Genomic DNA, 72,089 nt, shown 5'->3' with positions numbered 1-72,089 from the left:
TTTTATTTGATTTATCTAAATTTGATAGTGGTTGGTTCAATTCTCCCACTAATTTGGTTTTACTGTCTATTTCTTCCTTCAATTCTCCTAGTTTCTCCATTAGAAATTTGGGTGCTATACTATTTGAACCAACCACTATCAAATTTAGATGAATCAAATCAAAAAATAAAAGAGAGAGGTAAAAGCAGTGAATGAAATCTTAGAAAAATTCGAGTTAATAGATATATGGAGGAAAAAAAAACTTTTAAAGGTATATCATTAGGATGACTCATTATTAACAAATACAAAGAAATAGATGATCATTTTGAAAGCAAATGAAATTGCTTACTATGACCCAAATATCATCTCTTTATAATATGAGTCCAACTTTGTAAATAAATCTGTGATATCATTAATTTAGAAATTTCCTAAAACAACAACAACAACAAAATTGTAGCCCATCAAGACCAGATGCCCTTATAAGATTCTCATCCATTTCTTTGCATAAGCTTACTAAAGGAGGACCACTTAACATGCTCTTCTTCTATGACAAAAGTAAAAGAAGAATCCTTGTGAGAGTCTGCTGAAGCAAACTTGGAGCACATCTAACTCCTGGTTGTCAGAAGTCCATTTCACCACCTGTCTAAATATCTAGCAAAGTTCTCTAAGGCAGGCTGTACGATCTTTGCTGTGATATTTTTCACTTCATGCATATTCATCCAGATCTATGCTTGAGTATCTAACATGGAATTTACAATCAGATGATCTGGTGCAAATGCTATCATTTCTGTGGAAAGATGGAAAGTCTAAAATTGTCCCCTCCTTTTAGACAACACAAGGTTTTCCTCTGGGCAATAGAGGGGAGGTGGAGAGAGCCAGTCCAAGTCCCAAACCAAGGAATCTCTTACCCTTTCCCCAACAAAGTTAATTCTTCCTCATGGATTTTACTGGAATGCCACATACATTTACATTTTTGGAATCAATCTGATTCTAAACTTCTTTGATATTTTGTAGTTACTTAGAAGGATGTGAACAAATTTTTTTAGGACATGCAACTACCATTCTTGAGCAAAGTCAACCAGTTCCAAAGACTTTCCATATTTAGTCAAAAGAATAGGCTTGGTGGAATGACTTATACTGCAAACTATGATTCAGATTTTTTTCATTGAAACTTTATATTAAGTTATCAGAAGACCTTATCAGTTACATTATGTGTAGTAGGGTGACATAGGATTTATTCAAATAGTCCTGCCTTTGCTAATGAATTAAGTCAGTACTGCTGGAGTAAAATAAGCAACAGATTGGACACTGGGTGAAAGTTAGACATTGAAAACTGACAGGGAATCAATGCAAATATCTAATAAAAAGCAGAGTTCTCAAATATGTAGGTGTAAGTCACATAATGGTCATTAACACTGGAGTTCAACATGAAGCAAATTAAGATACAATTGGGAAATGTTTAATAAAATAAATGAAAAACCCTGGAACACAAGGAAACATTTACATGATGTTTTCTAAGTCAATGAGCAGTTTGCAGGGAGAGATCCTTCTGTAGAGTTTACTGGCCATGATTTCAATTTGTGTTTGACACCACTGATAGAAAGAAGCATCCCATTGTATATGATTAGTCATGTCATTGCCAAATTTGAGAGATTGAAGGACTATCTACAGGTAGGCTTTTCAATCCACCCTAAGACAGCTAACTAGTGAACTGATGGCCCTTCCACATAAAAGTCTTCAAATACCTGAAAACCAAATAGCTGATCTTGAGGTTTTCCTTTATTAATCTAAAAATAATCAGGTCCTCAATTTGCCTTTCTATTACTTGGCATTAACATTTCCTATCATCCCCTTCATCTCTGGATTTACTTGGACATGTCAATGACCTTAGTGCATAAATATATTTATATAAATAAACAAACAAACAAACAAACATATATATATATATACATATATATATATATATATATATATATATATATAACAGAACATAGTATTCCAGATATGTTTTAATTAATAAATAGCTATCTGATGTCAGGGAAATGAATAGATTCCCAAAGATTTCATGTCACCTATAAATAGGAATGTGAAAAATAATACCAAGTATGATTCCACGTCTTAAAATCTGATAATTTTCTGTGATAAGGATAGTAATAGAATGCATCGTTGATTTTATTGGGTGAGAGAATGCTGATTTAAGGAAATTCCTTCTACTAATGCTAGTCAGCCCCTTCCTTACAATTTGCACTCTTAAGAGATCTTCCTCGGTTACTGAGAGTTAAAGTAAATTTTCCAGAATCACACATACATATATAGATAATTAACAAGAAATGAAGTACTGTGTTTTATAAAAGATGATAGCAATTAGTACTGGAAAGTCTGTGTTCATAAAAAAAAATCTTAGTTGAAGACACTAATGTATCTAATCTTTTAAAAAATTATTTTAGAATTTCCAAAAAAAATAATTAGTTCATGTATAATATTGCTAAATTCTTAATATGTACATAAAACAAAGAGATCAATCACGGAAATGAAGGTACCATAGATTTAAAATATTCATAGAAACCCTTTTTGTCATCATCAAAAACAAAAAAATGTGGCTAAAAAAGCTAATATATTAAGGTAAGAAAATATTATTTTCCTATTAGATCAAGTGATGTATAAATAATGATAAGCCTAAATGACCACAGAAATGAAATATTCTGAGATATAACATTTTCTTCTTAGTGGTACAATGAGCAGTGTGAGGTTAAATTGTCATGTAATCTGTCAGATATCTTTATTTTACTGGTAGATTTCTTTAGTAACTTTCTTTTTTATGAGAAGGCAAAAATGTGATGAAAAAAATAAAACACATTTGAAAACATTTCACAAGTTCTCTCATCTCTGTCAGTCAGACCTAATACATGAGCCATTGTGTATTTGTGCCAGCAGAGATAATGAGCCAAACAACCTCCCAAGAACCTTGGATTTCTCATTAGGAAGGTTTTAAATTATCAGTGTTTGGGGCTTCTATTCTTTGGAAGGAATCAGGGATAATGATTTCCAGAGTCATGAAATATACTTACACATATAAACAATGATTAATATCTCTAGAATTCCAAACACAGTTCTTCTAAAAGGACTTAATTTGGCAACATACCCTTCCCAATCCAGAAATAATTACCTCAGTGCTATCATCTCTGGCTCTCTGAATTGTCCTGGACATCAAGGAAACTGTCCAAAAGGCAACTCAGGGAATTTCTCCAAAGGTGAAGTTTGTCCACGGGGGCTACCACATTAAATATGCTGTTTAACCAAAGCTACAAAAAACAGGGATAATTGTGAGTGGTAAGATTACTTCCCAAAAAGAAGAATAAAATTTTGAGGTCTATTGAACAATGTAATTTTTATATTGGTCTGCAGATACAGCCTCAACTAGAGAAATTCTTGAATTCTTTACCATGCCCAAGGAATTCAATAAGAGAATTCCGGAGAAACTAAAATTAGATAAGCTAACAACATGGAACCCGGCAACTACGTCCAAATTAAGATACAGTGAGTTTGAATGATATAATTACTTTCCTTCCCCCCCCCTTTTCCTTCCTTCCTTCCTTCCTTCCTTCCTTCCTTCCTTCCTTCCTTCCTTCCTTCCTTCCTTCCTTCCTTCCTTCCTTCCTTCCTTCCTTCCTTCCATCCTTCCTTCCATCCTTCCTTCCTTCCTTCCTTCCTTCCTTCCTTCCTTCCTTCCTTCCTTCCTTCCTTCCTTCTTTCTTTCCTGCCTTCTTTCCTTTGACCTGATCAAAAGGGATAGGGAAGGTAATTATATTTGGTTAAAAGGGACTTTAGACAATGAGGAAATATCATTAATCAACATGTATGCACCAAATAATATAGCACCCAAATTTCTAATGGAGAAACTAAGAGAATTGAAGGAAGAAATAGACAATAAAACCATACTAGTGGGAGACTTAAACCAACCATTATCAAATTTAGATAAATCAAATCAAAAAATAAATAAGAAAGAGGTAAAAGAAGTGAATGAAATCTTAGAAAAATTAGAATTAATAGACATATGGAGAAAAATAAATAGGGATAAAAAGGAATACACCTTCTTCTCAGCACCATATGGCACATTCACAAAAATTGACCATACATTAGGTCACAGATACATAGCACACAAATGCAGAAAAGCAGAAATAATGAATGCAGCCTTCTCAGATCACAAGGCAATAAAAATAATGATTAGTAATGGTACATGGAAAACCAAATCTAAAACCAATTGGAAATTAAACAATATGATACTCCAAAACAGTTTAGTTAAAGAAGAAATCATAGAAACAATTAATAATTTCATCGAGGAAAATGACAATGGCGAAACATCCTTTCAAACCTTTTGGGGTGCAGCCAAAGCGGTAATCAGAGGTAAATTCATATCCCTGAATGCTTATATTAACAAACAAGGGAGAGCAGAGATCAATCAATTGGAAAGGCAAATGAAAAAACTCAAAAGCGATCAAATTAAAACCCCCCAGCAGAAAACCAAACTAGAAATCCTAAAAATTAAGGGAGAAATTAATAAAATCGAAAGTGATAGAACTATTGATTTAATAAATAAGACAAGAAGTTGGTACTTTGAAAAAACAAACAAAATAGACAAAGTACTGGTCAATCTAATTAAAAAAAGGAAGGAAGAAAAGCAAATTCACAGCATTAAAGATGAAACGGGGGACAGCACCTCCGATGAAGATGAAATTAAGGCAATCATTAGAAATTACTTTGCCCAATTATATGGCAATAAATACACCAATTTAGGAGAAATGGATGAATATATACAAAAATACAAACTGCCTAGACTAACAGAAGAGGAAATAGAATTCTTAAATAATCCCATATCAGAAATTGAAATCCAACAAGCCATCAACGAACTTCCTAAGAAAAAATCCCCAGGGCCTGATGGATTCACCAGTGAATTCTATCAAACATTCAGAGAACAGTTAATCCCAATACTATACAAACTATTTGACATAATAAGCAAAGAGGGAGTTCTACCAAACTCCTTTTACAACACAAACATGGTACTGATTCCAAAACCAGGCAGGTCAAAAACAGAGAAAGAAAACTATAGGCCAATCTCCCTAATGAATATAGATGCAAAAATCTTAAATAGGATACTAGCAAAAAGACTCCAGCAAGTGATCAGAAGAGTCATCCACCATGATCAAGTAGGATTTATACCAGGGATGCAGGGCTGGTTCAACATTAGGAAAACCATTCACATAATGGACCATATCAAGAAGCAAACCAACAAAAATCACATGATTATTTCAATAGACGCAGAAAAAGCCTTTGATTAAATACAACACCCATTCCTATTAAAAACACTAGAAAGCATAGGAATAGAAGGGTCATTCCTAAAAATAATAAACAGTATATATCTAAAACCATCAGCTAATATCATCTGCAATGGGGATAAACTAGATGCATTCCCAATAAGATCAGGAGTGAAACAAGAATGCCCATTATCACCTCTACTATTTGACATTGTACTAGAAACACTAGCAGTAGCAATTAGAGAAGATAAAGGAATTGAAGGCATCAAAATAGGCAAGGAGGAGACCAAGTTATCACTCTTTGTGGATGACATGATGGTCTACTTAAAGAATCCTAGAGATTCAACCAAAAAGCTAATTGAAATAATCAACAACTTTAGCAAAGTTGCAGGATACAAAATAAACCCACATAAATCTTCAGCTTTTCTATATATCTCCAACACAGCTCAGCAGCAAGAACTAGAAAGAGAAATCCCATTCAAAATCACCTTAGACAAAATAAAATACCTAGGAATCTACCTCCCAAGACAAACACAGGAACTATATGAACACAACTACAAAACACTCGCCACACAACTAAAACTTGACTTGAGCAAATGGAAAAACATTAACTGCTCATGGATAGGACGAGCCAATATAATAAAAATGAATATCCTACCCAAACTTATTTATCTATTTAGTGCCATACCCATTGAACTACCAAAATACTTCTACACTGATTTAGAAAAAAAACATAAAAAAGTTCATTTGGAAGAACAAAAGATCAAGGATATCCAGGGAAATAATGAAAAAAAAAAACACATATGATGGGGGCCTTGCAATCCCTGACCTAAAACTATATTACAAAGCAGCAGTCATCAAAACAATTTGGTACTGGCTAAGAAACAGAAAGGAAGATCAGTGGAATAGACTGGGGGAAAGCGACCTCAGCAAGACAGTATAAGATAAACCCAAAGATCCCACCTTTTGGGACAAAAATCCACTATTCGATAAAAACTGCTGGGAAAATTGGAAGACAGTGTGGGAGAGACTAGGAATAGATCAACACCTCACACCCTACACCAAGATTAATTCAAAATGGGTGAGTGACTTAAACATAAAGAAGGAAACCATAAGTAAATTGGGTAAACACAGAATAGTATACATATCAGACCTTTGGGAGGGGAAAGGCTTTAAAACCAAGCAAGATATAGAAAGAATCACAAAATGTAAAATAAATAATTTTGACTACATCAAACTAAAAAGCTTTTGTAGAAACAAAACCAATGTAACTAAAATCAGAAGGGAAACAACAAATTGGGAAAAAATCTTCATAGAAACCTCTGACAAAGGTTTAATTACTCATATTTATAAAGAGCTAAATCAATTGTACAAAAAATCAAGCCATTCTCCAATTGATAAATGGGCAAGGGACATGGATAGGCAGTTCTCAGATAAAGAAATCAAAACTATTAACAAGCACATGAAGAAGTGTTCTAAATCTCTTATAATCAGAGAGATGCAAATCAAAACAACTCTGAGGTATCACCTCACACCTAGCAGATTGGCTAACATAACAGCAAAGGAAAGTAATGAATGCTGGAGGGGATGTGGCAAAGTAGGGACATTAATTCATTGCTGGTGGAGTTGTGAACTGATCCAACCATTCTGGAGGGCAATTTGGAACTATACCCAAAGGGCAACAAAAGAATATCTACCCTTTGACCCAGCCATAGCACTGCTGGGTCTGTACCCCAAAGAGATAATGGACAAAAAGACTTGTACAAAAATATTCATAGCTGCACTCTTTGTGGTGGCCAAAAACTGGGAAACGAGGGGATGCCCATCAATTGGGGAATGGCTGAACAAACTGTGGTATATGTTGGTGATGGAGTACTATTGTGCTAAAAGGAATAATAAAGTGGAGGAGTTCCATGGAGACTGGAACAACCTCCAGGAAGTGATGCAGAGCAAGAGGAGCAGAACCAGGAGAACATTGTACACAGAGACTAATACACTGTGGTATAATCGAACGTAATGGACTTCTCCATTAGTGGAGGTGTAATGTCCCTGAACAACTTGCAGGGATCCAGGAGAAAAAAAACACTATTCATAAGCAAAGGATAAACTATGGGAGTGGAAACACCGAGAAAAAGCAACTGCCTGAATACAGAGGTTGAGGGGACATGACAGAGGAGAGACTCTAAATGAACACTCTAATGCAAATACTATCAACAAAGCAATGGGTTCAAATCAAGAAACCATCTAATGCCCAGTGGACTTACGCGTCGGCTATAGGGGGTGGAGGGGAGGAAAAAAAATGATCTGTCTTTAATGAATAATGCTTGGAAATGATCAAATAAAATATAATTTAAAAAAAATATATATATATATAAAAGGGAAAGGGACCTATTTATACCCAATCATTTATCAGCAGCTCTATTCATGTGATACCAAAGAATTAGAAACTGAATGGTTGACCATAAATTGAGGAATGACTTAATGATTTGTGGTATATGATAATGATGAAATATTATTGTGGTATAAGAAATGATAAGAATGATTTCAGAAAAGGTTTGAAATATTTACATAATTTGTTTCAATGAGTCAATCCAGAACATTGTGATGACAGGGGTAGAAATGTGTGAGGGGTTTTTTATAAAGGTTGCACTGGATTATTTAAGAGTAGGGTCACCAGGAATTTTAATTAATTCCAAAGAGATTTATTTTAACAATTTTTTATAAAATATAGAAATAGTGATAGTAAGAAAAATCAGATAGAGAATAGGATAAGATCTAGCCAACACACTATGTATTTTGCTCCAGCCCTAGGCTCATCTCAGGCAGGGCTAGTTAGTCCTTAGGTGGTGTAAAATTGGAGATTTGCACCCCAGACTTCAATCCCCCAAAGACCATCAATCTCAGAATTCCATATTATCTCACCTGAGTCCTCAACTGAGTGAGAGAACAGAATTTTTATTTAAAGGGTTCTCTGCCTCCAGAGATGATCTTCTTCCACTTCTAAGCACACGCATCTTTCTACCTGGCTTACACAATGTAGAGTAAGTGGCTGTGAATGAGCTATTCAGCCCTAGGCACGTGCTTTTCTTATTTTGTATTTTCTTATTTCCTTGATTTCTAATAATCTTAATAAACCTCATAAAATTATAATACATTTTTAGTAGACAAACTAACTTACAGTAAATGGCAACCACTAGATTGGATGAAAACTTCTCAAAAATTTTTTTTAAATAGCCTAGTTAATGATTTCTAAGGTTTGTTTCTCCAAGGCTTTTTAGCAAAGCCTCTTGACTCATCTCCCTCCTGCCTGCTTGCCAGTTTACCTTGCTCCTGCCTACAGCCATCTGCTCCTCCTAAGATCACTCTCCGGCTTCAGCCCTAGCCCTGCCCACTCCCGGCTGCTGCCTGCTTCTGTGCTCTTGCAATCCAGACTCAGATTGTTCTCACCTGATCCTGGCCTTGCCCCCCACCCCGGTTCCAGCTCTGGCTCTGGGTCCGGCTCCTGCTCCTAGCCTTTCTCTCACTCACCTGGCCCAGCTGATCCCTGGCCCCAGCAACTCTGGTCTCCGACCCAGAAGGCTGCTGGTAGCAGACCCAATTTCTTTAGTATCAAAAACCAGCTGATAAAAATGGGGGTAATTTTTCTTTAGGCTATGATTAGCCTCCATGTGGCAAGGAGCAGGGGACAGGGGAGCACAGAGGGGGAGAATGAAGAGAAGTTAGAGACTTTTCCAAATAGGAACTTACAAGCATGGCTGCTTTAAAAGTATATCTTTTGACTGCATTGATCCTTTCACTTGGCTCACCTGAGATGCAAGAGAGAATTTCAACTCCCTGCAATTCTTTGGCCCAATTTGAGATTCCAAAAAACCATCCTCACTATGGGGAGGCAGCTCAGGGGCTCAGTGTATTGAGAGCCAGGCCTAGAGATGGGAGGTTATGGGTTAAAATTTGGCCTTGGACACTTCCTGACTGTGTGACACTGGGCAAGTTGCTTAACCCCCATTGCCTACCCCTTACCAATCTTCTGCCTTCTGACAATAGGCATCTAAATGGATAATTAATTTAAAAAAACTAAGGAACTTTAAAGAGACTGTAGGTTATATATATTTTTAAGGCATTTCAGACTCCAATGTTTTATAAAAATCTCTGTATTTTATTGCATTTTACTGATTGTTTTGTTTAACATTTAATTTTGTTGGTTTTAAGTTCATATATTAATGCATTCAATACTATTTGGTTACACTGAATCATTTTAATGTACTGGGTTTTAACTGCTGTTATATTCTGTCGCTTTTCACCTGTAACTACACTAAACAAACATTATTGAATAAGCCCATATAAAAACAGTTTTCCTGTTTTGACTTTGTAAATTGTAGCATAGAGGATAGATGAACTCCATGAAAACATTGGTACAATTGTATAACAACCTTTTGAAAATTTAATGAGCTAAATATCTCAAATTGATTTTAAGGGGTCTTTAGACATCATTTTTAGAATATTTTTTAACAATCTCTGGTCATTTTGCCTGTAAGGTAATATTTTAGGAGCTGAAGTGAAATACAAATCATAATCCCCACCTCCCACATTGGATGGGATATCACAGTCTCATACCAAGGAGCTGGGAAGATAATCCCAGGGAATTGTACCCATAGAAGACTCCCAAAAGAGGAGCATCTCTCATTTATAACTCTTCAGCTCACTTTACCCAACATCAACAGAAAAAATAAATTTTTCCTAGACTCCTCTGCCACCTTTTTGTAATGATATCTAGATTTCTTGATGATGTTCTAAACCCAAAATAAGTTTTACTTTGTTTAAAAACATGTTTGCCAAGATTGAGAGATTTGCTTCATTTGTAAAAATTGTGACAAATATCCACCATTTCATAGGCTTTTAAAAATTCCATACAGCAACTCATGTGAAATATGATATATAAAGGGTAAAATTATGGTTGAAACTGAAAAAAAAATCTAAATTTAAGTGGTCGCCAAGAGAAATCCCAAATAATAAAATACCCAAGTCATCTGCCATATTTTATGGTGATTTAATAGATATAGTAGAGAAGGAGGAAGGAAGGGGCTAGTAGCAAAAACCAGGCAGGAAGATATGACATCTAGAAAGTAAGGTTTTGAGTGTGAAGGAGGAAGGAATCAGCTTGACCTCCAAAGAGGCTTAGCTAATATGCCAGAACCTGAAATCAACTCCAGGGCAAAAGTCACCATCTAACACTCCAAGATGTTGGGATGCTTAGCACACTGCCAACCAGAGTCATCTCTCCAGGGAAAGAGAAAGAGGCAGAAAATGATGTGCCTTATATGGATATTTTTACATTACTTTTCTGCATCTCATCTGTACCAATGAGAACTTAGCTTGACTTAGGAGAGCCCAGAGATCTGTCCTTATTTTTGCACATGTCTGTTGAAGGCCATCTCCTCAGATAATTAAATCTTGAGTTTGATGTAGACCTTTCAAAATCTTGTTAAACTGAGTAGGGTGGAGAATGTGGAGTTTCCAAGACCTGATTCTGTTATTCCAAGTATCTCCATTGTTATTGATCAGGAAATAGCTAAATCAGATCTTCTAAAGAATGGTCTGATTAGGGTGGAGTAGTTTTAAAATTCACAACCCCACTGAGTCCTGAGGAAGACTAGTCTCTCTGATGGGTCTTTTAAATATATCAGCAATGAAATTACAATAGTTATATATAAGTGGGAAATAGCAGAGAGAGAGAGAGAGAGAGAGAGAGAGAGAGAGAGAGAGAGAGAGAGAGAGAGAGAGAGAGAGAGAGAGAGAACAAAACCAATGTTTTGCTGGGCACATTGACAAAAGCCAATTAGAGGGCAGTCCCCTTTGGCAGAAGAGTGTACATTCAAAATAAATGTTCAATCAACCTTCAATTCAATCAACTACACCCCAAGGTTCATTCTTGATCTTGTGTAATGTAGGTTTTCTGATATCTTTCTTCAATAGTTTATTGTCTGGATTTAGGAGTTAGCAAGATTTTTCCTTGAAGATCTTTCTTGAACAAAAAAATTTCAAAATCTTGGATTTTTTAAATTAAAATACAATCTCCCCCTGAAGTGGGTGTTAAAAAAATCCAGTTAATCTCAGGATGCATTGTTGAGTTATGGGGTGTATAATTAGTCATTAAAAGAATTAAAAAACAAAACAAAAAATACAAACAAAAAACAAAACAAAAATATATGTAAAAAAGTTAGTTTTGGGGAGAAAAAAAATTCAAAATCAGAATAAAAATACTAAATAAAATGCATACAAAATGTTGAGTAAACAAGAATAAATTCATATTGGGCCCTTGTACAGGTCCAATTTAAAGTGATTTCTATCCCACAAGTCTGTAGGACAGAATGCAATAATATTTCACTTACCCATTTGCAGCCAAGACTACAGGTGGGCATCCTCTGGCTTGTACACCCTTTGAGCACCTATAGATTTCATAACAATGCCAAAGGCCAGAAATTCTGAATTTTGTGTAATCATAGTAGATCAACTGACCAGAAGGCTGGAAGCATTTTCTGTGACCCGAGACACAGCGGCTTTTTTTGCTAGGATGCTTTTAAAAGAAAGTATTTCTCCTTTTGGCCTGCCAGCACGTAGTGATTCAGATAGAGGAAGTCATTTTACTGATTCTGTCTTAAACCAAATATATTCTTGACATTGGAAATTGACAGGGAATCAATATACCATGCCTTGAGCTGTAGGATCTAGGATTGTGCTATACTAAAATATTGGTCTTATCTGTAATCCTAAATATTAGGCTAGCACAACAGAAGCTATTCCTTTTGCCTCATGGACATAGAGGTGAAAATCTTTATCATAGTTTGGAATTCCTAGAGCTGGAGCTGCTAGAATAGCTTACTTTAGTTGGGACAAAGGGTGTAGGTGTTCTTTTGTAAGTTTCAATGGCTCTTCTACATCATTCTTTTTCAGACCTGTTGAGGCATTTAGAGATGTTGGAATATCCTATGACATATTGCTGAGAGAACCATGCCATGCCTAGGAATGCCCTAAGTTGTTTCATGGTTCTTGGGATTCCTAGTTTTTGTATACTGGCTATTCTATTGTTAGAGATTTTTCTGGTACCATTTTCAGAGATAAAAACTAGATATTCAACTTTTGGAAGGACCCACTGTAGCTTTTTCTTTGAGACTTCATGGTCTCTTTTATATAGCTGTATTAGCACTCTTTTTGAGTCTTCTAAATATGTTTTAGGGTCTGGTGAAGCAAGGAGAAGATCATCCACATAGTGTACTAGTTTACTATGTTTGACCTTTATGGATTCCAAGTCTTTTTTTAACAGCTGACAGAATATTGCAAATTCTGAATTATCAGGTCCCACAGAACTTGATTTTTTCCCACTGAAATGTGAAAATATTCTGGTCATTGAGGTACAAGGGAATTTTAAAATAGGTGTTACTCAGATCAATGACCATATACCAGCAAGCAATGCTTGGGCTCTCTGTTATTATGTCATTTCAGCATGGAATTATTGTGTGTGTGTTCTTGATGAAATTATTGATAACCCTGATATCCTGAACAAATCGCCAATTTATTGATATGTCAGCTCTTGCTGACATATGACTCTCTTGCTCTTTTTATGGCTAATATTGGGGTATTGTACTCTGACACTATAGGTCTTAGTATGCCCTGCTCTACCAATCTGTTGATTATTGGGGTTTTGCCTTGGATTACCTCTTTTATGAGTTTGCATTGAGGTGCTTTGGGAGGTATGCCATCTTGAAATTTTATTTTGACTGGTGTTACTGATTTAATCATCCCTACATCATTCTGGTGTTTAGCCCATATGCCCTGTGGAATATCTCTAGGGATATTAGAGATTGATGTTACTGCATGCTGCTGGTCTGTCGTCTAATTTAAGGGATCACGTATACCATATGGATAATTAATAAGACATGAAATGTTATGTTTTATAAAAGATGATAACAGTTAATACTGGAAAGTCTACGTTTTTAAAAATCTTAGTTGGAGATAATAATGTAACCAATCTTTTTCTAAATTATTTTAGAATTTCCAGGAAAAAGAATTAGATTATGTGTAACATTGCTAGATTCTTAATAGGTACATACAACAAAGAGATCAGTTACAGAAATCAAGGCACAATAGATTTAAAATATTCCTAGAAAACTTTTTTGTCATCATCAAAATGGAGAAAAGTAGCTGAATAAGCAGTTATGTTAATATAAGAAAATATTATTTTGCTTTAAGATCAAGTGATGGATATAAACAAGGATAAGCCTGAATGACCACACTAACCAAATATTCTGGGTCATAACATTTTCTTCTTAATAGTACAATGAGGACTGTGGGTTTAAAATATCATATGATCTGTCAGATATCTTTACTTTATTGGTAGATTTCCTTAGTAATCTTTTTTTTTGAGAAGGCAAAAATGTGATGCAAAAAGTAAAATATACTTCAAAACATTTTACAACAAGTTCTCTCACCTGTATGTCAGTCAGACCTAACACCTGAGCCACGTGCATTTGTTCCAGCAGAGCTAATAAGACAAATAACTTTGAACAAGACCCTTGAATTTCTCATTTGTAAGCTTTTAAATTATGAGTGAATGGGGCTTCCATTCTTTGGAAGGAGTCAGCAAGATAATGATGTCCTCAGTCATGAAATATATTTACACACATATACAATAATTAATGTCTCTAGAATTCCAAATGCAGTTCTTCTAAAAGGACCTAATTTTCCACCATGTCCTTCCCAAGCCAGAAATAATTGCCTCAGGGCTATCATCTCTGGCTCTCTGAATTTTCCTGGACATCAGGGACTCTGTCCCAAAGGCAACTCAGGGAATTTCTACAAAGGTGAAGTTTGTCCACTGGGGCTACCATATTAAACGTGCTATTTAACCAAAGCTACAAAAAACAGGGTTAATTGTGAGTGGTAACATTACTTCCCATACAAGTAGAACTGAATTATGAGGTCTATAGGACAATGTTATTTTTATAATCATCTGCTGTTGCAGCCTCAGCTAGTCTTTAGTTCATTGCCATGCCAGAGGAATTCAATAATCATAGCATTTCTGTGAAATTCAAATTAGATATGTTAACAGCATGGAGCCCTGTAGCCGTGTCCAAATTAAGATACAGTGAGTTTGAATGATACAATTTCTTTTCTTTATCCCCCTCTTTTCCTTCTTTTCTTTCTTCCCTCCTTCCTTCCTCTCTCTCTCTCTCTCTCTCTCTCTCTCTCTCTCTCTCTCTCTCTCTCTCTCTCTCTCTCTCTCTCTCTCTCTCCCTCTCTCACTCTTTCTATCTCTCATTCATTTTTTCTCTTTTCACTTTTTCATTCTCTATTTATATCTCTTCTAACTAATATGGGAATGTCTTTTGCATGACTCTACAGACAATAATTATTTTGTTTCTGTCACCTCAGTGGGTGGCATAGGAGGAAACAAGAGGGACAAAGTTTAGGGCTGTAATTTTAGAAAATGATATCTATATCTAAATGTATTTTCATACCTATATCAATAAGTGCTCAATCATCCCTCCTTTGTCAAAATCAGCTTGCTTCCCTTTCATAGTGGTATATTGAAGAATTGGTGGCCAAGAAGTATCAGGTTAGACTGTCTGAAAAGTCTGATTGCTTAAATTTGAAAGAGTCATTTATGCTTGTTTGAGGTTGAGGATTGGGGTTCCAGGACAGTTTTCCCCAATCAAGGGTAGAGCTGGGCATGATATCCACTCATGCTGGTTACCTGAAGACTCTTAATGGAAGACAATTTAGTTGATAAGATTAGAAGAGCTGATCATCAGCTATGGTACAAATTAGATCAAATGAGAGTATTCAGAGGAGCAGAGAGGTATCAGGATGGGACAGCAGCCTTCATCATCCTCCAGCCCCTAGATACAGAGAAATGATATTGAATATATCACAACCGTTTACTTCTAATTTTTTCTTGCAATCATTGGGAGCATTTATAGAGGACAGTGGGAGGAGGAAAAGATTTAGTCAGCTCTCCACTACCAGCACAAGAATATTTGAAAATGTCTTAATAAGTTTCTGACTTTCTCTTCTATACTGTTCTTATCTATTAAAAAAAGATGAAATGGTCAGGAAAGGAATATGGGGAGAGGAAAAGAGTACTGATGAAAGAATAAAAAAATAAAAAAAATTACTTATTTTCATTATTGGTTTTTGACCCAGGTCAAATTATCTGCAATGATTTTTCACTCATAATTAATCAATATAATATAAGAAAAATGGAAACCAATATAAGGTCCTCAGTAAGATCACTTTCCTCATAGGTTTAATAGATTGAATTCTCTGGAATAGAAACTTCCTTTAACAGTTCAGGTCTGCATCACCTCTATCAGGCTTAGAGATTTTCCTTGAGAAGTGATTTAACTTGTTCAAGGTTAAACAACCAAAACAGAACACAGGTCATGCTGACTGTCAAAATCTCAAGGATGTCCTCAATAACTGCTAATTGATGGACTGACTGATTGCTCCTTGTCCTACCTAGGTCAGTCCCTACATGAACAAGTCTGAAAATGTCCAATTTCACCAGTGTGACTGAATTTCTGCTCATGGAGTTTTCTGACATCCGAGAACTCCAGATCTTCTATTCTTTCCTTTTGTTTCTCATCTACTCTGCAGGCCTGATGGGGAATCTCCTCATTGTCATGATCACCACCTTTGACAGGAGACTCCACACCCCCATGTACTTTTTCCTGAGGAATCTGTCCATGGTGGATGCCTGCTACCTCTCAATAACTGCTCCTCAGGCATCTGTTAACTCTCTGGTGAACAACAGGGTAATTTCGGTTACAGGCTGTGCAGCTCAGGTATTCCTAGTGATTTTCATGGGATATGTAGAGTTTGCTTTGCTCACTGTCATGGCTCGTGACCGTTATGTGGCCATCTGCCTCCCTCTCCACTACCCAGTGATCATGAGTCCCCGAGTCTGCATGCAGATGACCTTAACCTGCTTGTTGACTGGCCTTGTGTACGCAGGTTTCCACACTGGCTACACGTTTCGCTTGTCTTTCTGCCATTCCAATGTGGTCAATCAGTTCTTCTGTGACATCCCCTCTCTCCTAAGGATCTCTTGCTCAGACACTTTCAGCAATAAGTTATCCTTAATTGTTTCTGATCTGGTGGTTGGCGCTAGTTCTTATGCCTTCATCATTGCATCTTATGTTCGTATATTTTCCACGGTGCTCAAGTTTCCAGTGAAAGAAGACCAGAAAAAAGCCTTCTCGACCTGCATCCCCCACATCACTGTGGTTTCTTTATTTATTATTTCAGGCTCTTATGTATATTTCCAACCACCTTCAGATTCTGGGTCTTTTAAGGATATAATTCTTTCTGTATTCTATACTGTAATCCCACCCTTTCTGAACCCCATTATATACAGTCTACGGAATAAGCAGATAAAAGGTGCTATAAGGTTATTAATGACAAGAACCATTTCATTGAGAAATAAAGCATAAATGGTAGCTCTTTCTCAGTATTTTTCAACCTAGTTGATCATTATGGAAAAAACTGACATGAAGATGTATCTTTTCGTGCTTCTGTGGGTTTATGGTTTGACATTTGTGTGTTGGTCGTTACAAATGAATAACTATTCAAAATTGTTAAAAATCCTTTAGAATTGACTTAACTGTCATTGATATCCACAGAATTATTATCATCTGGAGTATATTCGAGACTTCCAAGTAATGTAATTTTCTTAGTCTAAAGTAGCGGTTCTCAGCCTGTGGATTATGTTTGATTTGTAGCAATGAGAATACATAATGCATGTCAGGTATTTACATTCCAAATCATAACTGTAGCAAAATTAAAGTTTTGAAGTAGCCACAAAAAAGTTTTTTTTGGTTTGGGGTCACTGCAACATGAGGAACTGTATTCAGGATCATGGCACTAGAAAGGTTGAGAACCACTTGTCTAAAGCCTTTGTCTACACTGCTTATGATATATAAATAAGGCCAAAAATGACTCAGTGTTTTTTTTTAGGTACATATGGCACAAATTTGAGCCCAAATTATCAGAATAAAATCAAAGGGAAAAATCAAAGCTCTCTGATTGTTTCTTGGACTTAGAGAAAATGATGGAAAGATCAACAGAAAGCAGAAATGCAGGCTCTTTTTCATTTAGAAAATTAGGCAGGTATGGGTTGTATTGAGCTTCAAGGTCCAATGTCTTATCACCATTCAGTGACCTAAAAAAGGTATGTGTAATCATGAGCTGAAAGACTGAAAAAATAACATCAAGGTCTCTGTTCGTGGGTAATTGAAAGAGCAGAATAGTCCAAATAAATGACTTCCTGTTTAAAAATACCATTATAATTTACCATATCACACAAATGAGTAATTCCTCCTGGTATTAGATGGATCAGAGAATGTGTTTTCTCTCTTCACTAAAATGTCCTTATCTGTTGGAGTTTGTTCATCAAGAATAATGGCTATAAATGGCATAAAATCAAATATGTTTCTCAGTTGAATCCTTGTATTTAGGTCAACATATCTTACTATAAGTGAGGAATTATCTTCCATGGAATCATATTTTTTTTCTGGATATTGGTGTTGTGTTGTCAAGTTATCTATATGTTGATTCTTTGATAGTAAGGAAATTTTTGGGGGTGAATATTAGATACATTATGTGATCTGAACATCTTTGGGGAAACTCCCAGTAACAGGTAAATTTCCTAACCCAGCTATTTGCTTATTCATATGGTTAACATAAATATATCACTGTATCTCTAGATATTCCTTGTTCTACTTCAGCATTTAAAACTAAGCAACTGAGTCCTATATAATCTATCATTTATTAAATATCTAGTTGGTAATTTTTGTTGTTAAAAACAATATATTTTTTGAAATCTGGAAAAAAAACTTTAATAAAAAAGTTGTTATCTTTATATCAAACAAACAATATAGCTGGTAAAGATGTTACTTTCTTGACTCTCTTGTCCTTAACTGAAAAAATTCTAATAAAAACTTTCTTCATTCTATTGTATCCCTTCAATTAATTTTTAAGATGAATTCTCAGTTAGATGTGTGTGTGTGATTTTCTTTATAGGCATTAGTATTTTCATATGAACATCATATTAATTTAATTTCTTTCCAGGATTTTCTATGTTGTGTAGAAAAAATGAGTTGAAAATGGAAACTTCCTCACATCCCTGAGATATTTGTGATTTCTCTTCAGTTCAAATTCAGGGACCAAAAACTTGAAGTCAAGTTGATTATTATGGAAGGAACTAAATATAACAATATAACAGGGTAGAAAGAGCTAAAATGGAACAATTATCTCATATGAAAAAAGTTAGGAGAGGAACAGATGTCACAGGGAAGGTGAGGAAGTGGTAGACTGCAGGTAGCACTAAAATCTATTTTTATCAGATCTGGGTTAAAGAGGGAACAATAAAAACAATAAGGGTAAACATCTTTTAGTGTATAGAGCAATGGGAGGTTGAGGAACTTAGTGATGTCTGAGATGCAAAAAAAAAATGGTACCTCTTTATGCTAAAACCCCTATCATAAAAACTAGTGTGAATGTATTTCAAAGAAGAGGTAGAGAATAATTTCTTTATTCAGTCATCTCTTTGGTTTCATTAGCAATGACTTTCTTTAGTCAGCAGTGCAGGGGTACAAGATTGGGAAATTCTTCATGGAATCTTTGACCAGGAATTTCTCTAGGGATTTGGCATGCCCAGGGGACCCTGTGCCCCCATCTCATATATAAATATCTTTTTTTTATCTTTATCTATATGAGTATTAAACACAAGAAGATGTAGTTTCTCTGTCAAGACCAGGTTGCTCCTCCTCATGGAGAATCAAAGGCCAAAAAGCATCTGCATTCAAACTTCCCCAAAGTCCTAGGATTTTAACCTCAAAAGATTAATTTAGAAAAATGGTGGCCATGAGAGGTTGAGTTATGGAATTCTAGGTCAGAGTTCTTCTCAAGGCTTCATTCCATATGAGCCAAGGATAGATTTAATTTTGTTATGGTATCATGCCATTTATATTGATTATTGGAGTCTATGAATAGAAGATGATTGAGGTGATAAATTGAGGAGAACCAGTGCTGGCTATAGTGAAAACTAGAATCCCTGCAAATGTTTAGAGGAAGAGAGAGAATATAAGGCCAATTTAGCAAACTTCACCACTCTCATGCATCTGGATTGGGGAACAATACTATTATATATAACTCCAGTGATAACTTATAATTTCTTTGATTCTGTGGCAGAGGGTGTACAGTCAAATAGTAAAAAGCAATATATTAGAACCCTTCTCTATTGCAGGCAAATGTGAATCTTAAAAATTCTCAGACCCTACTTCATAAGATTTGGTTAAGACCATTCCCCATTTTAAACAATGAAGGGACTTAGTCAGGAATGTGAGAACTCTACTCCACCCCTACTTAAGCATACTTTACAGGAAGATAAAGTTGTAAACTCCTTGCTAAACAATGAAAAGTACTTAACCTATACTTATAGTAAGGCAAAAGACCTTAAGCTGTGCCTATTTTTAGATATTATACAAAAGGGTTCTAAGTACCTATAAAGGTCAGGTAACTTGTAAACTTACAAGGGACAAAGAGGTGAGAACTTACTCAGAGATTTTGGTCTACTCAGGTGTGAATTACTCAAAAGTTTAGCCTACTCAGGTGTGAACTAAGAATGGTCAGTCCTTTGGAAAACATCTACTGTGATTGGTAGATGTGAAAACTTAGGGGAGGTGAAATAGGAGAAAATTCCCTTTAAAAGGAGGTCAAAAAGAGGTCTCTGGGGATTTAGCTGGGAAAAGCTGAATTGGAGGAGGCAGCTGGCCAAAGCTGCCTTGAAGGGCTTGATGGCTGGAGATTGAGCTGGCAAATGCTGAACTGGTGTCTCTCTGAACACTAGAATCTTGCTTGGGACAAATCTTGTGGTGAGTGGATAAAAGACTGACTGATTTCTCTCTTAGGATTTTCAGCTTAGTCTGGTTCATGCTGGCCTAGGCTGGTCTAGCCATTTTCTCATTATTTCCTCTTACTCTCTCTCTCTCTCCCTTCCATTAATTTCCTTATTTGTATTAATTAAAATCTCCATAAAAACACAGCTGTCTTGGGTATATTTCATATTTGAGAATTTTCCCCTGGCAACCACATTATTTTTAATATAAAAACATATCTTTGAGGTCACAGTTTATGAAACCAACTCTTTTAATTGTTACGCAAAAGGAACCAGCATATTTGAAATTAAGTTCTTTAAATTTTTCTTCCATGTCATTGTCAATCATTAATAAAGATGGGATGGCCAATGGAAAGTAATGCAAATAGAACCTAAAAACACATTTCAGAGGACTTCAATAAAATAAGTGATCATGATTTCCAGTGCATGCTTCTGACCAAGGTTAGATTGTCTGTATTAATGTATCCTCAAAGGTAATTAATTCATTGTAGATGAAAAGGAAGTCATTGTGCAGATGGTAATATTAATTACTGTTTTAAGAATCAATAGCTTTAATAAATGGAATTATCACTAACAGTAACTTCCTTCTTCAAGTGTTGTTCTGTATCACCTATACAAGATTTAGAGAGTTTCCTTGAGAAGCAACATGACTTGCCCAAGAATTTCATAGACAGTCATAATAGAAGCTATGCTGATTCTCAAAGTCTCTTGTAATAGATACATATGAATAATGTCTGATAGTCTTTGCATGTAGCATAGCCCGACTCATGCAACAATTGATTTCTGCTTTTCCACCACTCCAGGCTATTCCCTAGGTGAACAAATCTGAAAATGTTCAATTTTACTGCTATGCCTGAATTTCTCCTCCTGGGGTTTTCTGGCACCTGAGAGTAGCAGATCTTCCCTTCACTCATATGACCATATAACTAGTTCATAATCTCAAACATCTAAATGCTCTGAAGACCAATAAAATGATTTAAAAAATTTAAAAGAAATCAAAGAAAAATGTTGATAATAAGGAATGTACTCATAGGGAAAATTAAGACAAAGAAATTTTTTAGGACAAATCCTAGTATGGTCTTTGATTTGGAACAGAAGATGCAAATGTTGAAGGAAAATATGTCAATAAAATCAAAAGGAAAGAGAAGTAAGAAATAGTGGCTAACATTCTGGAAGGCAATTTGGAAATTCACATGAAGGGCCAGAAAAGACTGCCTGCTTTTTGATCCAGCCACTGCACTGCTGGGTTTGTATCCCAAAGAGATAATTAGGAAAAAGACTTGCACAAAAATATTCATAGCTGTCTTCTTTATGGTGATAAAATATTGGAAAAAAAGGGGGTGTCCCTTAATTGGGGAATGGCTGAATAAATTGTGGCATATGATTGTGATTGAATACTATTGTGCTGTAAGGATTGATGATCTGGAAGCTTTCCATATGAACTGGGAAAACCTCAATGAACTGATGCAGGGTGCAATGAGGGGAACCAGAAGAACATTGTACACAGAATGTAAATCATTATGGAACAATTCAGTGTAATGGCCTTTGCTCCTAGTAGCAATGCAGCAAGTCAGGACACTCCTAAAGGACTTATGGGAAAGAATGCTAATCTCCTTGAGAGAAAGAACTATGAGAGTTGAAATGAAAAAGAACATATGACTTCACTTATCACATGTATATATAGGTATGTGATTTGTGGTTTAGGCTTTTTCAAAAATTGCTCCATAGAAAAAATGAATAATATTGAAATAGGTATAAAGTGACAACATTTGTTCGACACAGTGGAAATGCTTGTGGGATCTGGGAGGGGGGAATGGAGAGAAAATGAATCATGTATATATGGAAAATATTTATAAATAAATTAATAAATTGAAAAAAAGAAATATTGTCTGATTGAAGATTTTTTAATCACTTGCAATAAACCAAAAATTGATCCAAATCCCAGATATACAAGGACAGCAAAGACAGTAAATGCTTGAGGATATTTTGAACTTAAGAAGAGTAGTCTTCTTGACTCAAGGTTAAGTACTCTATCCATTGCATCACTCAGTCACCTCCATGTGTACAGCCGATATTAAACTTAAATTTCCCAGGAGGAGGAAAAGGGATGAGTTGTGAAGGCAAGCAGCAAAGCTACTCTGAGTCTTCTCTCTAAAATATTGGTATTCAATATTGATTCTAAAATATTCCAGGATGGGGGCAGTGAAAGATGAAAGAAAAGAGAGAAATGTTTCTATGTAGTGGCAGACTTTCTGCATTATTTCTGATCATCCTGGATTGATGCTCAAAGTCCCAAGTCCAAGTGAGGGTGTGAATAAAGAAACTAATGAGGGCAAAGTGCCCCCACTTACAAGTAAAGGAATCTGAATCTGAAAAAAAAATATTTATGAATTATTTTTCTTCCCATGAAAAAATAATGAATACATTAATTCTTAATAAGATGCCTTAATAAAATCCTTCAGAAAAAAAGAGACATATTGGGAAATTACTTTAAATATTGTAAAGATAAGGAAAAATTAAAAAAAATAAAGATTACAAAGGTCACTGAAAGAAAAAAAATTCCAAGGAAAGTTTTGCATCAAGTATCATAAATGTTAATATTATATAAATTCACAAATATCTGAGTAGTTCAGTGCTGGTTCAATATTACCACAACTATTATCACATTGACCAAATTAGTAGTAAAATGAAAAGAAACCCAGAGAATATCACAATAGAGTCAGAAAAAACTTTTGTATAAAATAAAACACTCCTCATTAAAATGCTAGAAAGTATAAGATTAAGTGAATCTTTCTTTCAAATGATTAGTCAATATTTAAAACTATCACCTATAGTGCAGATAAGCTAAGAAACTTCTCAATAAGATTAGGGGAGATTCAAGGATACCCATTAACCCACTATTATTCAATATTGTTCTAGAAATGCTTACTATTGCAATAAGATAAAAAGAAATTTAAGGAATTAGAATAGCCAATGAGGAAACTAAACTATTGATCTTTGCAGAGTATATGATGATATATTTAAAGAATTCTAGAAAAACAACTAAACCATTAGTTGCATTCACTATTAAGTTTAGCCAAATTGCAACATATAAAATAAATCAACCTAAAATATAATAAACAAAGTGAACCATAGGAATAGAATAGAAATTTCACTGGAAATAACTAGACAAATACAATACCTGGATGGGGCATCTGGTTCTACCTGCCAAGATAAATATAAGTATTGTAGGAACACAACTACAAAACACTTTTCACACAAATGAAGTGAGATCTAAACAATTGGGAAAACCTTCAGTATTTAAAGTTAGGCAAAGCCATTGTAATAAAATTATAATTATACCTGAATAACTTTATTCAATTTCATAATCCAGCTACCAAAAATTATTTCATGTAGAAAAATAACTTTAAAAATTCATATGGAAGGATGAAAGATTAAGAAAAACCAAGGAATTAATGAAAAAATGTGAAGTGTCTGATTGAAAATAATGTTACCCAAAAAAAGAACTACATATCCTAAGAGCCCACCAACTTCCTGTTATTACATACTTCCTGTAGACAGAGAATAATGGGTGTGGACTTTGCAGGCTCCACCTCTCTGCCATAGAATCAATATTGATGGTGGTTTGTGAGGTGGACTAAAAAATGGATAACCAGCCATGGGCATGTGGTCTTTATGTTCAATCTTCTTTATTCATTGATTTCTAAAAAGCATTAATGAATGTCTTAAAATATAATATTATTATTGAGATTTAATTTTAACTTTTATAGAGGGAAGATGGCCTAGCTGTAACAGATCTCAAATTGTTTTATAGAACAATAATTATTGAAAAAATATAGTACTGGCTAAGAAATAAAGGGATGGTAAACAATACAAAATAGTAAATGATCATAGCAATCTAGTATTGATAAACCCAAAGATCCAAGCTTTGGAGCAAAAATTTACAATTTGACAAAATAATAATTGCGAAAACTGGAAAACCTTATGGTACTGTATACCAAGATAAGGTCAAAATGAGAAATGATTTTGAAATAAAGTGTCATATCATTAGCAACTTATGGAAGTCTGAAATCCTTTACCTGTCAGATCAATGTAAAAGGGAAAAACTGAAAACAAGAGATAGAGAAGAATATGAGAAGTAACATGGACAACTTTGATTACATTACATTAAACAGTTTTCATGAAAACAAATCCAATGTGACCAAAATTAGAAGTTAAATAGAAAACTGAGGGAAATTTTGATAGCAAATATCTCTGAAAAAAGCCTCATTTCTCAGATAGAGAACTGAGTCAAGTTTTAAAAAGAAAAGTTATTCCTCAATTGATTAGTGATCAAAGATATAAGGAGGAAGTTTTTGATAAAAATCATATAAAATGTTTCAAATCATTATTGGTTGTAGAAATGTAACTTAAAGCAAGACTGTGGTAATACCTCAAACCCATTGGATAGTTCCATGGAAAAATATAAAAAGAAATTTAGAAATATTGAATAGAGTAAGGAAAAATTGGTATAGCAATGCACTATTGGTGGAGTTTTGAACTGATCCAACCATTCTGGAGAGCAAGTTGTAACTGTACCCAAAGGTATTTAAAATGGTGCTGTGAATCTTAAAATTGCTCAGACTATACCTTATAACATTTGGTTAAGGCTATTCCATTATTGTAACAAATTAAGGTACTTGATCAGGAATGTATTGGGAATTTTAAAATTACTCCACCCTTCTCAGACAGTGCCTTAGGGAGAGATAAAGATGCAAACTCCTTACTGAACAATGAAAAGTCCTGAACTCATACTTATAGTGAAGCAAAACCCTTAAGCTAGGTTTATTTTTAGATCTAATACAAAAGGGTACTAAGTACCTATAAAGGTTAAATTAATCACTAAAAAGATCAAGCAACTTACAAAGGACAAGCTTAGCAAAGAGATGTGAAATACTCAGAAGATATAATCTAATCAGAGAAGGTGATAACAAAAGCAGATGTGAACTAAGAATGGACAGTCCTGGAGATAATGTCTACTGTGATTGGTAGATGTGAAAATTTAGGGGAGGTGGCATAAGAGAAATTACTCTTTAAAAGGAGCTGGCTCTCTGAACTTAGTTGGGGAGTTTGGAATTAGTTTGGAGGAGCTGGCTCTCTGAACTTAGTTGGAGCTTGAAGTTAGTTGGAGGAGCTGGGTCTCTGAACTCAGTTCAGGAATTGAGGATTTCAGTTAAGGACTGGAGTTTTGCTTTAGGATGATCTTGTGGTGAGTGATTAAAGACTGACTAATCTCTCTTAAGGCTCAGGCCTCAGCCATTTGGCCAAGGCCCTTCATACTATTTACTCTTATTTCTCTTATTTCCTTCCCAAACTGAAGAGATGCACCTCTTCACCCCACAACAATTCTAAATCAACTCATCTCTCTGAGGGTTCTTTTTATTCCCTCAGTTCTCTCTTTGTTCCTTTCCCTTACTCCTAATTTTTAATTTATCCACTCTTCTAAGAGCCTCTCTTATATTTTATCCCTTTGTTCTCTTTTTTTCTTAATCTACACACCCTTGAAAGGGTCTCTCCCTTATTTATCTCTTTGTCTTTTCACATCTCAATTTGTATACACCTCTAAGAGCCTCTCCATTATCCAACCCCACCTTCCTATTTCTCTTTCAGTTAAGAAAATTTTTACTATGCTAGGTGTATATATTGTTTGTTCTCTGATTCAGATTTCATGAGACTAGGTTTCTAATATTATCAGCCTTCTAATCTCTCCTCACCTTCACTATAAGTTTTTGAATTCATGTTTCTTTTTTTAATGTGATTATTCAGCAGTAAATTTATTTCACTAATTGAAATTGTTTATTGTTATATTTAAAAGTGTGGAAGTTATAAAGTATAGTAGATATAAGAGTGGGTGAGTAAATTGTGACTGCAGAAAATATGTTTCACTACAGTGTCTTGGTTTTAAATCAAATATAAGGTGGTCCCCAGGGAAATATTCCCAATTATGAATATACCCAAGTCAACTGGGTTTTATAGATAATTTAATTAATAATACAATGAGGAATTAAAGAACAGAGAGAAAGAGAGAAAAAGGAAATAAGTATGAAGGGCTTTAAGACAACATGGCCTAGACCTGAGTCTTAAGAGAGAGAGATCAGTCAGTCAGTCTTTTATCACTCACCACAAGGTCTGTCTAAGCAAGGATTCTAGTGACAGAGTCTCCTCAGAGAGAGTTCCAGCCAGAGTCCTCCTCAAAGAGCCTTCCAGCCAGAGACTGTTTCAAAGGGCCTCTCTCAAGAGCCTCCAGAGGGACAGAGTCCCCTCAGAGGAGCTCCAGCGAGACCTCCTTAGAGATTGTCCTCCAAGAGCTTCCCTTCTCCAGAGCCTCTCTCAAGAGATTCTCCAAAAGGATTTTTTCAAAAGGATTGATCCTCAAAAGATTCTGCTTTTTCTTATATAGGGGGTTTTCAACAATTCTCATAGTCTCTCCAATCTGTTTTCTAAGACATTTATTTTTATAATGAAGTATTTTACATTTTCTTCTTTTTATTTTGTTTTACTTTTTTTAAATGTTTTTCTTATTATCTTAAGAAGTCATTAGATTCCCCTTGACTATTTCTATTTTTTAATCTTTAAATCTTCTATCTTGAAATCAATATTTTGTAATGGTTCCAAGTCAGAAGAGTGATAAAGGATAGGCAATGGGTGTTAAGTGACTTGCCCAGGATAATAACTAGGAAGTGTCTGACATCAGATTTGAACCAGTCCTTTTATCTCTAAGCATTGCTCTCAATCTACTGATCCACCCAACTACCCCCCCAAATTCTGATTTTTTAAGTGTTATATTCTTCAGTAAATTTTTAGATCTTTTTCCAGTTCTAATTCTTCTTAGCGGAATTTATTTGAGATATGCCTTTCCCAATCTAGAGACATTTGCCTTAGGACCATGATCTCCGGCTCTCTGAATTTTGTTGGACATTTGGGACTATAAAAATTAAATTAATGTATAATAAGTTCAAATATATAAGACTTATAAATGATCATTAAAAGTAATGATATAAATAGGTAACAAAATAAAAGCACAAGCCCATGTCTAATGTACAACTCAACTTAAAACTCAAACAGCTCACTCCACCAATGTCCTGATGCAGGAAGGAAAGAGAGCTAGCCATGAAAGAGCACTGTATTTATCTCCATCAGCATGTAATGACAGGAAGTCAGTGGCCTCCTGGGAAATATAGTTCAAAGACACAAGATTTCCAATTACACAGGACACTGTTCCCAAGGCAATTGAGGGGATACTTTACAAAGGTATAGTTGGCCCATAAAGGACCATCCAACATACTGTTTAAGCGAAACTACAACTATAATAGGGATAATTGAGGAGTAGAGAATTACTTCACTAAAGAGCAGAATGGAATTATGAGGGTCAAACAACAATAGAGCATTTATAAAGGGATGCTGGTGCATAATGAATAAAGGAATTCTTGAGATCTTTTCCATGCCATAGGAATTCAGAAATACTATCCAAGTAATTCAGATTAGATAAGTTAATAGCACAGAGCTTTCTAGTTACATCTAAGTTAAGATAAAATAAATTTGACTGTTAACTTTTTTTCTCTCTTCATTTCCTTCTTCCTATGATTTTCTTTTTTCTTCCCTTCCTTTCTTCCTTCCTTCCTGTTTCTTCCTCCATTCCTTCCTCCATTCCTTCTTTCTTTCCTTTGTTACTTCATTTGCTCATTCATTTTATTTATTAATTCCTTCCCTCCCTTTTTTCTTCTTTCATCCATTCCTTTCTCCCTCATTCTTTTCTTTCCTCCATTCTCTTTTTATTTCTTGTTAATTAATGTGTCAATATTTTCTGCTTGGCTGGATTGATAGATATGTAATGGATTTGGGGCCCTTTTAATGGCTGTGGAATAGTAACGTATAATAAAATCAAGAATTGAAAAAATTAACATTGACATATACATTTTTTGTGGGAGAGCTTGATATTAATCTGGGCTAGGAAGATGCTCTTTTCAAAGAACTGACCAGGTTCTATCAATTATCTTTAAAAAAAAGGGAAATGTATTAAGTTGAATGCCTGGGAGGCAGGTACAATGGTCAAACTGAAGAGGAGTGCAGAAATTTTATATCCTAAAAGTATAGTGTTTATGTGACTTTGAGGGAAAGATAGGGAAGGGGAATACAAGGGGGATTAACAGGGGGGATTAGGTGACATCATGAGGTGCCTTGGAGTCTGGGAGCCTAAGCACAGGACATCATTCATGATGTCCTGATCATAAAAGTGGGTGACTTGCCTATCTTGAGGAATCTAGTAATGTTTCAGATGAAAACAGAAGGTCTCCCTCTGTGCCAAGACCTCTATTATACAACTAGTACAAATGTATCTAAAAGAAGAGGCAGAGAATCCTTTGTTTACTCAGACATCTCTGGTTGCACTAGGGATGACTTTCTTCAGTCAGCAGTGCAGGGGTACAAGATTAGGAAATTCCTCATGTAATATTTGACCTGGGATACCTCTAGTGATTTGGGGTGTCCAGGTGACCCTACTCCCCCATATCATATATAAATATATTTTATCTCTCTCTATATGAATATTAAAAATAAGAAAAAAGAAGTCTCTCTGTCAATACCAGGTTGCACCTCCTCATGGAGAATCAATGGCCAAGTAGTATCTGCATACAAACTTCTCCAAAGTCCTGGGTTTTTAACCTCAAAAGATTTATTCAGGAAAATGATGGCCATGAGAAGTTCATGAATGGGGTGCTAGGTCAGAGTTCTTCTCAAGGCTTCATTCCATATGAGGCAAGGTTAGATTTAGTTTGGTTATGGTATCATGTCATTTATGTTGATTACTGGTGTCTATGAATAGAAGATGATTGAGGTGATAAATTTAGGAGAACTAGTGCTGGCTATAGTGAAAACCAGAAGCCCTGCAAATGTTTAGAGGAAGAGAGAATATAAGGCCAATTCAGCAGACTTCACCATTCTCTTGCATCTGGATTAGGGAAAAATACTAATGTGTGTGTATATATATATATATATATATTTCCAGTGATCACTTACAATTTCTTTGATTCTGTGGGAGAGTGTATATAGTGAAGTCTTAAAAAGCAATATATTAGAACCCTTCTCCATTGTTAGCAAAAGAAACCAGCATATTTCAAACTAAGCTTTTTACATTTTCTTCCATGACATTATTAATTATTAATAAAGATGGGATGGCCAATGGAAAGTAATACAAATAGAACCTAAGACCACATCTCAGAGAACTTAAAAAATTAAGTGATCATCATTTCCAGTGGATGCTTTTGACCAAGGTTAGATTGTCTGTATTAATGTATCCATGTAGGTAATTAATTTATTATAGTTGAAAAGGAAGTCATTGTGCAGTTGTTAATATTAATTATTGTTTTAACCATATATATCTTTAATATATGGAATTTCCAGTAACATTTACTTTCTTTATTAGTGCTGTTCTGCATCACCTATATAAGATTTAGAGGATTTCCTTGATAAGTAACATGACTTGCCCAAGAATTTCATAGACAGTCATAATAGAAGCTATGCTGCTTCTCAAAGTCTTATGTAATAGATACATATAAATAATGTCTTTCAGTCTTTTCATGTAGCATAGCCTGACTGATACAACAATTGATTTCTACTTGCTCCCCATCCCAGGCTATTCCCTAGATGAATAAATCTGAAAATGTTCCATTTTCTTGCTATTACTGAATTTTTCCTCATGGGGTTTTATGTCACCTGAGAGTAGCAGATCTTGACTTCACTGCTATGGCCATCTAAATAATTCATAATCTCAAACAACAAAATGCTCCAAAGAGCAATAAAATAATTTTAAAATTTTAAAAAGAATCAAGGAAAATGTTAAGATAATAAGGAATGGACTCAGGGAAAATTAAGACAAACAAAGCAATTATTTAGGTCAGATACTAGCATGGTCTTTATTTGCAACCAAAGGTGCAAATACAAAAGAAAAAAAAATATATCAATGAAATCAAAAGGAATGAGAGGTAAGAAATAGTGGTTGAAATTATGGAAGGCAATTTGGAATGTTGTGCAACGGGCTTTGAATGAATACCCTTTGATACAGCAATAACACTTCTGGGTTTGTACTCCAAGGAAATAATGAAGAAAAAGACATCCAAAAATATTCATAGCTGCACTCTTTGAGGTGGCAAAACATTGGAAAGTGAGGGAGTGTCTCTTGATTTGGGAATGGCTGAACAAATTGTGGCATATGATGATGATGAAATACTACTCTGCTGGAAGGATTGATGATCTGGAGGCTTTCCACATGAACTAGGAGAATCTCAGTGAACTGATGCAGAGTGAAATGAGCAGAACCAGAAGAACATTGTACCTAGAAGGTAAAACATTATGGAACAATTCAATATAATGGACTCTGCTACTAGTAGCAAAGCAAAAAGCCAGGACACTCCTAAAGGACTTATGGGATAGAATGCTAAGCACATTAAGAATGCTAAGCACCTATGGGAGTTGAAATGAAAAAGAAGAACATATGACATCACTTATCACATGTATATGTAGGTATGTGATTTGCGGTTTAGGGTTTTTAAAAAATTGCTCTATAGTAACAATGAACAATATTGAAATAGGTATTAAGTGACAATATTTGTACTACTTAGTGGAATTCCTTGTGGGCTTTGGGTGGGGGGAAAGAAGGGGGAGGAGAAGAAAATGAATCATGTAAACATGGAAAATATTTTTTAAAATGAGTAAATAAATTCTGGAGAGTAACTGAGAATTGTACCCAAAGGACTATAAAATGGTGCAAACTCATTAATCCAGTAATGCCATTTCTAGTTCTATATCCTAAAGAGATCAAAAAAGGGGAAGGGACCTATTTATACCCAATCATTTATCAATAGCTCTATTCATGTGATACCAAAAATTAGAAATTGAGCAGTTGACCATAAATTGAGGAATGACTTAATGACTTGTGGTATATGATAATGATGGAATATTATTGTGGTATAAGAAATGATAAGAATGATTTCAGAAAAATTTTGAAAGATTTACATAATTTGTTTCAAAATGTAATGAGTCAATCCAGAAAATTGTGATGTCAGGGGTAGAAATGTGTGGGTTTTTTTTTTATAAAGATTGGACTGTATTATTTAAGTGTAGGGTCACCAGGAATTTTAATTAATTCCAAAGAAATTTATTTAGCAATTTATTCATAAAATATAGAAATAGTGATAGTAAGAAAAATGAGATAGAGAATAGGGTAAGATATCTAGCCAACATACTATGTATTTTGCTCCAGCCCTCAGGCTCAACTCAGGCAGGCCTAGTTACTCCTTAGCTGTTGTAAAAATGGACATTTGCACCCCAGACTTCAATCCCCAGAAGTCCTTGGTACTTCCCAGAATTCCCTATAATCTTACCTGAATTATTACCTGAGTGCGAGAACAGAATTTTTATTTAAAGGGTTCTCTGCCTCCAGAGATGCTCTTATTCTGCTTCTGAACACACACATCTCTATACCTGCTATTCAAGATGTAGAGTAAGTGGCTGTGAATGGGTTATTCAGCCCTAGGCACTTGCTTTTCTTAGTTTGTATTTTCTTATTTCCTTGATTTCTAATAATCTTAATAAACCTTATAAAATTATAATACTTTTTTTAGTCGAGAAACTAATTAACTTACAGTAAATGGCAACCACTAGACTGGATGAGAACTTCTCAATTTTTTTTTAAAGATAGCCTAGATAATGATTTCTAAGGTTTGTTTATCCAAGGCTTTTTAGCAAAGCCTCTTGACTCATCTCCCTCCTGCCTGCTTGCCTGCTTACCTTGCTCCTGCCTGCAGCCATCTGCTCCTCCTAAGATCACTCTCCGGCTTCAGCCCTAGCCCTGCCTGCGCCCAGCTGCTGCCTGCTTCTGCGCTTCTGCAATCCGGACACAGATTGTTCTCACCTGGTTCTGGACCAGCCCACTCTGGCTCTGGCTCTGGCTGTGGCTCTGGCTTTGGCTCCTGCTTCTGCCCTCTTTCTCACACACCTGGCCCAGCTTATCCCCAGCCCCAGCAACTCTGGCCTCTGACCCAGAAGGCTGCTGGTAGCAGAGCCAATTACTTCAGGATCAAAAACAAACTGTTGAAAATGGGGGTGTTCTTTCCTTAGCCTCCACATGGCAGGGGGCAGGGGACAGGGGATCACAGAGGGGGAGAATGAAGAGAAGTTAGATACTTTTACAAACAGGAACTTACAAGCATGGCTTCTTTAAAAGGATATCTTTTGACTGCATTGATTCTTTTACTTAGCTCACCTGAGATTCAGGAGAGAATTTCAACTTCCTACAATTCTTTGGCCTAATTTGAGATTCCAAAAAACCATCCTCACTATGGGGAGGCAACTCAGGGGCTCAGTGGATTGAGAGACAGGCCTGGAGATGGTAGGTCTGGGTTAAAATTTGTCCTCGGACACTTCCTGACTGTGTGACCTTGGGCAAGTCGCTTAACCCCCATTGTCTACCCTTACCAATCTTCTGCCTTCTGACAATAGGCATCTAAATGGATAATTAATTAAAAAAAAAACAAGGAACCTTAAAAAGACTGGAGGTTATATATTTTAAGGCATTTCAGACCCCAATATTTTATAAAAATATCTGTATTTTATTGCATTTTACTGATTTTTTTGTTTAAGATTTAATTTTGTTGGCTTTAAGTTCATATATTAATGCATTCAATACTATTTGGTTACACTGAATCATTTTAATGTACTGGGTTTTAACTGCTGTTATATTCTGTTGCTTTTCACCTGTAACTACACTAAACAAACATTATTGAATAAGCCCATATAAAAACAGTTTTTCTGTTTGGACTTTGTAAATTGTCACATAGAGGATATATGGACTCCATCAGAACATTGCTACAATTGTATGACAATCTTTGGAAAATCTAATGAGGTAAATATCTCAAATTGATTTTAAGGGGTCCTTAGAAATGATTTTTAGAATTTAACAATCTCTGGTCATTTTGCCTGTAAGGTAATATTTTAGGAGCTGAAGTGAAATACAAATCATAATCCCCACCTCCCACATTGGATAGGACATCACAGTCTCATACCAAAGGAGCTGAGAAGTTAATCCCAGGGCATTGTACCCCTAGAAGACTCCCCAAAAAGGAGCATCTCTCATTTATAACTCTTCATCTCACTTTATCCAACATCAAAAGTACAGTTTTAGTTGTTTTTTTTTCCTAGACTACTCTGCCACATTTTTGTAATGATATCTAGATTTCCTGATGATGTTCTAAACCCAAAATAAGTTTTACTTTGTTTAAAAATATGTTTGCCAAGGCTGAAAGATTTGCTACATTTTTTAAAATTGTGACAAATATTCATCAGTTCATGGGCTTTTAAAAATGCCATATAGCAACTCATGTGAAATATGATATGTAAAGGGTGAAATTATGGTTGAGACTGAAAAAATCTAAATTTAAGTGGTCACCAAGGGAAATCCCAAATAATAAAATACCCAAGTCATCTGCAAAATTTTATGGTGATTTAATTGATATAGTAGAGAAGGAGGAAGGAAGGGGCTAGTAGCAAAACCCAGGCAGGAAGATACAACATCTAGAAAGTAAGGTTATGAGTGTGAAGGAGGAAGGAATCAGCCTGACCTCCAAAGAGGCTTAGCTAAGATGCCGGAACCTGAAATCAGCTCCAGGGAAAAACTTACCCCCCAACAGTCCAAGATGTTGCAACCTCTTTGCTGAGTTTGTATTGATGTAATTTGGGAGGTATTCCATCTTTAAATTTTATTTTGACTGGTGTTACTGATTTAATCATCCCTACATCATTCTGGTGTTTAGCCCATATGCCCTGTGGAATATCTTTGGGATATTAGAGATTGATGTTACTACATGCTGCTGGCCTGTTGTTTCATTTAAGGAATCACACATATCATATGGAGGATTAACAAGCCATGAAATATTATGTTTTATAAAAGATGATAGCAGTTAATACTGGAAAGTCTGGGTTTTTAAAAATCTTAGTTGGAGATGCTAATGTAACCAATCTTTTTCCAAATCATTTTAGAATTTCCAGGAAAAAGAATTAGATTATGTGTAACATTGCTAGATTTTTAATAGCTACATACAACAAAGAGATCAATTATAGAAATCAAGGCACAGTAGATTTAAAATATTCATATAAAACTTTTTTGTCATCATCAAAATGGAGAAAAGTAGCTGAATAAGCTGTTATGTTAATGTAAGAAAATATTATTTTTCTTTAAGATCAAATGATGGATATAAACAAAGATAAGCCTAAATGACCACACTAACCAAATATTCTGCATCATAAAATTTTCTTCTTAATAGTACAGTGAGGATGGTGGGTTAAAAATGTCATACAATCTGTCACATATCTTTACTTTATTGGTAGATTTCCTTAGTAATCTTTTTTTTTGAGAAGGCAAAAATGTGATGCAAAAAGTAAAATATACTTCAAAACATTTTACAGCAAATTCTCACATGTATGTCAGTCAGACCTAACACCTGAGCCACGTGTATTTGTTCCAGCAGAGCTAATGAGACAAATAAATGCCCAATAACCTTGAATTTATCATTTTTAAGCTTTTAAATTATGGGTGAATGGGACTTCTATTCTTTGGAAGGAGTCAGCAAGATAATGATGTCCTTAGTCATGAAATGTATTTACACATATAAACAATAATTAATGTCTCTAGAATTCCAAACACATTTCTTCTAAATGGACTTAACTTGGCAACATGTCCTTCCCAATACAGAAATAATTACCTCAGTTCTATCATCTCTGGCTCTCTGAATTGTCCTGGACATCAGGGACTCTGTCCCAAAGGCAACTCAGGGAATTTCTACAAAGGTGAAGTTTCTCCACTGGGGCTACCATATTAAACGTGCTATTTAACCAAAGCTAAAAATATAATAGGGATGGTTGAGAGTGAGAGGATTACTTCCTAAACAAGCAGAACTGAATTATGAGGTCCATTGAACAATGTAATTTTTATGATGGTCTGCGGATGCAGCCTCAGCTAGAGAAATTCTTGAGTTCTTTGCCATGCCTGAGGAATTCAATAAGAGAATTCCTGAGAAACTCAAATTAGATAAGTTAACAGCATGGAGACCTGTAGCCGTGTCCAAATTAAGATACAGTGAGTTTGAATGATACAATTTCTTTTCTTTTTCCTCCCTCTTTTCCTTCTTTCCTTTTTTCCTTCATTTCTCTCTCTTTCATTCTTTCTTGTTTTCACTCTTTCTCTATATATCTTCTAACTAATATGGGAATATCTTTTGCAGGACTATACAGAAGATAATTGATTTTATTTCTGTCACCTCAGTGGATGGCAGAGGTGCAAAAAAGTGGGACAAATTTTAGGGTTGTAATTTTAAAAAATGATATCTATATCTCAAATTTTTTCATACCTACATCATAAGTGTTCAACAATCCTTCCTTAGTCAAAATCTGCTTGCTTCCCTTTCATAGTGGTACACTGGAGAATTAGTGGCTAAGAAGAATCAGGTTAGACTGTCTGAAAAGCCTGATTGTTTAAACTTGAAAGAGGCTTTCATGCCAATTTGAGATTGAGGAATGGAGTTCCAGGACAGTTTCCCATAGTCAAATGTCTAGCTGGGCATGATAGCTACTCATGTTGATTACCTGAGGACTCTTAATGGAAGACAATTGAGTTGCCAAGATTAGAAGAGCTGATGATCAACTATGGTGCAAATTAGATTAAGTGAAAGTATTCAGAGGAGCAGAGAGATATCAGAATGGGACAGCAGCCTTCATCATTCTCCTGCCCCTGGATAAAGGAAAATGCTATTGAATATATCACAACCGTTTACTTCTAATTTTTTCTACCAATCATTGGGAGCATTTATAGAGGACAGTGGGAGGAGGAAAAGATTTAGTCCCCTTCTCCACTATCAGCACCAGAAGATTTGAAACTAAGTCTTAATAAGTTTCTGACTTTCTCTTCTATAATATTCTTACCTATTAAAAGAAGATGAAATGGTCAGGAAAGGAATATGGGGAGAGGCAAAGACTACTCCTGAAGCATTAAAAAAATGACTTATTTTCCTTGTTGGTTTCTGTCCAGGTCAAATTATCTGCAATGATTATTTAGTCATGAGTAATCAATACCATATAAGAAAAAAGGAAACCAATATAAGGTCCTCAGTAAGATTACTTTGCTTGTACGTTTATTAGATTGGATTCTCAGGAATAGAAACTTCCTTAAACAGTCCATGTCTGCATTTCCTCTATAAGTCTTAGAGATTTTCCTTGAGAAGTGATTTATCTTGTTCAAGGATAAACAACCAAAACATAGTACAGGTCATGCTGACTGTCAAAATCTCAAGGATGTCCTTAATAACTGCTCATCGATGGATTGACTGATTGCTCCTTGTCCTACCTGCGTTACCTCCTAGATGAACAAGTCTGAAAATGTCCAATTTTACTACTGCAACTGAATTTCTCCTCATGGGGTTTTCTGACGTTCGAGAGCTCCAGATCTTCTATTCTTTCCTTCTGTTTCTCATCTACTCTGCAGGCCTGATGGGGAATCTCCTCATTGTCATCATCACAACCTTTGACAGGAGACTCCATACGCCCATGTACTTTTTCCTGAGGAATCTGTCCATGGTGGATGCCTGCTACCTCTCAATAACTGTTCCCCAGGCATCGGTTAACACCCTTGTGAACAACAGGATTATTTCAGTTACAGGCTGTGCAGCTCAGGTATTCCTAGTGGTTTTCATGGCATATGTAGAGTTTACTTTGCTCACTGTCATGGCTCGTGACCGTTATGTGGCCATCTGCCAGCCTCTCCACTACCCAGTGATCATGAGTCCCCGAGTCTGCATGCAGATGACCATAACCTGCTTGATCACTGGCTTCATGTACGCAGGTTTCCACACTGGTTACACGTTTCGCTTGTCATTCTGCCAATCCAATTTGGTCCATCAGTTCTTCTGTGACATCCCCTCTCTGCTAAGGATCTCTTGCTCAGACACTTTTAGCAATAAGTTATCCTTAATTGTTTCTGATTTGGTGGTTGGCACTGGCTGTTATACCTTCATTATTACATCTTACGTTCGTATATTTTCCACTGTGCTCAAGTTTCCTGTAAAAGAAGACCAGAAAAAAGCCTTCTCGACCTGCATCCCCCACATCACTGTGGTTTCTTTATTTCTCATTTCAGCCTCTTATGTATATTTCCAACCACCTTCAGATTCTGGGTCTTTTAAGGATATAATTCTTTCTGTATTTTATACTGTAATACCACCCTTTCTGAACCCCATTATATATAGTCTATGGAATAAGCAGATAAAAGGTGCTATAAGGATATTAATGACAAGAACTATTTCATTGAGAAATAAAGCATAAATGGTAGTTCTTTCTCAGTCTTTTTTAACCTAGTTGATTCATTTAGGAAAAAGCTGACATATAGATGTATTTTGGGTGTTTTTGTTGGTTTGTGGTTTGCTATTTGTGTGTTGGTGGTTACAAATGAATGCCTATTCAAAATTGTTAAAAATCCTTTAGAATTGACTATACTGTCATTGATATCAGCAAAATTGTAACATTTGGAGTATATTTGAGACTTCCAATTAATGTAATTTTCTTGGACTAAAGCCTTTGTCTGCACTGTTCATGATATATAAATAAGGCCCAAAATGACTCAGGGTTTTTTTTTTTGAGGTGCATATACCACAAATTTTAGCCTAAAATATCAGAATAAAATCAAAGGGAAAAATGAAAGATATCTGATTGTTCCTTGGACTTAGAGATAATGATGGAATGATCAACAGGAAGCAGAAATGCAGGCTCTATTTCAGTGAGAAAATTAGTCAGGTATGGGTTTTATTGAGCTTCAAGGTCCAATGGATTTTCACCATCCATTTCACGACATTTGTAATCATGAGCTGAAAGACTGAAAGAATAACATCAAGGGCTCTGTTCATGGCTAATTGAAAGAGCAGAATAGTGCAAAGAATTGACTTCCTGTTTAAAAATGCCATCATAATTTGCCATATCAAACAAATGAGTAATTCCTACTGGTATTAGATGGATCAGAGAAATTACATTCTCTCATCACTAAAATCTCCTTATCTGTTGGAGTTTGTTCATCAAGAATGATGGCTATAAATGGCATAAAATCAAATATATTTCTTAGTTGAATCCTTGTATTTAGGTCAACATATCTTACTATAAGTGAAGAATTATCTATTGTGGAATCATAATTTTTCTGGATATGGGTTTTATGAGTTGTCATATTCTCTATATTTTGATTCTTTGAAAGTGAGGATATTTATTGCTGTGAATATTAGAGACATAATGTGATCTGAGCACCTTTGGGGAAACTCCCAGTAAAAGGTAATTTTCCAAACCCAGCTAATTACTTATACACATAGTTGACATAAATATATCAGTGTTTCTCTAGATATTCTTTAGTCTACATCATCATTTAAAACTGAGCAACTGAGTTCTTATACAATCTATCATTCATTAAATACCTAGCTGGTAATTTTTATTGATAAAAAACAACCCTTTTTCTGGAATCTGGAAAAAACACTTGAATAAAAAATTTAATATTATGTTTAAATCAAACAAACAATATAGCTGGTAAAGATGTTACTTTCTTGACTCTCTTATCCTTAACTGAAAAAATTCTAATAAAAACTTTCTTCATCCTATTGTATCCCTAAAGATGAATACTCTGACAGGTTTGTTTGTATGTAATTTTTCTATTGGCATTAATATTTTCATATGAACATCATATTAATTTAATTTCTTTCCAGGATTTTCTATGTAGTGGAGAAAAACGAGTTGAAAATGGAAACTTCCTCACATCCCTGAGATATTTGTGATTTCTCTTCAGTTCAAATTCAGGGACAAAAGACTTGAACTCAAGTTGATTATCATGGAAGGAATCAAATATAACAATATAACAGGATAGAAAGTTTGAAAATGGAACAATTATCTCATATAAAAAAGATAAGAGAGGAACAAATGTCACAGAGAAGGTGAGGAAGTGGTGGATTGCAGGTAGCACTACAACCTATTTATTCAGATCTGGGTTAAAGAGGAAACAATACATACAATGATAGTGGTAAACATCTTTTAGTGTATAGAGAAGTGGGTGGTTGAGGTATTGAGGTTGTGGAACCTAGTGATGTTTGAGATGCCAAAAAAATGGTATCCCTCTGTGCTAAGACCCCTATCATAAAAACTAGTGTAAATGTATCCAAAAGAAGAGGCAGAGAATCATTTCTTTCTTCAGACTTCTCTTTGGTATCACCAGTAATGACCTTCTTCTGTCATCAGTGCAGGGGTCCAGGATTAGGAAATTCCTCATGGAATCTTTGACCTGGTATTCCTCTAGGGATTTGGAGGGGGACCCTTATCCCCCATATCATATATAAATATCTTTTTTATCTTTCTATATATGAGTATTAAACATAAGAAAAAAGTAATTTCTCTGTCAAGACCAGCTTGCTCCTCCTCATGGAGAATCAAAGACCAAGAAGAATCTGCATAGAAACTTCCCCAAAGTCCTGGGTTTTTAACCTCAAAAGATTTACTTAGAAAAATGGTGGCCATGAGAGGGTGAGGAATGGAGGGCTAGGTCAGGGTTCTCTTCAAGACTTCATTCCATTTGAGACAAGGTTAGATTTAGTTTTGTTACGGTATCATGCCATTTATGTTGATTACTGGTGTCTATGAATAAAAGACAATTGAGGTGATAAATTGAGGAGAACTAGTGCTGGCTATCGTGAAAACTAGAATCCCTGCAAATGTTTAGAGGAAGAGAGAGACTATTATACCAATTCAGCAGACTTGACCAATCTCCTGCATCTGGATTGGGGAAAAACACTACCCTATATAACTCCAGTGATCACTTCCCAATTCCTGTGATCCTGTGGGAGAATGCGTACTGTCAAATAGTAAAAAGCAATATATTAGAACCCTTCTCGATTGCTAGCAAAATAAACAAGCATATTTGAAACTAAATTCTTTAAATTTTTCTTCCATGCCATTATTAATTATTAATAAATATGGGATGGCCAATGGAAAGTATTACAAATAGAACCTAAGACCACACATCAAAGGACTTTAAAAAATAGGTGATCATGATTTCCAGTGAATGCTTCTGACCAAGGTTAATACATGTCTGTATTAACGTATCCATGTAGGTAATTAATTTATTATAGGTGAAAAGGAAGTCATTGTGCAGTTGGTAATATTAATTGCCATTTTAAGAATCTATAGATGTAAAACATGGAATTCCTAGTAACAATAACTTAATTTACAAGTGCTGTTCTGCATCACCTATATAAGATTTAGAGAGTTTCTTTGAGAAGCAACATGACTTTCCCAAAAATTTCATAGACATTCATAAGAGAAGCTATGCTCCGTTTCAAAGTCTCATGTAATAGATACATATGAATAATGTCTTTTAATCTTTGCATATAGCATAACCTGACTGATGCAACAATTGATTTAAGTTTGCCCCCCACCCCACATTATTCCCTAGATGAACAAATCTGAAAATGTTCCATTTTACTGCCATATTGGAATTTCTCCTCATGGAGTTTTCTGTTACCTGAGAGTAGCAGATCTTTACTTCACTAATACTGCCATTTAATTAGTTCATAATCTCAAACATTAATGTCCTCTGAAGATCAGTAAAATAATTTTAAAAATTTAAAAAAGATGAAGGATAAATGTTAAGATAATAAGAAATGGACTCAGAAGGAAAAATTAAGAGAAATCAATTATTTAGGACAAATCCTAGTATGGTCTTTGATTTGGAACAGAAGATGCAAATGTTGAAGAAAAATAATGTCAAAACCAAAAGGAAAGAGAAGTAAGAAATAGTGGCTGACATTCTGGAAGGCAATTTGGAATTTTACATGAAGGGCTTCAAAAGATTGCCTGCTTTTTGATCCAGCCACACCACTGCTGGGTTTGTATCCCAAACAGATAATTTGGAAAAAGACTTGCACAAAAATATTCTTAGCTGTGTTCTTTGTAGTGATAAAATTTTGGAGAACAAGGGGGTGTTCCTTGATTGGGGAATGGCTGAACAAATTGTGGCATATGATGGTGACTGAATACTATTGTGCTGTAAGGATTGATTTTCTGGAGGCTTTCCATATTAACTGGGAGATCCTCAATGAACTGATGCAGAGTGAAATGAGCAGAACCAGAAGAACATTGACCATAGAAAGTAAAATATTATGGAAAATTCAATGTATGGACTTTGCTCCTAGTAGCAATGCAACAAGTCAGGAAACTCCTAAAGGACTGATGGGAAAGAATGCTAAGCTCCTTGAGAGAAAGAACTATGAGAGGTGAAATGAAAAAGAACATATGACTTCACTTATCACATGTACATGTAGGTTTATGATTTGGGATTGGGGTTTTTTTAAAAATTGCTCTATAGCAAAAATGAATAATATTGAAATAGGTATGAAGTGGCAACATTTGTTCAAACCCAATGGAAATGCTTGTGGGCTCTGGGAGGGACAAAGGAGAGAAAATGAATCCTGTAAATATGGGGAAAATTTTTAAATTAATTAATAAACTGAAAAAAGGGAATAGTGGCTGAATGTATGAAGATTTTTTTAATCACTTGCAATAAACCAAAAATTGAGACAAACTGCCAATATTCAAGTATAGTGAGGACAGTTTGAGGATATTGTGAAATTAGGAAGAGTAGTCTTTTTGACTAAAGGCTCAATACTGTATCCATTGTATCACTGAGACTTCCATGTGTATAGCTGAAATTAAATTTAAATTTCCCAGGTTGTGATAAAGGAATGAATTGTGAAGGCAAGCAGCAAAGCTACTCTGAGTCTTCTCTCTAAAATATGGCTATTCAATATTGATTCTAAAACATTCCAGAATGGGGGCAGTGAAAGATGAAAGAGAAGAGAAAAATATTTCCATGTAGTGGTGGACTTTCTGCATTATTTCTGATCATCCTGGATTGATACTCAAAATTTCCAAGGCCAAGTGAGGGTGTGAACAAAGAAACTTATGAGGGCAAAGTGCCCCCACTCACAAGTAAAGAAAGCTGAATCTGAAAAAATATAGAGTAATCATTTATGAATTATTTTTCTTCCCAAGGAAAATAATGATGTAAAACCCTTTTATAAGAAGCTGCAGGAAAAAAAAGAGACATATTGGGAAATTACTTTAAGTAGTGTAAGATAAGGAAAAAAATTAAAGACTTCATAGGTCACTGAAAGAAAAAATTCCAAGTAAATTTTTGTATCAAGTATCATAAATATTAATATAATATAAAATCACAAATATCTGAGTGTTTCAGTTCTGGTTCAATAATACCATAACTATCATCATAATTGACCATATTAGTAATAAAATGAAAAGAAACACTATTAATATCACAATAGAGTCAGAAAAAACCTTTAGATAAAATAGAACACTCCTTATGAAAAATGCTAGAAGTATAGGATTAAGTGAATCTTCCTTCCTTCCTTCCTTCCTTCGTTCCTTCCTTCCTTCCTTCGTTCCTTCCTTCCTTCCTTCCTTCCTTCCTTCCTTCCTTCCTTCCTTCCTTCCTTCCTTCCTTCCTTCCTTCCTTCCTTCCTTCCTTTCTTTCTTTCTTTCTTTCTTTCTTTCTTTCTTTCTTTCTTTCTTTCTTTCTTTCTTTCTTTCTTTCAATTTGGTCAATTTGGAACATTATTCTCTGATTACAAATTTAACTTTCCCATTCCACCCTCCCCTCCCCTCCCATATCCAACACACAATTCCACTGGGTATCACATGTGTCCTTGACCAGAAACTATTTCCATATTGTTAGTTTTTGCCCTAAGATGTTCATTCAGAATCTACATCCCAATTGTATCCCCCTCCACCCATGTAATGAAGCAGTTGTTTTTTATTTGGTGTTTTTACTCCTACAGTTTTTTCCCTGAATGGGATAGTGTTTTTTCTCTTCGGTCCCTCTGGGTTGTTCAGGGATATTGCATTGCCACTGATGGAGAAGTCCATTACATTTGATTGTGCCACAGTGTACCAGTCTCTGTGTAAAATGTTCTCTTGGTTCTGCTCCTCTCACTCTACTTCACTTTCTGTAGGTTGTTCCAGTTCCCATGGAATTCCTCTACTTTATTGTTCCTTTGAGCACAATAGTATTCCATCACCAACATATACCACAATGTGTTCAACCATTCCCCAATTGAAGGGCATCCTCTCATTTTCCAATTTTTGGCCACCACAAAGAGTGCAGCTATGAATATTTTTGTACAAGTTTTTTTTTCCTTATTATCTCTTTGGGGTACAAACCCAGCAGTGCTAAGGCTGGATCAAAGGGCAGACAGTCTTTTAGCACCCTTTGGGCAGAGTTCCAAATTGCCCTCCAGAATGGTTGGATCAGTTCACAACTCCACCAGCAATGCATTAATGTCCCTACTTTGACACATCTCCTCCAGCATTCATTACTTTCCTTTGCTGTAATGTTAGACAATCTTCCAGGTATAAGGTGATACCTCAGAGTTGTTTTGATTTTCATCTCTCTGATTATAAGAGATTTAGAGCACTTTTTCATGTGCTTATTAATTGTTCTGATTTTTTGACTGAAAATTGCCTATTCATATCCCTTGCCCATTTATCAATTGGAGAATGGCTTGATTTTTTGTACAATTGATTTAGCTCTTTGTAAATTTGAGTAGTTAGACCTTTGTCAGAGGTTTTTGTTATGAAGATTGTTTCTCAGTTTGTTATTTCCCTTCTGATTTTGGTTTTAATTTTATGTAGTCAAAATTATTTATTTTACATTTCATGACTTTTTCTAAGTCTTTCTTGGTTTAAAAAAATTTCCTGTTCCAAAGGTCTGACATGTATAATATTTGGTATTCACCTAATTTACTTAGAGTTTCCTTCTTTATATTCAAGTCATTCACCCATTTTGAGTTAATCTTGGTGTAGGGTTTCAGGTGCTGATCCAAACCTAATCTCTCCCACACTGTCTTCCAATTTTTGCAGCAGTTTTTATCAAATAGTGAATTTTTGTTCCAAAAGCTGGGGTCTTTGGGTTTGTCATAGACTGTCTTGCTAAGGTCACTTACCCCAAGTCTATTCCACTGATCCTCCTTTCTTTCTCTTACCCAGTACCAAATTGTTTTGATGACCGCTGCTTTATAGTATAGTTTGAGGTCTGGGACTGCAAGACCTCCTTGCTTTGTTTTTTTTTTCCATTATTTCCCTGGATATCCTTGATCTTTTGTTCTTCCAAATGAACTTTGTTATGGTTTTTTCTAATGCAGTAAAAAAAAAGTTTATTTGGAAGTTCAATGGGAATGGCACTAAATAAATAGATAAGTTTGGGTAGGATATTCATTTTTATATTAGCTCATCCTACCCATCCTACCCAGTTAATATTTTTCCAATTGCTCAGATCTAGTTTTAGTTGTGTGGAGAGTGTTTTGTAGTTGTGTTCATATAGTTCCTGTGTTTGTCTCAGGAGATAGATTCCTAAGTATTTTATTTTGTCTAAGGTGATTTTGAATGGGATTTCTCTTTCTAGTTCTTGCTGCTGAGCTGTGTTGGAGATATATAGAAATGCTGATGACTTATGAGGGTTTATTTTCTATCCTGCAACTTTGCTAAAGTTGTTGATTATTTCCACTAGCTTTTTTAATTGATTCTCTAGGATTCTTTAAGTAGACCATCATATCATCTGCAAAGAGTGATAGCTTGGTCTCTTCATTGCCAAGTTTAATACCTTAAATTTCTTTTTCTTCTCTAATTGCTACTGCTAGTGTTTCTAGAATAATGTTAAATAATAGAGGTGATAAAGGGCATCCTTGTTTCACTCGTGATCTTATTGGGAATGCATCTAGTTTATCCCCATTTCTGATAATGTTGGCTAATGGTTTTAGATAGATACTATTTATTATTTTTAGGAAAGACCCTTCTATACCTATACTTTCTAGTTTTTTTTAATAGGAATGAGTGTTGTACATGAATCTTTCTTTCAAATGATTAGTAACTATCTAAAACCATCATCAAGCATTGCCTATAGTGTGGATAAGCTAAAAGCCTTCTCAATAAGATTAGGAGTGAATCAAGGATACCCATTAACCCACTATTATTCAATATTGTCCTTGAAGTGCTTACTATTGCAAGAAGATAAAAAGAAATTTAAGGAATTAGAATAGGCAATGAGGAAACTAAATAATCTGATGATATATGTAAAAATGTCTAGAAAATCAGCTAAACTATTAGTAACATTCACTGTTAATTTTAGCCAAATTGCAACATATAAAATAAATCAACAGGAAATATTATCAACAAAGTCCATCACAGGAATAGAATAGAAATTTCATTGGAACTAACTCTAGACAAATAAAATTCCTGGCTGGGGCATGGGGTTCTACTTGCCAAGACAAATCTAAGTATTGTAGGAACAAAACTACAGAACACTTTTCACACAAATTAAGTGAGATCTAAACAATTAGGAAAACCTTCTTTATTCAAAGGTAAGCAAAGCCATTGTAATAAAATAACAATTATGCCTAAATAGATTGAAAATCTGTTACACTAAAAAAGAACTACAAATTTCAAGAGCCCACTGACTTCCTGTCATTTTGTACTTCCTGTAGACAGAGGATAAAGGGTGTGGATTTTGGAGGCTCCCTCTCTCTGACATAGAATCAGCATTGATGGTGGTGAGTGGGGTGGATTAAAAAATGGATAACCAGCCAGAGGCACATTGTCTTTATTTTGCATATTCTTTATTCCTTGATTTATAATCATCATTAATAAATCTCTTAAAATATAATATTATTATTGAGATTCAATTTTAACTTTTATAGAGGGAAGATGGCCTAGCTGTAACAGATCTCAAATTATATTATAGATCAATAATTATTGAAAAAATATAGTAGTGGCTAAGAAATAAAGTGATGGTAAACAATACAAAATAGTAAATGATCATAGAAATCTAGTATTGATGAACCCAAAGATTCTAGCTTTGGAGGAAAAATTTACTATTTGCCAAAATAACTATGAGGAAAACTGTAAAACCTTATGGCAAGACTTCGGCATATCTGATACTGAATACCATGATAAGGTCATATTAGGTAATGATTTAGGTATAAAGTGTGGTATCATTAGCAAATTAAGGAAGCCTGAAATCCTTTACCTGTCAGATGTATGTATAAGGAAAAAACTATAAACAAGAGATAGAGAAGACCATGAGAAGGTACAAGGACAATTTTGATTACATTACATTAAACAGTTTTCATGCAAACAAAACCAATGCAATGAAAATTTGAAGTTAAATAGAAAACTGAGGTAAAATTTGATAGCAAATATCTCTGAGCTCAATTATATGGCAATAAATATACCAATCTAGGCAATATGGATGAATATTTACAAAAATATAAACTGCCTAGACTAACAAAGAAATAGAATTCTTAAATAATCCTATATCAGAAAATGAAATCCAACAGGCCATCAAAGAACTCCCTAAAAAAAATTCCCAGTGCCTGATAGATTCACAATTGAATTCTATCAAACATTCAAAGAACAGCTAATCCCAATACTATACAAACTATTTGGCATAATAAGCAAAGAGGGACTTCTACTAAACTCCTTTTATGACACAAACATGGTACTGATCCCAAAGCCAGGCAGGTGAAAAACAGAGAAAGAAAATTATAGACCAATCTCCCTAATGAATATAGATGCAAAAATCTTAAATAGGATACTAGCAAAAAGACTCCAGCAAGTGATCAGAAGAATCATTCATCATAATCAAGTAGGATTTATACCAGGGATGCAGGGCTGGTTCACTATTAGGAGAACCATCCATATGATTGACCATATCAACAAGCAAACCAACAAAAAATCATGATTATTTCAATTGATGGAGAAAAAGCCTTTGATAAAATACAACACCCATTCCTATTTAAAAACACTAGAAAGCATAGGAATAGAAGAATTGTTCCTAAAAATAATAAACAGTATTTATCTAAAACCATCAGTTAATATCATCTGCACTGGGGATAAACTAGATGCATTCCCAATAAGATCAGGAGTGAAACAAGGATGCCCATTATCACCTCTATTATTTGACATTGTACTAGAAACAGTAGCAGTAGCAATTAGAGAAGAAAAAGAAATTGAAGGCATTAAAATAGAGGAGGAGACAAAGTTATCACTCTTTGTGGATGATATGATGGTCTACTTAAAGAATCCTAGAGATTCAACCAAAAAGCTAATTGAAATAATCAACAATTTTAGCAAAGTTGCAGGATACAAAATAAACCCGCATAAGTCAACAGCATTTCTATATATTTCAAACACAAGTCATCAGCAAGAACTAGAAAGAGAAATCCCATTCAAAATCACCTTAGAAAAAATAAAATACTTAGGAACCTATCTTCTGAGACAAACACAGAAACTATATGAACACAACTACAAAAGACTCTCCACACAACTAAAACTAGATCTGAGCAATTGGAAAAACATTAACTGCTCATGGGTAGGATGAGCCAATATAATAAAAATGAACATCCTACCCAAACTTATTTATCTATTTAGTGACATACCCATTGAACTTCCAATTTTTTTTTACTGAATTAGAAAAAAAATCATAACAAAGTTCATTTGGAAGAACAAAAGATCAATGATATCCAGGGAAATAATGAAAAAAATACAAAGGAATGTGACCTTGCACTCCCAGATCTCAAACTATATTATAAAGCAGGGGTCATCAAAACAATGTGGTATTGGCTTAGAGACAGAAAGGAGGATCAGTGGAATAGACTTGGGGCAAGTGATCTCAGCAAGACAATATATGATAAACCCAAAGATATCAGCTTTTGGAACAAAAATCCACCATTTGATAAAAACTGCTGGGAAAATTGGAAGACAGTGTGGGAGAGATTAGTTTTGGATCAACACCTCACACCCTACACCATGATAAATTCAAAATGTGAATGACTTGAACATAAGGAAGGAAACTCTAAGTAAATTAGGTGAATACAGAATAGTATACATGTCAGACCTTTGGGAAGGGAAATATTTTAAAACCAAGGAAGACTTAGAAAGAGTCACAAAATGTAAAATAAATAATTTTGACTACATCAAATTAAAAAGTTTTTGTACAAACAAAACCAATGTAACTAAAATCAGAAGAAAAGCAACAAATTGGGAAACAATCCTGATAAAATCCTCTGACAAAGGTTTAATTACTCAAATTTATAAAGAGCCAAATCAGTTGTACAAAAAATCAAGCCATTCTCCAATTGATAAATGGGCAAGGGACATGAATAGGCAGTTTTCAGATGAAGAAATCAAAGCTATTAATAAGCACAGGAAAAAGTGTTCTAAATTTTTTATAATCAGAGAGATGCAAATCAAAATAACTCTGAGGTATCACCTTATACCTGGAAGATTGTCTAACATGACAGCAAAGGAAAGTAATGAATGCTGGAGGAGATGTGTCAAAGTAGGGACATTAATGCATTGCTGGTGGAGTTGTGAACTGATCCAACCATTCTGGAGGGCAATTTGGAACTCTGCCCAAAGGGTGCTAAAAGACTGTCTGCCCTTTGATCCAGCCTTAGCACTGCTGGGTTTGTACCCCAAAGAGATAATAAGGAAAAAAAAAAAACCTGTACAAGAATATTCATAGCTGCACTCTTTGTGGTGGCCAAAAATTGGAAAATGAGAGGATGCCCTTCAATTGGGGAATGGCTGAACACATTGTGGTATATGTTGGTGATGGAATACTATTGTGCTCAAAGGAATAATAAAGTGGAGGAGTTCCATGGAGACTGGAACAACCTCCAGGAAGTGATGCAGAGCGAAAGGAGCAGAACCAGGAAATCATTGTACACAGAGACTGATAAACTGTGGTAAAATCAAATGTAATGGCATTCTCTATTATGGTCAATTCAATGTCCCTGAACAATCTGCAGGGATGTATGAGAAAAAAAAAACTATCCACAAGCAGAGAACAAACTGTGGGAGTAAAAACACCAAGGAAAAGCAACTGCTTGACTACAGGGGTTGAGGGGACAGGTCAGAGGAGAGACTCTGAATGAACACTCTAATGCAAATACTAACAACATGGCAATGGGTTCGAATCAAGAACACATGTGATACCCAGTGGAATCACGTGTTGGTTACTGGGGGTGGGGTGGGGGAGGAAAAGAAAATGATCTTTGTCTTTAATGAATAATGCTTGGAAATGATCAAATAAAATAGTATTTAAAAAAAAGACCAGATGCTCTTATGGGATTCTCATCTATGTCTTTGCAGAAGTTTTCTAAAGGAGGACCACTTAACATGCTCAAGCTCTTCATCTCTGCTAGAAGTAAAAGCAGAATCCCTGTGAGAGCCTGCTGAAGCAAACATGGGGCACATATAACTCCTGGTTGTCAGAATAGCTTTTCACCCACTGTCTAAATGTCTAACAATGTTCCCTAAGGAAGATGTACCTTCTTTGCTGTGATTTTTTTTAACTTTATGCATATTCATTCAGGTCTATTCTTGACGATGTAACATGGATATTACAATCAGATGATCTGGTTCAAATGTTACCATTTCCATGGAAAGATGGAAAGTCTAAAATTCTCCCCTCCATTTAGAAAACACAAGGTTTTCCTCTGGGCCATAGGAGTGAGGTGGAAAGAGTCATTCCAACAACGAAATCATGGAATCTCTTACCCTATCCCCCACAAAGTTAGTTCTTCCTCATGGATTTTACTGCAATGCCACATACATTTACATTTTTGGAACCAATCTGATTCTAAACTTCTTTGATATTTTGTAGGTACCTCAAAGGATGTGAACAAATTTTCTTTACTCAGAGGAAAATTCATATCCCTGAGTGCATATATTAACAAATTATGGAGGGCAGAGATCAATGAATTGGGCATGCAAATCAAAAAACTTTAAAGCTAACAAATTAAAACCCCCCAGAAGAAAACCAAATTAGAGATCCTAAAAATTAAGGGAGAAATTAATAAAATCAAAAATGATAGAACTATTGATTTAATAAATAAGACAAGAAGCTGGTACTTTGAAAAAACAAACAAAATAGACAAAGTCCTGGTCAATATAATTACAAATAGGAAAGAAGAAAAGCAAATTAACAAAATCATGAATGAAAAGGGGAACCTTACCTCCATTGAAGAGGAAATTAAGGCAATCATCAAAAACTTCTTTGCCTAATTATATGGCAATAAATATACCAATCTAGGCTATATGAATGAATATTTACAAAAATATAAACTGCCTAAACTAAGAGAAGAAGAAACAGAATTCTTAAATAATCCCATATCAGAAAATGAAATCCAACAGGCCATCAAAGAACTTCCTAAGAAAAAATCCCCAGGGCCTGATGGATTCACCAGTGAATTCTATCAAACATTCAGAAAACAGTTAATCCCAATATTATATAAACTATTTGACATAAGAAGCAAAGAGGGAGTTCTACCAAACTCCTTTTATGACACAAACATGGTACTGATTCCAAAACCAGGCAGGTCAAAAACAGAGAAAGAAAACTATAGAACAATCTCCCTAATGAATATAGATGCAAAAATCTTAAATATGATACTAGCAAAAAGACTCCAGCAAGTGATCAGAAGGGTCATTCACCATGATCAAGTAGGATTTATACCAGGGATGCAGGGCTGGTTCAATATTAGGAAAACCATCCACATAATTGACCATATCAACATGCAAATCATCAAAAACCACATGATTGTCTCAAAATAGACGCAGAAAAAGCCTTTGATAAAATGCATAACTCATTCCTTTTAAAAATACTATAAAGCAAAAAATAGAAGGGTCTTTCCTAAAAATAATAAACAGTATATATCTAAAACCATCAGCAAACATCATCTGCAATGAGGATAAACTAGATGCATTCCCAATAAGATCAGGAGTGAAACAAGGATGCCAATTATCACCTCTATTACTTGACATTGTACTAGAAACACTATCAGTAGCAATTAGAGAAGAAAAAAAATTGAAAGTATTAAAATTGGCAATGAGGAGACCAAGCTGTCACTCTTTGCAGATGACATGATGGTCTACTTAAAGAATCCTAGAGAATCAACTAAAAATCTAGTGGAAAGAATCAACAACATTAACAAAGTAGTGGGATACAAAATAAACCCACATAAGTCATCAGCATTTCTATACATCTCCAACACATCTCAGCAGCAAAAACTAGAAAGAGAAATCCCATTCAAAATCACCCTAGACAATATGAAATACTTAGGAATCTATCTCCCAAAACAAACACAGGAGCTATATGAACACAACTACAAAACTCTCTCCACACAAGTAAAACTAGCTTTGAACAATTGGAAGAACATTAACTGCTCATGGGTAGGACGAGCCAATATAATAAAAATGACCATCCTACCCAAATTTATATATCTATTTAGTGCCATATACATTGAACTTCCAAAAATTTTTTTACTAAATTAGAAAAAAAACATAACAAAGTTCATTTGGAAGGATATCCAGGGAAATAATGGAAAAAAAATACAAAGGAAGGGAGCCTTGCAGTCCCAGATCTCAGACTATATTATAAAGCAGAGGTCATCAAAACAATTTGGTTCTGCCTAAGAGACAGAAAGGAGGATCAGTGGAATAGACTTGGGGTAAGTGACCTCAGCTAGACAGTCTATTACAAATCCAAAGTCCCCAGGTTTTGGGACAAAAACCCACTATTTGATAAAAACTGCTGGGAAAATTGGAGGACAGTGTGGGAGAGATTAGGCTTGGATCAACACCTCACACACTACACCAAGATAAATTCAAAATGGGTGAATGACTTAAACATAAAGAAGGAAACTGTAAGTAAATTAGTTGAACACAGAATAGTATACATGTCAGACCTCTGGGAAGGGAAAGATTTTAAAACCAAGCAAGACTTAGAAAGAGTAACAAAAAGTAAAATAAATGATTTTGACTACATCAAATTAAAAAGTTTTTGTACAAACAAAACCAATGTAACTAAAATCAGAAGGGAAGCAACAAATTGGGAAACAATCTTCATAACAAAAACTTCTGATAAAAGTTTACTCAAATTTACAAAGAGCTAAATCAATTGTAAAAAGTAAACCTATTCTCCAATTGATAAATGGGCAAGGGACATGAAGAGGCAGTTTTCAGTTAAAGTAATCAAAACTATTAATAAGCACATGAAAATGTGTTCTAAATCCCTTATAATCAGAGAGATGCAAATAAAAACAACTCTGAAGTACCAACTCACACCTAGCAGATTGGCCAACATGTCAGCAAAAGAAAACAATGGATATTGGAGGGGATGTGGCAAAGTCCAGATAGCAATTCATTGTTGGTGGGGTTGTGAATTGATCCAAACATTCTGGAGGGCAATTTGCAATTATGCCCAAAGGGCACTAAAAGACTGTCTGCCCTTTGATCCAGCCATAGCACTGCTGGGTTTGTACCCCAAAGAGATAATAAGAAAACAGACCTGTACAAGAATATTCATAGCTGCGCTCTTTGTGGTGGCCAAAAATTGGAAAACGAGGGAATGCCCTCCAATTGGGGAATGGCTGGACAAATTGTGGTATCTGTTGGTGATGGAATACTATTGAGCTAAAAGGAATAATAAAGTGGAGGAATTCCATGAAGACTGGAACAATATCCAGGAAGTGATGCAGAGCAAAAGGAGCAGAACCAGGAGAACATTGTACACAGAGACTGATACATTGTGGTACAATCGAAGGTGATAGACTTCTCCGTTAGTGTCAATGCAATGTTCCTGAACAATCTTCAGGGATCTAGGAGAAAAAACACTACTCACAAGCAGAGGAAAAATGGTGGGAATAAAAACAATGAGGAAAGGCAACTACTTGACTTCAAGGGTTGAGGGGATATTAGTGAGGAGAGACTTTAAATGAACACTCTAATGCAAATACCAACAACATGGAAATGGGTTCAGATTAATGAAGCATGTGATACCCAGAAGAATCACATGTTGGCTATGGGAGGGGTGGTGGAGGGGGAGAGAAAAAGAAAATGATCTTTGTTTCTAAAGAATAATGTTTGAAAATGACCAAATAAAATAATGTTTAAAAGGGGAAAAAAAAGATGATGACAGTTATTACTGGAAAGTCTGTGTTTTTAAAAAAATCTTAGTTGAAAATGTTAATGTAACCAATTTTTTAAAAATAATTTTAGAATTCCCCAAAAATAATTTGTTCATGTATAATATTGCTAAATTCTTAATACATACATAAACAAAGAGATCAATCACAGAAATGAAGGTACCATAGATTTAAAATATTCATAGAAACCCTTTTGGTCATCATCAAAATTGAGAAATGTAGTTGAATGAGATGTTATGTTAATGTAAGAAAATATTATTTTGCTATGAGATCAAGTGATGGATATAAATAAAGATAAGGCTAAATGACCACACAAACCAAATATTCTGAGACAAAACATTTTCTTCTTAGTGGTACAATGGGGAGTGTGGGTTTTAAAATGTCATGTAATCTGTCAGATATCTTTACTTTGTTGGTAGATTTCCTTAGTAACCTTTTGTATGAGTAGGCAAAAATGTGATGCAAAAAAGTAAAATACATTTGAAAACATTTCACAAGATCTCTCACTTCTATGTCAGTGAGATCTAACACCTGAGCCATTATGCATTTTTGCCAGCAGAGCTAATGAGTCAAAAAACTGCCGAAAACCCTTGAATTTCTCATTTGGAAGCTTTTAAATAATCGCTGAATGGAGCTCCTATTCCTTGTAAGGAATCAGAGATAATGATTTCCTTAGTCATAAAATATATTTATACATATATGCCTATATATATTTATATATTTATATATATAATGCATATATATATATGCATTAATATACATTAATGTCTTTAGAATTCCAAACGCATTTTTCTAAAAGGACTTAACTTGGCAACATGCCCTTCCCAACCCAGAAATAATTGCCTCAGTGCTATCATCTCTGGCTCTCTGAATTGTCCTGGACATCAGGGACTCTGTCCCAAAGGCAACTCAGGGAATTTCTTCAAAGGTGAAGTTTGTCCACTGGGGCTACTACATTAAATGTGCTGTTTAACCAAAGCTACAAAAACCAGGAATAATTGTGAGTGGGAGAATTACTTCCCAAACAAGCCGAAGAAAATGATGATGTCCATTGAACATTGTAATGTTTATGATGGTCTGCTGATGCAGCCTCAGCTAGAGAAATTCTTGAATTCTTTACCATGCCTGAGGAATTCAATAAGAGAATTCCTGAGAAACTAAAATTAGATAAGTTAACAGCATGGAGCACGGCAGCTGTGTCCAAATTAAGATACAGTGAGTTTGAATGATATAATTAATTTTATTTTTCAGCCTCTTTTCCTTCCTTCCTTCCTTCCTTCCTTCCTTCCTTCCTTCCTTCCTTCCTTCCTTCCTTCCTTCCTTCCTTCCTTCCTTCCTTCCTTCCTTCCTTCCTTCCTTCCTTCCTTCCTTCCTTCCTTCCTTCCTTTGTTTCTTCCTTCATTTCTTCCTTCCTACCTTCCTTCCTTCCTTCCTTCCTTCCTTCCTTCCTTCCTTCCTTCCTTCCTCCCTTTCTCTTTCTCTCTCTCCCCTTCTTTTTCTCTCTTTAACTCTTTCACTAATTCTTTCTCTATTTATATCTCTTCTAACTAATATGGGAATATCTTTTGCATGACTATACAGACAATAATTGACTTTGTTTCTGACACCTCAGTGGATGGCAGAGGAGGAAAAAAGTGGGACAAAGTTTAGGGTTGTAATTTAAAAGAAAATAGCTGCATCTCAATGTATTTTCTTATCTATATCTACAAGTATTCAACCATTCCTCCTGTGTCAAAATCAACTTCCCTTTCATAGTGGTATACTGGAGAATTTGTGGCCAAGAAGTATCAGGTTAGACTGTCTGAAAAGTTTGATTGTTTAAACTTGAAAGAGGCTTTAATGTCAGTTTGAGATTGAGGAATGGAGTTGCAGGGCAGTATTCCATCCAGTCAAGGGTCGAGGTGGGCATGATATCCACTCATGTTGATTACCTGATGGCTGGTAATGGAGGACAATTAAGCTGATAATATTAGAAGAGCTATGATGCAAATTAAATGAAGTGAGAGTATTCACAGGAGTAGAGAGAATATCATGATGGGACAGCAGCCTTCATCATTCTCCTGCCCCTGGATACAGTGAAATGCTATTGAATATATCACAACCTTTTACCTCTAATTTTTTCCACCAATCATTGTGAGCATATGTAGAGGATAGTGGGAGGAGGAAAAGATTAGTCTTCTCTCCATTATCAGCACCAGAATATTTGAAACTAAGACTTAATAAGTTTCTGACTTTCTCTTCTATAATGTTCTTACCTATTAAAAGAAGATGAAATGGTCAGGAAAGGAATATGGGGAGAGGCAAAGACTACTCCTGAAGGATTAAAAAATGTCTTATTTTCATTGTTGGTTTCTGACTCAGGTCTAATTATCTGGAATGAACATTCAATCATAAGTAATCAATACCATATGAGAACAAAGGAAATTAATATAAGGTCCTCAGTAAGATTACTTTCCTTATAGGTTTAATAGATTGAATTCTCAGGAATAGAAACTTCCTTTAACAGTTCAGGTCTGCATCACCTCTATCAGGCTTAGAGATTTTCCTTGAGAAGTGATTTAACTTGCTCAAGGTTAAACAATGAAAACAGAGCACAGGTCATGCTGACTGTCAAAATCTCAAGGATGTCCTCAATAACTGCCGATTGATGGACTGACTGATTTCTCCTTGTCCTACCTAGGTTACTTCCTACATGAACAAGTCTGAAAATGTCCAATTTCACCACTGTAACTGAATTTCTGCTCATGGAGTTTTCTGACATCCGAGAACTCCAGATCTTCTATTCTTTCCTTCTGTTTCTCATCTACTCTGCAGGCCTGATGGGGAATCTCCTCATTGTCATCATCACCACCTTTGACAGGAGACTCCACACTCCCATGTACTTTTTCCTGAGGAATCTGTCCATGGTGGATGCCTGCTACCTCTCAATAACTGCTCCTCAAGCATCTGTTAACTCTCTGGTGAACAACAGGGTCATTTCAGTTACAGGCTGTGCAGCTCAGGTATTCCTAATGGTTTTCATGGGATATGTAGAGTTTGCTTTGCTCACTGTCATGGCTCGTGACCGTTATGTGGCCATCTGCCACCCTCTCCACTACCCAGTGATCATGAGTCCCCGAGTCTGCCTGCAGATGACCTTAACCTGCTTGATCACTGGCTTCATGTACGCAGGTTTCCACACTGGCTACACGTTTCGCTTGTCCTTCTGCCATTCCAATGTGGTCCATCAGTTCTTCTGTGACATCCCCTCTCTGCTAAGGATCTCCTGCTCAGATACTTTTAGCAATAAGTTATCCTTAATTCTTTCTGAACTGGTCATTGGTGCTAGCTGTTATACCTTCATCACTGCATCTTATGTTTGTATATTTTCTACTGTGCTCAAGTTTCCAGTGAAAGAAGACCAGAAAAAAGCCTTCTCGACCTGCATCCCCCACATCACTGTGGTTTCTTTATTTCTCATTTCAGCCTCTTATGTATATTTCCAACCACCTTCAGATTCTGGGTCTTTTAAGGATATTATTCTTTCTGTATTTTATACTGTAATTCCACCATTTATGAATCCCATTATATATAGTCTACGGAATAAGCAGATAAAAGGTGCTATAAGAATATTAATGACGAGAACTCTTTCATTAAGAAATGAAGCATAAATGGTAGTTTTTTTTCTCAGTGCTTTTCAACCTAGTTGATCCATTAAGGCAAAAACTCACCTAAAGATATATTTTTTGACATTTTTGTGGGTTTATGTTTTGCTATTTTTGTGTTGCTGGTTACAAATGAATGACTATTAAAATAGTTAAAAATGCTTTAGAATTTACTTTACTATTATTGATATCAGCAGAATTATTATCATTTGAAGCATATAAAATTCCAAATAATGTAATTTTCTTTGTCTAGAGCCTTTGCCTGCATTGCTTATGATATATAAATAAGGCCAAAAAATGCTCAGTGTTTTTTAGGTACATATAGCACACATTTGAGCCCAAAATATCAGAGTAAAATCAAAATGAAAAATCAAAGCTCTCTGATTGTTCCTTGGACTTAGAGAAAATGATGGAATGATCAACAGAAAGCAGAAATGCAGGCTCTATTTCAGTGACAAAATTAGTCAGGTATGGGTTGTATTGAGCTTCAAGGTCCAATGGATTTTCACCATCCAGTGACCTAAAAACGACATGTGTAATCATGAGCCGAAAGACTGAAAGAATAACACCAAGGTCTCTGTTCTTGGCTAATCGAAAGAGAAAAATAGTCCTAAGAAATGACTTCCTTTTTAAAAATACCATTATAATTTATCATATCGAACAAACAAGTAATTCCTACTGGTATTAGATGGATCAGAGAATGTGTTTTCTCTCTTCACAAAAATGTCCTTATCTATTGGAGTTTGTTCATCAAGAATGATGGCTATAAATGGCATAAAATCAAATATGTTTCTCAGTTGAATCCTTGTATTTAGGTCAACATATTTTACTATAAGTGAAGTATTATCTACCATGGAATTGTAATTTTTCTGGATACACGTTTTATGAATTGCCATATTTTCTATATTTTGATTCTTTGAAAGTGAGGATATTTATTGCTGTGAATATTAGAGACATAATGTGATCTGAGCATCTTTGGGGAAACCTTCAGTAAGAGGTAAATTTCCAAACCCAGCTAATTACTTATTCACATTATTGTCATAAATATTTCACTGTATCTCTAGATATTCTTTGATGTACATCATCATTTAAAACTGGGCAACTGAGTCCTATACAATCTATCACTCATTAAATATCTAGCTGATAATTTTTATTGCTAAAACAATATTTTATACTGGGATCTGGAAGAAAACTTGGATAAAAAAGTTAATATTACATTTAAATCAAACAAACAATATAGCTGATAAAGATGTTACTTTCTTGACTCTCTTGTCGTTAACTGAAAAAATTCTAATAAAATCTTTCTTCATCCTATTGTATCCCTACAATTAATTTTTAAGTTGAATTCTCTGACAGGTGTATGTATTTTTCTCTATAGGCATTAATATTTTCATATGAACATCATATTAGTTTAATTTCTTTCCAGGACTTTCTCTGTTGTGTAGAAAAAATGAGTTGAAAATGGAAACTTTTTTGCTTCCCTGAGATATTTGTGATTTCTCTTCAGTTCATATTCAGGGACAAAATACTTGAAGTCAAGTTGATTATTATGGAAGGAACTAAATATAACAATATAACAGGGTAGAAAGAGCTAAAATGGAACAATTATCTCATAAAAATAGGAAAAGAACAAAAGTCACAGAAAAGGTGAGGAAGTGGTGGACTGCAGGTAGCACTAGAACCTATTTTAATCAGATCTGGGTTAAAGAGGGAAAAATATATATAATGAGAAGGATAAACGTCTTTTAGTGTAAAGCAATGGTAGGTTGAGGGTTTGAGGTTGATGAACCTAGTGATGTTTGAGATACCAAAACATCGTATCCCTCTGTGCTAAGACCCCTACCATAAAAACTAGTGTAAATGTATCTAAAAGAAGAGGCAGAGAATCCTTTCTTCATTCAACCATCTCTGAGTGCATTAGGGATGAGTTCAGTCAGCAGTACAGGGGTTCAAGACTGGGAAATTCTTCATATAATCTTTAACCTGGGATTCCTCTAGGGATTTGGGGTGCCCAGGGGACCCTGTGCCCCCATCTCATATATAGATATCTTTTGTATCTTTCTCTGTATGAGTATTGAACACAAGAAAAAAGAAGTCTCTCTGTCACGACCAGGTTGTTCCTCCTCATGGAGAATCAAAGGCCAAAAAGCATCTGCATACAAAGTTCCCCAAAATCCTGGGTTTTTAACTTCAAACGATTTATTCAGGAAAATGGTGGCCATGAGAGGTTGAGGAATGGAGGGCTAGACCAGAGTTCTCTTCAAGGCTTCATTCCATATGAGACAAGGTTAGATTTACTTTTGTTATGGTATCCTGCCATCTATCTTGATTACTTGTGTCTATAAATAGAATACATCTGAGGTGATAAATTTAGGAGAACCAGTGCTGGCTATTGTGAAAACTAGAATCCCTGCAAATGTTTAGAGGAAGAGAGAGACTATGAGACCAATTCAGCACACTTCACCATTCTCATGCACCGGGATTGGGGAAAAACACTACCCTATATAACTCCAGGGATCACTTACAATTTCTTTGATTCTGTTGGAGAGTGTGTACAGTCAAATAGTTAAAAGCAATATATTAGAACTCTTCCCTATTGCTAGCAAAAGAAATCAGCATATTTGAAACTAAGTTATTTACATTTTTCTTCCATGCCATTATTAATTACTAATAAAGATTGTATAGTCAATGAAAAGTAATACAAAGAGGATTTAAGACCGCATCTCAGAGGACTTTAGAAGAATAAGTGAACATGATTTCCAGTGGATACATCTGACCAAGGTTAGATTGTCTATATTATTGTATCCATATAGGTAATTAATTTGTTATACATGAAAAAGTAGTCATTTTGCAGTTAGTTATATTGATTACTATTTTAAAAATCTATAGAGTTAATACAAGTAATTCTCAGTAACAGTAACTTCATTTACAAGTGCTGTTCTTCATCACATATACAAGATTTAGAGAGTTTCCTTGAGAAGCAACATAACTTTCCAAAGAATTTCATAGACAGTCATAATAGAAACTATGCTGATTCTCAAGTCTCATGTAATTGATACATATGAATAATGTCTGATAGTCTTTGCATGTAGCATAGCCTGACTGATGCAACAATTGATTTCTGCTTGGCCCCCACCTCAGGCCATTCCCTAGATGAAAAAATCTGAAAATCTTCAATTTTTCAGCTATGGCTGAATTTCTCCTCATGGAATTTACTGTCACCTGTGAATAGCAGATCTTCACTTCACTCATATAACCATAGAACTAGTTCATAACCTCAAACATCAAAATGTTCAAAAGATGAATAAAATAATTTAAGAAATTTATAAAGTATCAAGGATAAATGTTAAGATAATAAGAAATGGACTCAGAGGGAAAAATTAAGACAAAACAATTATTTAGGACAAATCCTAGTATGGTCTTTGATTTGGAACAGAAGATGCAAATGTTGAAGAAAAATATATCAATAAAATCAAAAGGAAAGAGAAGTAAGAAATAGTGGCTGATATTCTGGAATGAAATTTGGAATTTTACATGAAGGGCTTCAAAAGACTGTCTGCCCTTTGATCTAGCCACAGCCCTGCTGGGATTGTACTCCAAAGAGATAATTAGGAAAAAGTCTTGCACAAAAATATTCATAGCTGTGCTCTTTGTGGTGATAAAATATTGGAAAACAAGGGGGTGTCCCTTGATTGGGGAATGGCTGAATAAATTGTGGCATATAATGGTGACTGAATACTATTGTGCTGTAAGGAGCCATTATCTGGGGCATTTACATATGAACTGGGAGAACCTCAATGAACTGATGCAGAGTGAAATGAGCAGAACCAGAACATTGAGCACAGAAAGTAAAACATTATGGAACAATTCAATGTAATGGACTTTGCTCCTAGTAGCAATGCAACAAGCCAGGACACTCCTAAAGGACTTATGGGAAAGAATGCTAAACTCATTGAGAGAACTATGGGAGTTGAAACATAATAGAACATATGACATCACTTATCACTTGTATATGTAGGTATGTGATTTGCAGTTTAGGCTTTAAAAAAGTTGCTCTATAGCAAAAATGAATAATATTGAAATAGGTATGAAGTGTCAACATTTGGAACACAGTGGAAATGCTTGTGGGCTCTGGGAGGGAGTAGGGAGGGAAATGAATCATGTAAATATGGAAATTTTTAAAAATAAATTAAAAATTGAAAAAAAGAAATAGTGGCTGAATGAAGATTTTTTAAATCACTTGCAATAAACTGTAAAAAATAGACTCGAATACAGGACTACAATTCCCACAAGCCTTTGCTCCACTTCCCCAGAATGCCTTGTAGTCTCACCTGGGCTGAGATGGAGAAGGTATTTAAGCTGATTCAAAGGCTTTTGAGCTCGCTCTCTTGGCTCTTTTTGGACTTCCGTTTTGGAGCAGGCGGTCTCTTGCGTGATGTGAGGTTATTTTGTCTAGGCCTCTGGCCTAGGCACATGTTTCTTACTTGTATATTCTTTAATCTTTAACCTTTAATAAACCTCTAAAAAATATAATACTCCTTGCAGAGAGAAACTAATTTCTACCTGCCTCAGTCTCCCCATATTCCTAAATTTTAATCAAAAATTGATCCAATGCCCAGATATAAAAGTACAGTGAAGACAGTAAATGCTTGAGGATATATTGAACTTTGGAAGAGTATTCTTCTTGACTCAAGGCTCAGTACTGTATCCATTGTATCACTGAGTCACCTCCACATGTACAGCTGATATTAAACTTAAATTTCCCAGGATGAGGAAAAGGAATGAGTTGTGAAGGCAAGCAGCAAAGCTACTCTCAGTCTTCTCTGTAAAATATTGGTATTCAATATTGATTCTAAAGCATTCCTGGATGGGGACAGTGAAAGATGAAAGAAAAGAAAGAAATGCTTCTATGATGTGGTGGACTTTCTGTATTATTTCTGATTATCTTGAATTGATTCTCAATGTCCCAAGACCAAGTGAGGGTGTGAACAAAGAAAATAATGAGGGCGAAGTGCCCCCACTTACAAGTAAAGGAAGGTGAATCTAAAAAAAAAATTATAGAGTGATCATTTATGAATTATTTTTCTTCCCAAGGAAAAATAATGAAGTAAAACCATTTAATAAGATGCTTCAGGAAAAAAGAGACATATTGCGAAATTACTTCAAGTAGTGTTAAGATAAGAAAAAAAATTAAAGTCTACATAGGTCACTGAAAAAAATTCCATGTAAATTTTAGCATCAAGTATCATAAATTTTAATAATACATAAAATCACAAATATCTGATTGGTTTAGTGCTGGGTCAATATTCCCACAACTATCATCATAATTGAACATATCAGTAATAAAATTAAAAGAAACCCTATTAATATTACAATAGAGTCAGAAAAAAATCTTTGGGTAAAATCCAACACTCCTTATTAAAATGCAAGAAAGTATAGGATTAAATGAATATTTCTTTCAAATGATTAGTAACTATCTAAAACCATCACCAAGCATTGCCTATAGTGAGGATAAGCTAAAAGCCCTCTCAATAAGATTAGGAGTGAAGCAAGGATACCCATTAACCCACTATTATTCAATACTGTCATAGAAATGATTACTATAGCAAGAAGATAAAAAAAATGTAAGGAATTAGAATAGGCGATGAGGTAACTAACTATCTCTTTTTGCAGAGTATATGATGATATATTTAAAGAAGTCTAGAAAATCAACTATATCATTAGTTGCATTCATTATTAATTTTAGCCAAATTACACTATATATAAAATAAATCAACATAAAATATTATCATCAAAGTCCACCACAGGAATTGAATATAAATTTCATTGGAAATCACTCTAGACAAGTAAAATTCTTGGATGGTTCATGGGGTTCTACCTGCCAAGAAAAATCTAAGTATTGCAGGAACACAACTACAAAACACTTTTCACACAAATTAAGTGAGATCTAAACAATTGGGAAAACCTTCATTATTCAGAGGCAGGCAAAACTACTGTTTTAAAATTACAATTATACCTAAATAACTTCATTGAATTTTCTAATTCTGCTACGAAAAATTGTTTCATGTAGAAAAAATAAGTTTAAAAATTCATCTGGAATGAAAAAATATTAAGAAAATCCAAGGAATTAATGAAAAAATGGGAAGTGTATGATTGAAAATCTGTTACCTTAAAAAAGAACTACATATCCCAAGTGCCCACTGACTTCCTGTCATTACATACTTCATGTAGACAGGGTATGGACTTTGGAGGCTCACTCTCTTTGACATAGAATCAACATTGATGATGGTGAGTGAGGTGGACTAAAAAATGGCTAACCAGCCATGGGCACATGGTCTTTATTTTGTATCTTCTTTATTCCTTGATTTTTATTAATTATTAATGAATCTCTTAAAATATAATATTACTATTAAGATTTAATTTTAACTTTATTGAGGGAAGATGGCCTAGCTGTAACCGATCTCAAATTGTCTTATAGAGCAATAATTATTGAAAAAATATAGTACTAGAGAAGAAATAAAGTAATGGTAAACAATACAAAATAGTAAATGGTCATAGAAATCTAGTATTGATAAACCCCAAGATTCTAGTTTTGGAGCAAAAATTTAGTTTTTGGCAAAATAAGTATTAGAAAAACTGGAAAACCTCATGGCAAGAATTTGGTTTAGCTGATACTGTATACAAAGATAAGGCTAAAATGGGTAATGATTTAGATATAAAATGTGATATCATTGGCAAATTAAGGAAGCCAGAAATCCTTTACCTGTCAGATCTAGTTATTAGGGGAAAAATATAGACAAGAGATAGATAAGATCATGAGAAGTAAAATGGACAACTTTGATTACATTAATTTAAAAATTTTTCATGCAAACAAAACCAATACGACCTAAATTAGAATATAGATAGAAAACTGAGGGAAAATTTGATAGCAAATATCTCTTTAAAAGCCTCATTTCTCAGATATGTAGAGAACTGAGTCAAATTTTTAAAAGAAAAGTTATTCCTCAATTGATTAGTGATCAAAGATATAAGCAGGAAGTTTTAGATAAAATATCATATAAAATGTTTCAAATTATTATTGGTTGTAGAAATTAAATTTAAAGTAACACTGTGGTAATACCTCAAATTCATTGGATAGTTCCATGGAAAAATATAAAATGAAATTTAGAAATATTGAGTAGAGTGAGGGAAAATTAGGAGAACAATGGTGGAGTTTTGGTGGAGTTTTGAATTGATCCAACCATTCTGGAGAGCAAGTTGTAACTGTACCCAAAGGTCTTTAAAATGGTGCCTACTCTTTAATCCAGTAATGTCATTTCTAGCTCTGTATCCTAAAGAGATTGAAAAAAGGGAAAAGCACCAATATATACAATTTGGATGGATTGAAGATCAATTGAGGACTGACTGAATGATTTGTGATATATTGTAGGAGCTGCCTGCAGTTCCTAATTAATATCTTCATGGACAGACTCCGGAGAAGGAGAATGGAGACTGAGGGGAAATGGAAGAAGGGGTTAGACAGAGGCAGACAGGGTGGGGGGAGGGAGGGAGGATAACAAAGGAACAAAGTCAGAGAAAAAGAGTTAAGACATATGGGATCCATTGTGCTCCTCGGATGGTATTCTCTGAGCTGCACATGTTCCCAAATTTGTATTGAAGAATCCAGGAATGTGGAGTGGGAAGTAGATACTGAACATGTGACATGACCTATGATTTAACATCGGCTCAACTGACAAACACATAATCACTGAGGAGGAGGCTAGTCATACATGTGCCTTGGTATGGAATGTGGTCTGAGAGGGTAGGAGCTAGGACCCTGTGGCAACTAATGTCCTGCTCAGTATTTTTTTCCATTTGACTGAAGATTTGAAAATACAATAATTAAGAAGTAATGTGGCCATGAGTGTAGCATATGAGCAAATAAGATCCAATATCAATACACCAATAATACTTTCAAGATGCTAATATACCTGGTATGCTACATATATTATAATGATGGAATATTACTGTGGTATAAGAAATGATAAGAATGATTTCAGAACAACTTTGAAAGATGTACATAATTTGTTTTAAAGTGAAATAAGTCAATCTAGAACATTGTATGCAGTAATACAAATGTTTTGATGGTCACCTATGAATGACTTAGATATTCCCAGCAATCCATTGGTCCAACACAACTTCAAAAGTCTTATGATGAAATATGCTATCGATTACCACAGACAGAATTAATGGAATATGAATGTATATTGAAGTATGCCTTTTTACTTCATTTTCATGTTTTATATGTTTTCTTCCACAACATAAATAATATGGAAATAAATGTTTTGTACAATCACATAAGAATAAGTACAGCTTCTATCAAAATGCTTGACATTTTGGGGAAATGAGGAGACATGGGATAAGGAGAGAGTGAATTTAGAACTAAAAATGTTTTTAAAAAGAAAGTAAAGTATTGTTTTTATATGTAATTGGGAAACTATTACTGGAAAAAATCTTTTAAAGGTACATCACATAGCATAACTTAGTACGTCTCATTAATAAAAAAAATACAAAGAAATAGCTGGCCATTTTAAAAGCAAATGTGATTTCTTTTAATGCCCCAAATATCATCTCTTTCTAATATGAGTCCAACTTTATAAATAAATCTGTGATATCATTAATTTAGAAATTTGCTAAAACAACAAAAAAGAATTGTAGACCATCAAAACCAGATGCTCTTATGGGGTTATCATCCCTGCCTTGCATAAGTTTACTAAAGGAGGACCCCTTAACATGCTCAAGCTCTTCTTCTCTGCCAGAAGTAAAATCAGAATCCCTGTGAGAGTCTGCTGAAGCAAACATGGGGCACATGGGGGCACATCTAGCTCCTGGTTGTGTGAATCTTAAAACTGCTCAGACTATACTTTAAAAGATTTGGTTAAGCTATTCCCCTATTGTAACAATGGAGATATTTGCTCAGGAATGTATTAGGAACTTTTAAAGTTACTCCATCCTACTCATACAGTGCTTTAGGGGAAGATAAAGTTGTAAACTCCTGATTGAACAATGAAAGTCCCCAACTCATACCTTATAGTAAGCCTAGAACCTTAAGCTAGGTCTATTTTTAGATCTAATAGAAAAAGGTGTTAAGTGCCTGTAAAGGTTAAATTAATCACAAAAAGGTCAAGTATTTCACAAAAGGCAAGCTTAACAAAGAAGTGTGAAGTACACAGAAGATTTTATCTAACCAGAGAAGCTCAAAACCAAAGAAGGTGAAAACTAAGAATGGACAGTCCTGGGAAAAAGTGTCTGCTATGATTGATAGACATGAAAATTTAGGGGAGGTGACATAAGAGAAAATATCTTTAAAAGGAGGCAAAAGGAACAATTTCAGGACTCTTGATTGGAGTACACATTGAATTCAGTTTGGAGAGTAAATTCAGTTCTGAGTGGAAGAACCCAGCTTGGAGAGGGACCTATGGTGAGTGATAAAGACTGACTCACTCTCCCTTAGGCTCAGGCTTGACTACTGCTTTGCTCAGCCTCAGCCAGAGCAGTTTAAATTAATTCTCTCTCTCTCTCTCTGTCTCTCTCTCTCTCTCTCTCTCTCTCTCTCTCTCTCTCTCTCTCTCTCTCTCTCTCTCTCTCTCTCTCCTTCCCTTAATTCTTTCACTCTTTATTAATTAAAATCTCCATAAAATCCCAGCTGAATATTTTCATATTTGGGAATTTCCCATGGCAGCCACTTATTTTAGATTTTAAGTCAGAAGACTAAAATTATCCTTACAGTTTTGGCCAAAAACCTTTACAAGTTTTGGCATTTACACTTTTTAAAATTTATAGTTGTCAGAAGTCCATTTTACTGCCTGTCTAAATATCTAGCAAATTTCTCTAAGGCAGGCCGTACCTTCTTTGCTATAATTTTTTTAACTTCATGCATATTCATGTAGGTCTATGCTTGATTATCTAACATCGATATTACAATCAGATGATCTGGAGCAAATGCTATCATTTCCGTGGAAAGATGGAAAATCTAAAAATTCTCCCCTCTTTTTAGAAAGGTTTTTAGAAAGGCAATAGGAGGGAGGGGGAGAGAGCCAGTCCAAGTTCCAAACCAAGGAATCTCTTACCCTTTCCCCAACAAAGTTAAATCTTCCTCATGGATTTTACTGGAATGCCACATACATTTACATTTTTGGAATCAATCTGATTCTAAACTTGTTTGATATTTTGTACGTACCCCGAAGGATGGGAACAAATTTTCTTAGGACTGCAACTACCATTCTTGTGCAAAGTCACACCAGTTCTGAAGACTTTTCATCTTTAGTCAAAAGAATAGTCTTGATGGAGTGACTTACACTGCACGCTATGATTGAGATTTTTTTACATTGAAACGTTAATTATATTAAGTTATCAGAAGATCTTCGCAGTTACATTATGTGTGGTAGGGTGACATGTGGTTTATTCAAATAGTCCTGCCTTTGCTTATAAATAAAGTCAATACAGCTGGACTAAGATCAGCAACAGATTGGACACTGCATGAAAGTTTGACATTGGAAATTGACAGGGAATCAATGCAAATACTAATAAGAAGCAGAGTTCTCAAATATGAAGATGTAAGACAATAGTGGTCATTAACACTGCAGTTCCACAGGAAGCAAATCAAATTGCAATTGGGAAATGTTTAATAAAATAAATGAAAAGTCCCTGCAATTCAAGGAAACATTTACTCATGGTTTTCTAAGTCAATGTGCAGCTTGCAGGGAGAGATCCTTCTGTAGAGTTTACTGGCCATGATTTATACATGGGTTTGACACCACTGATAGAAAGAAGCAATCCGTTGTATATGTTAGTCATGTCATTGCCAGTTTGAGAGATTGAAGGACTATCTACAGGGAGGCTTTTCAATCCACCCTAAGACAGCAAACTAGTAAACTAATGGCCCTTTCACATGGAAGTCTTCAAATACCTGAAAAGCAAATGACTGACCTTGAGGTTTTCCTTTATTAATCTAAAAATGACTGGTCCTCAATTTGCATTTCTATTACTTGACCTGAGCATCTCCTATCATCCCCTTCATCTCTATATTTACTTGGACAAGTCCATGTCATTAGTACATAAATATATTTATATAAATATGTAGATGTACATATATGCAACCAGAACAGAATATAGTATTCCACATGTTTTAATTAATAAATAGTTATCTGAGGTCAGGGATATGAGTAAATAGATTCCCAAAGATTTCATGTCACTTATCAATAGGTATGTGAAAAATAATACCAAGTATGACACCAAATCTTAAAACCTGACAGTATTCAGTGATAAGGGTAGTAATAGAACGGATCTTTGATTTTATTGGTTGAGAAAATGCTGATATAAGGAAATTCCTTCTACTAATGCTATCAGCCTCCTCTTTACCATTTGCACTCTTAAGAGAGCTTCCTTGGTTACTGAGAGTTAAAGCAAATTTCCCAGAATCACGCATACATATATGGATAATTAAAAAGACATGAAATGTTAAGTTTTATAAAAGATGGTAACAATTAATCCTGAAAAGTCTGTGTTTCTAAAAAATATTAGTTGGAGATGCTAATGTAACCAATCTTTTAAAAAAAGATTTTAGAATTTCCAAAAAAAACCATTAGATTATGTGTAACATTCCTCTATTCTTTAGAGATACATAAAACAAAGAGATCTATCACAGAAACGAAGGTACCATAGATTTAAAATATTCATAGAAATCCTTTTTGTCATCATCAAAATCGAGAAAACTTGCTAAATAAGCTGTTATGTTAATGTAAGATAATATTTTGCTTTAAGTTCATCTGATGGATATAAATAAATATAAGCCTAAATGACCACACAAACCAAATATTCTGAAACATAACATTTTCTTCATAGTAGTACAATGGGAAGTGTGGGTTTAAAATGTCATGTAATCTGTCAGATATATTTACCTTATTGGTATATTTCCTTAGTAACCTTTTTATGAGAAGGCAAAAATTTGATGCTAAAAGTAAAATATATTTGAAAACATTTTACAACAAGTTCTTTCACCTCTCTGTCAGTCAGACCTAACACCTGAGCCATTGTGTATTTGTGCCAGCAGAGCTAATGAGTCAAAAAACTGCCAAAGACCCTTGAGTTTCTCATTTGAAAGCTTTTAAGTAATGGGTGAATGGGACTTCTCTTCCTTGTAAGGAATCAGACATAATGATGTCCTCAGTCTTAAAATATATTTACACATTAATACAATAAATAATGTCTCTAGAATTCCAAACGCAGTTCTTCTAAAAGGACTTAACTTGGCAACATGCCCTTCCCAACCCAGAAATAATTGCCTCAGGGCTATCATCTCTGGCTCTCTGAATTGTCCTGGACATCAGGGACTCTGTCCCAAAGGCAACTCAGGGAATTTCTTCAAAGGTGAAGTTTGTCCACTGGGGCTACCATATTAAACATGCTATTTAACCAAAGCAAAAAATATAATAGGGATGATTGAGAGTGAGAGGATTACTTCCTAAACATGCAGAAGAAAATGATGAGGTCCATTGAACATTGCAAATTTTATATTGGTCTGCAGATAAAGCCTCAGCTAGAGAAATTCTTGAATTCTTTGCCATGCCTGAGCAATTCAATAAGAGAATTCCTGAGGAACTAAAATTATATAAGTTAACAACATGAAGCCCTGTATCCATGTCCAAACTAAGATACAGTGAGTTTTAATGATATCATTTCTTTTCTTCTTCAGCCTCTTTTCCTCCTTTTCTTCCTATCTTCCTTCTTTCCTCCTTCCTCCCTCTCTCTCCCTTTCTTTCTTTCTTTCTTTCTTTCTTTCTTTCTTTCTTTCTTTCTTTCTTTCTTTCTTTCTTTCTTTCTTTCTTTCTTTCTTTCTTTCTTTCTTTCTTTCTTTCTTTCTTTCTTTCTTTCTTTCTTTCTTTCTTTCTTTCTTTCTTTCTTTCTTTCTTTCTTTCTTTCTTTCTTTCTTTCTTTCTTTCTTTCTTTCTTTCTTTCTTTCTTTCTTTCCTTCCTTCCTTCTTCCTTCCTTCCTTCCTTCCTTCCTTCCTTCCTTCCTTCCTTCCTTCCTTCCTTCCTTCCTTCCTTCCTTCCTTCCTTCCTTCCTTCCTTCCTTCCTTCCTTCCTTCCTTTCTTCCTTCCTTTCTTTCTTTCTTTCTTTCTTTCTTTCTTTCTTTTCTTTCTTTCTTTCTTTCTTTCTTTCTTTCTTTCTTTCTTTCTTTCTTTCTTTCTTTCTTTCTTTCTTTCTTTCTTTCTTTCTTTCTTTCTTTCTTTCTTTCTTTCTTTCTTTCTTTCTCTCTCTCTCTCTCTCTCTCTCTCTCTTCTTTCTCTCTTTCTTTCTTTCTCTCTTTCTTTCTCTCACTTGTTCTTTCTCTATTTATATCTCATCTAACATGGGAAGTATTTTGCATGACTATACAGACAATAATTGATTTTATTTCTGTCACCACAGTGGATGGCAGAGGAGGAAAAAAGTGGGACAAAGTTTAGGGCTGTAATTTAAAAAAATGATATCTGTATCTAAATGTATTTTCATATCTATATCTATAAGTTTTCAACCATCCCTCCTGTGTCAAAATCAGCTTAGCTTGCTTCCCTTTCATAGTGGTACACTGGAGAATTAGTGGCAAAGAAGCATCAGCTTAGACTGTCTGAAAAGTCTGATTGTATAAACTTGAATCTTTGATGCCAATTTGAGATTGAGGAATGGAGTTCCAGGGCAGTATTCCATCCAGTCAAGGATAGAGCTGGGCATGATATCCTCTCATGTTGATAACCTGATGGCTGTTAAAGGAAGATAAATGAGCTGATGAGATTAGAAGAGTTGATGATCAGCTATGGTGCAAATTAGATGAAGTGAGAATATTCAGAGGAGTAGAGAGAATATCAAGATTCTCTTGGGAAAGCAAGGAACAGCAGCCTTCATCATTGTTCTGCTCCTGGATACAGTAAAATGCTATTGAATACATCACTACCATTTACTTCTAATTTTTTCCACCAGTCATTGGGAGCATTTATGGAGTATAGTGACAGGAGGAAAAGATTTAGTCAGCTCTCCACTACCAGCACCAAAATATTTGAAACTAAGTCTTAATAAGTTTCTGACTTTCTCTTCTAAACTGTTCTTACCTATTAAAAAAGATGAAATGATCAGGAAAGGAATATGTGGAGAGCCAAAAACTAATCCTGAAGGATTAAAAAAATGATTTAATTTCATTGTTGGTTTCTGACCCAGGTCAAATTCTCTGCAATGATTATTCACTCATAAGTAATCAATAAAATATAAGATAAAAGGAAACCAGCATAAGGTCCCTAGAAAGATTACTTTGTTTATAGGTTTAATTGATTGAACTCTCAGGTATAGAAACTTCCTTTAACAGTTCAGGTCTGCATCATCTCTATCAGTCTTAGAGATTTTCCTTGAGAAGTGATTTAACTTTTTCAAGGATAAACAACCAAAACAGAGCACAGGTCATGCTGACTGTCAAAATCTCAAGGTTGTCCTTAATGATTGCCAATCGATGGACTGACTGATTTCTCCTTGTCCTACCTAGGTGACTCCCTTGGTGAACAAGTCTGAAAATGTCCAATTTCACCAGTGCGACAGAATTTCTGCTCATGGGGTTTTCTGACATCCGAGAACTCCAGATCTTGTATTCTTTCCTTTTGTTTCTCATCTACTCTGCAGGCCTGATGGGGAATCTCCTCATTGTCATCATCACAACCATTGACAGGAGACTCCACACTCCCATGTACTTTTTCCTGAGGAATCTGTCCATGGTGGATGCCTGCTACCTCTCAATAACTGCTCCTCAAGCATCTGTTAACTCTCTGGTGAACAACAGGGTCATTTCAGTTACAGGCTGTGCAGCTCAGGTATTCCTAGTGGTTTTCATGGGATATGTAGAGTTTATTTTGCTCACCATCATGGCTTGTGACCGTTATGTGGCCATCTGCCACCCTCTCCACTACCCAGTGATCATGAGTCCCCGAGTCTGCCTGCAGATGACCTTAACCTGCTTGTTGACTGGCCTCATATATGCAG

At 35.0% G+C, this 72,089-nt stretch overlaps 4 protein-coding genes across 4 annotated transcripts in view; all 4 read left to right on the top strand.

Moving 5' to 3' along the window:
- Positions 1-15,838: 15,838 nt before the first annotated feature.
- LOC100027230 (olfactory receptor 14C36-like) lies at positions 15,839-16,780 on the top strand. The gene has a single exon (XM_001377549.3). It carries the CDS (start codon positions 15,839-15,841, stop codon positions 16,778-16,780), a length of 942 nt encoding a protein of 313 aa, XP_001377586.3.
- A 19,925-nt stretch (positions 16,781-36,705) lies between these two features.
- Positions 36,706-37,647, top strand: LOC100027245 (olfactory receptor 14C36-like). Its single transcript, XM_007492519.2, has one exon. The coding sequence runs from the start codon at positions 36,706-36,708 to the stop codon at positions 37,645-37,647; it is 942 nt and encodes a 313-aa protein (XP_007492581.2).
- An 18,463-nt stretch (positions 37,648-56,110) lies between these two features.
- On the top strand, positions 56,111-57,052 carry LOC100619702 (olfactory receptor 14C36-like). The gene has a single exon (XM_003341109.2). The coding sequence runs from the start codon at positions 56,111-56,113 to the stop codon at positions 57,050-57,052; it is 942 nt and encodes a 313-aa protein (XP_003341157.2).
- Positions 57,053-71,626: 14,574 nt separating this feature from the next.
- The window catches only part of LOC130458907 (olfactory receptor 14C36-like), a 2,796-nt gene continuing 2,333 nt past the window's right edge, over positions 71,627-72,089 (top strand). Inside the window, exon 1 of the mRNA XM_056825928.1 lies at positions 71,627-72,089. This exon is cut by the window's right edge and continues 2,333 nt beyond it. Coding sequence (XP_056681906.1) covers positions 71,627-72,089 — 463 coding nt within the window.

The sequence above is a fragment of the Monodelphis domestica genome, chromosome 4, assembly GCF_027887165.1.
Source record: "Monodelphis domestica isolate mMonDom1 chromosome 4, mMonDom1.pri, whole genome shotgun sequence".
NCBI classification, from domain to species: Eukaryota; Metazoa; Chordata; class Mammalia; order Didelphimorphia; family Didelphidae; genus Monodelphis; species Monodelphis domestica.
The sequence above is the reverse complement of the archived record's forward strand: the minus strand, read 5'-3'. Positions and strand labels throughout refer to the sequence as shown.

Excerpts from the sequence above, each read along its gene's own strand:
- LOC100027245 (XM_007492519.2), top strand. The coding sequence starts at position 36,706 with ATGTCCAATTTTACTACTGCAACTGAATTTCTCCTCATGGGGTTTTCT.
- LOC100027230 (XM_001377549.3), top strand. The coding sequence starts at position 15,839 with ATGTCCAATTTCACCAGTGTGACTGAATTTCTGCTCATGGAGTTTTCT.
- LOC100619702 (XM_003341109.2), top strand. The coding sequence starts at position 56,111 with ATGTCCAATTTCACCACTGTAACTGAATTTCTGCTCATGGAGTTTTCT.